Source organism: Magnolia sinica, chromosome 16, assembly GCF_029962835.1.
Source record: "Magnolia sinica isolate HGM2019 chromosome 16, MsV1, whole genome shotgun sequence".
In the NCBI taxonomy this organism is placed as follows: domain Eukaryota; kingdom Viridiplantae; phylum Streptophyta; class Magnoliopsida; order Magnoliales; family Magnoliaceae; genus Magnolia; species Magnolia sinica.
The window spans coordinates 52,967,832-53,039,920 of NC_080588.1; the positions used below are offsets into that span (position 1 = coordinate 52,967,832).

Below are 72,089 nucleotides of genomic sequence, written 5' to 3' on the forward strand. Positions count from 1 at the left end.
TTGTGTGATATGGTTACTGTATGCCCTAGCGACATCAGGGCCGTAGCCTTCACAGACGTATCGTGGTTGGCAGGATTAGATACCGAAAATACTGTTCTACATGGGGTGCGATAAATATCCCTGGGTGAAATTTCCTAAACCCTTATGGTACTAAGAGGTTGTTCCAACGTCTAGACTGAGTGGGTGCATGAGCGCTGAGTGCCGATTACCAGACGGTTGTGCTTTCCACTGTGTCGTGGTCGGTTGGAAGGGGGTGCGGCCTTACCCGCCCAAGAGTAGGGAGCAATGCTAGGCTGAGTCTGACCAGCTCGAGGAATGGATCCGTTATTAACGAGCTGAGCCCGATTTTAGCAGGCGGATAGTGAGGTCTTTTTCACTCACCTTATTACGCGCGATGGGGCGATAATCTGGCTTGGAGTGTACTAGACCCCGGTGATATTCCAGATTTTGAGCTGTACCGATGTGGACTTAGATGAGGATTTGTATGCTTGAGTTGCATTTCGCATTGCATGGCCTTAGTATGGCCGACATCATCCTTTGCACCGTATGGCCTTGGTACGGTTATGGTATTCTTGGCATTCATCAGCATGTTCCGCATTACTCTAATACTGCATAACTGCATTACCACCTTGAGCATACACTTTCACTACCCTCTAAGTTTTCTATAAGCTTATGCACGACCGTTGCGTGCAGGTGACGTTGGATCACAGTAGCGCTGAGGCTTGAGCTCGTAGCAGATCTTTTTTTGGAGTTTTTGTTCATCTTCATTGTATTTCCCTTTATGCTCATTGTACTTGTAAAGTTTTTTATCATAGTGAAAATGTGATGGAGTTTTTGGTTGTTGTTGTGGGTTATGCCTTTGGTTATGCTTATTACGAATCAAACTGATGTTGAAAATCCTCCTCGTAGCATCCCAGGATCGGAACCTGGCGAATGGGCGCTAGGGAACCGAGAATGGGGTTCTACGGAGGCTGTCGGCGCCGGATTCGGCGATCGAAAATTTTGTGAGCCCGGTTTCCGAGTTTGGGGCGTGACAATAACAAGATTGCAAGAGGTTGATCAATATGATCGTCCTTTAGTAGGTCAGCTTGTTGATGGTCAAGGCAGTAGGTAACCCCTTTTTTGGCAAGGCCCTTGTAGTTATATGTGTGTGTGTGCGCCTTTGCAAAAATGACAGATCGCCCCCAGGCAAAGAGGTTAAGGCTCCCCTCTATACCTGAGATGGAGTGGTTGAAGGCTACTATTAGGAAGGTCACTCCTTCGGCGCCTGCTCGGCACACACCTAGGGTCGAGGCTGTCGGGCCCTCAGCAGAGAGGTTGGTGATGGGGCATGCTCCGAGACTCTACCCCCGACTATACAAGCAAAGGCGAAGGTGAATGTTGTAGCAGGAGTTGCCATCAAGGCAGCTCTTATAGTGCTCCAGGAAGCTGCCCCGACTGTGGCTGCATGGAGCTCTCTTCCCCCAAGCATGTCTTCGAGGGAGGTAGTAGACTTGGACTCGTCTCCTGTCCATGCTGAGGAGGAGAGAGTGGAGGCTGTTGATGGGGGTACTTCTGAGTGCCAAAGCTCGGCCCCTAAGGGAGTTGCGGGTGCAGGGACGTCGAGGGTAGCAGTACATGCACTTCTCCTGCAAAATATGGTCATCCTAGCCAATTGGGGTCGTGATCATGTGCCAGTGGGGGAAGTTAATACAATATTGTCCCTGCAGCCCAATCTTCTTCTTAGTACCATGGTATCGACAAAGATTAAGGTATAATGTTATTAGTACTTCTCTCTCTCTCTCTCTCTCTCTCTCTCTCTCTCTCTCTCTCTTTCTCTTTTTAATTTTATTTTTAAATATGCTTATGCATTTGCTGACTTCCATCTTCTTTTTGTTTTCAGGGCGTTATTGGGTCCCTCCACCACCTTTTAATTGATTTAAGGGGTCGCTTGGAGGAAGCCAATCGAAGGTTCGAGTCTGTCAAGGTCGAGCTCTGGGTTAAAGCTGTGGATGCCCAGGCAGCAATCCATGCCAAGGTAGAGGTCCTTCATAAGGCCCTTAGGGTTTCCAAGGAGGACTATGCCACTAGTGCCTCTTTACTGGCTATGGAGCAGCGGGAGAAGCCCAACATTGCAACCTATGTGATTGAGGTGGAGGCGAGGGCATCTAATGCGGAGTCCCGCCTAGCCGAGGTAGGGGTTCAAGCAGAGGAGGCGAAGGCCAAGCTGGCGGAAGTTGAGGCAACAATTTCTAAGAGGGTGGCGGCCATGGTGGTGGCTTCTAGGCCATCTGAGGATCATATCTGGAGGAGATGTTTAATATTAGCTTCCAGCAATGCCGAAAAGACGTCCAATGCCAGTACCCTAATTTTGACTTAGGGTGTCTTGATGATGATGTTGTTAAAGCCTTTGAGGCTATCGCTCCCGAGGCCGAGGAACTCCCCTGGAGTCACCCCATAAAAGTAGTGGGAATAGAAATGCAAACCTTTCTAAGGTACCTTCACGTTTATATATGTGGTCCACTTGAGTTTCGATCTAATTTCTTCGGTCGCATCCTAATATAAGCTAGCATAATAGGTGGAAGGATTAGATATAACGCAAACATGAAAGTGTAGTCAAAGAGCATTTAGTTATATGGGCTCCCTGTGAGAGGGACAATTGTATTGGTCTAGAGCAATCATGATACAAAACTTGGGAAATATGATTTTCTATTAAAAGATTAAAAATTTTAAATATTAAAATTCTTAACTATTTAACAACTACTACTAGATACATGGGCATAGATGTTGACGCAGATCCTTACTACACACACTCTTTTGATTTTGCATTGTGGTATGGGATTAATTTCTGGACAATATGATTTCACTTGGAGTTGCCACTAGCCATTAATCTTGAAATCTATGGTCAGTTAGACACCACAAAATCTCAATGGATTAAGAAGTTAGAGATTCCCTGATATAAATGATTTCATAGAGTGGTTTGCAATTGGAGATTCTGAGTAAGGCATTAGTAACGAAGAAGAAAGTATTAATACACTTATTTGTGCACCTTATTTGTCAATCATATGCGTCAATATATCAAGGAATTGGTTGGGCCCTTAGAAACTGAAGACCGAAGACATATGAAGACTAGAGCATCAAGGACATGTATATGAGGTGCCTTTGTGACCTAACCCTTGACCCAAACAACCTTAAACCTCTAAATGATCATGGCCTAGTAGGTAAACTTTTGATTAATCATCCATTAGCCTTAGGAGCCTCAATTGAACATGCTTACATATGCGATAAAGGTCTCGAGTTGCTGTTAAACCAAATTACTATATATTACAAAAAAAAAAAACAGATTCATAAGTGCCATCAATTGAACCTTAATTGATCGGTCGACCAACTGATTGATCAGGCTAGAGTGATCGAACACGACCCAAATTGTCCTACAACAAATTCACTAAAATGTTGAAACTATAGCAATCAATCGGTGCATCACTCGATCGATCGAAGGAGAGTTCAATTGATCGAAGGCTCGAATCAATCAATCAAACCGACCATTTTCTGCTCATTTTTTTACTTGACAAATCTTTGTATAAATCCTCTAGTACACCCATATCGGTGAATCCCCAAGGATTTAAACTATCATATTAGTTGCAAGATATTTTACCATCCTCCCATCACCTTAGTCACTTCAAATGGAGCATTACATGTAAGTTCTTTATTCATGGAGATGAATTATTGGCATCAACGGACGTGGGAGCAATTGAGAAGAGAATTTAAGCATGGGAGAGCTTTTAATAAACAACTCAAGCAAGGGGATGACAAAGGGGCTCGATCCGCTAAGTGTCAATTATAGAGTCCATTCACACTCATTCCTTATGTAAGATTGAGTGTAGAGTTTGTAATCCAAATTCATGTAGGTTCTTATATAATTATATAAGTCATATGTAGGCCACCAACACGTTGTGTACATGGTAAGTCCCTATGTAGGCCACCAGCATGAGTGTGTACGTGGTGAGTCCTTGTATAGGTCATCGACATGAGTGAGTATATGGGTAAGTTCTTATGTAGGCCTCCAGAAGGAGTGTATGTTTGTATAGGTTAAAGGTGAACCTAATTTAAAACCTTCGATAGTGAAAACTAGTATACTCAAGGAAAGTATGTCCGCTGAGAGTGGAGTAGGAAAATTGAACCATTATACATGCTTGTGTTTGAGATTGTCCTTTGAGTGCTTTTTTAAATTACGCTTATGTAATTGATTAGTTGAATTATATGTTTTCATGATTACATGAATGCTAAGAATTGAATAGCTAGCATATCTCACACACATATATACTATCAATTATAGACTAGTTGCTTGAATTGGAATATCATATGCAGTTTATGTGATTGGACTCATTATTGGCTTGGAAGCCTTAGTGCTAATTGCCTTAATTAGTTTAATTAACATATTATTTTAAATATGTAATTGAGCAATTAATTGACATAATTTTAAGTGGTCTTATTCACCCGCCCTTTAGGACATAGCCATTCATTCCTTAGCTCTGCCAAGCTTTCGTATGCATAACTTGAGTTGTCCACTACCACCTCGCCCAATTTCAATTGATATCAGAGTCTAGTTCCTCCCGAAAGGCTTAACAGCTCGAAGTGAGATCTAAAGGAGCTTTGGAATGATGTCTACATATAATGGGAATGCTAAGGTTACCTAAGAAAATGAATAAATTTGTAAATTTAGTATGGGTAAGCCTTTTGAGGATAATAGAGGATTTAAAATTTATAGTTACATCTTTGCCTTTACCCCTCCAGTAATCTAAATGGACTCATCTACTTTGAGAAGTAGCTCGAGAGTCTCTCTTGTGTTCCATGCTTGTAGAGATATTGAGCACTTTATATTTGAATATTTAATATATAAAAAAGGCCCAATTCACCTTAGTCATAAACCAATATGGTAAATATTTCATGACTTAGAAATTAAGACACCAATGGACCATCCGTAAAGGATCGTTGGATAAGAAGAGCGAGTTTCCAACTATTCCTAAAAAAACTGATTTGATGAACGGAAATTATAATCAGGGTATGACTCACATAGGTAAATCAACTACCGAACATAGATCTCTAACTAGAAAATCACCTAAAGGAGATGAATCTAGGAAAATCATTCTTCCTCCTGAATACAATTCAGGTTCTAAGAAATTTATACCCAAATAGGTTATGAAGAGGGATAGGTGACCTTAGAAGGTCTATGAGGGCTAATTATAAAATATGAGGATTTCAGCCTCATTTACGAGCTTAACTGGAAAATCTAAGGATTCAAGTCTCTTTTTGTGCTCGATAGTTAAGTCAGAGGATTCTAGCCTAATTATTCTGAACACCATAGGTAAACTAGAGGATTTTAGTGTCATCTTGTGCTTCATAGTAAAATTTGAAGATTATAACCTCATTTGTTTTTTGTATTTTAAGTTTTAAAGTTGTTTCATTTTAGTATTATATGTTTTAGCTTAAACTATCATTAGTCATTTCCATTTTGATTGGTATCTCTCTTTAAAATAACCATAATAAGCATGGTCTTTGTTTTTAATGTTTATATATACCATATTCCCCTATTAGTATGTGCTAATAGTAAAATCATGACTTGTAGAGTTTTTTTTTATTATGTTTTTACTGATATATCTATGGATCTAACTCTTTGTCAAATATTGACAAAAAGGGGGTGAAAGATCAACTCCCATCAAAACTTCTATTTGATGAAGATAGGGAGAGCAATTATGGGCGAGCATTGTAAGTGTTGCAAGTCGTACCTGTATTGAGTTGTAAATCACACTAAGCAAAAATAGCAAAAATGACAAAAATGCTTGGTTTTACAATAATGTCCATTGTAAAAAATTCTTAGTTATGTCGAAAGTCTTTACAACCGATCACATTTGTCATAAAAGGAAAAGTTTGTCGCTATTTCATGAAGTGAATTTTATGGAGCAGAATCCATTGCAAATTGTTATTTTATGATGGATATAATCCATCATAAAATTAATTTTTTCGACCGACAACGTCTGTCGAAAATTCAGACCAACTTTCCGCATTTCAACATTTAGCGATGGGCTTTTCATCATTGTGCGATGGATCATGGTCCATTGCGAATCTTGTCAAATTTCAAACTTATGCCCAAACCTCAATATTATTATTATTATTATTATTTGTAGTATTTGATGGACATTTATACTTTGCTCGAAGAAGTGATTTTTAATAGAATTCTAAATTATTACCCCCAACCTCAATATGATTTTTTTCTTGTATGAATTGATTGAATGCATCGATTTTATTTTTTTTTTGTATCCATTGAGTGGAATTTGTCTACTTTTGCATGCAAATTAGTTTTTAAATGCTTGGCAATATCACATGAAAAATTCCCTAAGTTGTAGATTTTTGAAAAAGAATGAGATTTTTTATTTAAAAAAATGAAGATTTAAAAAAGGGAAGTAAACTCAAAAAGAATATTAAAAAAATTAAAATTTTGACAAAAAAATTGACATCTTGAAAATAAAAATTCAGAAGTTAATATATATATATATATATATATATATATATATATATATATATATATATTATTTTAAAATTTTAAATTAAAAAAAAAAACTTTAATAATGGCTTTAATGTTTGAAGGCCATGCTACATTTGTTCAGCAATTTAAAACTCCCATTTGTTCAACAAAAATTTAAAAAGTATATATTGTCATTTTTGGCATATTGTTTTATACTCTTGACATTTTTGAGAAGTTTTTAAAAAAAAATTGTGATTTTGAAAAACAAAGTTCAAAAGTTCAAAAAAAATTTCTTAATGTTTGATAAATTTTGAGATTTTGAAAAAAAAAATTGACATTTTGAAAAGAAAAGAAAAGAAAAAAACGAATTGGCATCTTGAAATTTTGAAAATGTTTGAGATAATTTGAGATTTTGAAAAAAAAATGTAATTTAATAAACAATGAGATTTTGAAAAAAAAAAAATTAACATCTTGAATAAGAAAATTGAGTTAAAAAAATTGTGACTTTGAAAAAAAAGTTTCAAAGTTTCATTGTTTGAGAAAATTTTAGATTTTGAAAGAAAAATAAGATAAAAGAAAACCGAGATTTTTATATATTTTTTAAAATGACATCTTGAAAAAATTGAAAAGTTTGAATAAAATTGAAGAGTTTGAAAAAAGAAATTGATTTTGAAAAAAAAAATTGAGAATTTGCATTTTGCAAAAAAAGTTGAGAAGTTTGATGAGAGAGAGAGAGAGAGAGAGAGAGAGAGAGAGAGAGAGAATTTGGAAAATTTTGAGAATGAAAAAAAAATTAAAAAATAAAATTTTGAGATTGAAAAAACTTGAGATTTAAAAAAAGTGAAGATTTTGAAATGAGTAGACCAAATTTATTGGTGGACATTTATTGAATGGTCGAAAATGAAAAATTACACTCATTTAGTTAGCTGGCAATTAGATTGATTTATGCTTACACACAAGTTCACTTGTACAAAAAATGATGGCCAAGTATAATGAAGTGTAATTGCAAGAATAACCTATAATGATGAGATTAATCAAATTTTATGATCAAGCCATCCTAAATTGATTTGAATGATCAAATATGTTCAGAACGTGCTAATTAGGATAGAGAACAAAATTCAACGCAATTTGACTTGAAACTAAATATATTTGTCCAAAACACTCTTTAAATAAGCATGATCAGTTTGTCTAGATCTAGATAAATCTTGGAAAATCTAATCAGTTTAGATTGAAGAGTAAAAATGACTTCAGATTTTAGATTAAATTTCACTCAAATCTGACGGGTGGATTGTAAGATATGACCCATTATATTGTTGACCAATCTTGTCTACCTAATATCTTTCTCATCTGAAATTCGATTGGGGCGAGTGACCAGTCAAATTGAAACTCTTGATGAGTAAGAATAGAGTGATTGGACCAAATTTCCAAATTAAGCCAAATTCTTAGGTCGAAATTGCACGTAACTTGTTGACCTTATGAAAACCCAAAAAATATGAGGTCATTGGACCCCATACGCTAATCAACTGTTGAGGTTTAGATATTTTTAAAGTTTAGTATCATGCCCAAAAATGATATTAAAGAACAGATGGACATGATAAATATGCATAAAATACATCAACTTGAGCTTTCACAGTTAGGGTAACGAACGCAGATTCACTAGTGACCTTGGTCAGTGCTTTGTGGGCACCACCATCATGTATGTGTTTCATCCACTCCCTCCATCCATTTTACCATATCATTTTATAGTATGAGCCAAAAAATGAGGTAGATTCAAATCTCAAGTGGACCACATTACAGGAAATAATTTTAATTGAATGCCCACGATTAAAAACTTCTTGGTGGCTGGAGAAGTTTTGGATCAAGCGGATATTTGTTTTTCCCTACATCCAAGTGTGTATGACCTAATCAAGAGGTTGGATGTCAAATAAATATTAAAGTGGGCTTATGAGGTTTTAAATGGTGGACGTCAAGTCACTATTTATTTTCCTGTGGTGTGATCTACCTGACATTTAAATCTGGCTCATTTTATTGGATCAAGCTCAAAAATAACCTCGAGAAATCGATGGAAGGTGTGGATAAAACACATACATCATGCTGGGGCCCACATATCACTGATCACTAGCCACCTAGCTAGTCAATTAGCATCAATGACATAGTTAAAGACTAAGGGTCTTATAAGGATCTCCATGGGGTCCAAAAGAGAAGGCAGATTGAATGCTCAAGTGGACCAAACTGTAGAAACAGTAGAGATTAAGTGCCCACTGTTGAAAATGTCTTAGGAGTGGTGTGGTCTGTTGTATTTTGTTTCAAAATAACTATTAAAAATTTTATTTTTCAAATTTTCAGTTTCCCTCCACATTTATAAATTTTTGGGTGTTTTTGGATTGTAGGTTTTGTCCCACATCGGATTTCACAAAGTAATATATCTTGTATATAAGATAGACTTTTTGGTTTGGGCTTGAGCCCCATTCAGGGGGCATGTGAATTTGGTCCTGTGGGGGGGGGGCTATGCCAACAGCTCTAATCTATGCCATTGACCACACACGCGCACGCCGAGCCGAGTCGTGTTGTGCCGAGTCCAAGTCTGTGTCTATGCGCATGCGCATGCGGGATGGGACGGGCTGGGTTGGGCGCGGGCGCGGGTACGGGTGCGGGTGCGATGCGAGTGTACTCGCGTGGGTGTGTGTGTGTGTGGGTACTTGTGGGACTTTATTTGTAAGAGTCTGACCCTTTGTAAAGGGTGCTTATGCACCACTTCGGAGTCTATATAAAGACTTCCGATTTATGTTTGCAAATACGAAAATCCTTCTCTTTTATAAAACACTCTTTGATATTTGGTTTTAAGCATTTTGATTGCTGAGTTCGTCGCTGAGTCAACTTAGCACTTTCGTCGTTGACTCTGAGCCCGCGTATAGTGAGTGCACCGCTGGGACCTGGTCATAGTCATTATATCCTAGAGGTCGACTGCTCTGGAAACCTGTTGCACTATGGGACGCTGTCCAAGGGGAGCAAATTCGATTTCAAGCCAAGTATCTCAGTCACGCCTCGACTAAATTCAATAAGTCCTCTTTCTCAAAATTTTATTTTTCTTTTTAGTTCTCGATTTTCTATATTCTTTTTAATTCAACCAAATATTCCAAAAATCTTGAAATCAAATTTTGTTGAATTACTTAGACTATGACTACAGTAACAGTAAATACTTCTGCTGAGTTGGCCAAAATCGAACCGTTCGCTGGACAATGTTTTAAACGATGGAAACAAAAACTTATGTTCGCATTGACCACCCTTAAAGTTTCATACATACTATCTGAATCATTTACTATAGATCCAGCAAATCAAACTGAAGTAATAGATAAAAATAATTGTAAAAACTATATTCTAAACTCTTTGTTCAACAAATTATATGACGTGTATGCTTCTTATGTATCTGCTAAAGACATATGGACTGCTTTGGAAAAGAAGTACATATTGGAAGATGTAGGTGTTAAGAAACATGCAATTGTTAATTTTCTTCATTATAATATGACAGACGATAAACCTATTATAAATCAAATTCATGATTTTCAAAATCTAGTTTACGAACTGTCAATTGAAGGAATTAAGTTGGATGAAGTGTTTCTGTCAGGAGCGCTAATAGAAAAGCTACCGCCCTCCTGGAAAGAATATAAGAATAGAATGAAACATAAAAAGAATGGTGTTTCTTTGGAAACCACTATCATACACATACGAATAGAGGACGCCAATAGAATCAGGGAACAAAAGAAAATGGAAATGAAATAGATTCAAAGGCGAATCTTGTGAAATCAAGTCGGGAAAATAATAAGAAAAGAGGCAAATGTCATAACTGTGGCAAACCTGAATATTATGCAAATCAATGCAAATTCAAAAAGAAGAATGCATAAACAATAAATTCAAGAAAAAAGAGAAATTGCTACAATTGTGGAAAGCCTGAGCATCACATTAAAACTTGCCGGCTTAAGAAAAACAAAGATAAGCAGCAAGCTAATCTTACAGAAACAGGCAATTTGTCTGACATGGTAGTAATTGTGGCGTCAGAAGTCTTCCTTATAAACAACTTGGAGTGGGTACTAAACACTAGTACAACTAGGCACGTGTGTAAGGATCGTAGCATGTTTACCTCCTATCAAGTATCAAGAGATGATAAACAGGTATTCATGGATAATGCTAGAACATTCCAGTTGTAGGGAAAGGGAAAGTACTTCTGAAACTCACTTCTAGGAAAACTCTATTATTGAATGATGTCTTACATATGCCTGACATTAGAAGAAACTTGGTCTCTGGTTCGCTCCTCAATAAGGCTAGTGTCAAGTTAGTATTTGATTCAGATAAGCTTGTAATGACTAAGAATGGAACCTTTGTTGGTAAGAGATACTATAGCGATGGTTTATTCATTGTAAATGTATCCAATGATAATAATAAGAAGACATCTAGTTCTGTTTATATCGTTAAACCCTTTTATCTATAATATAGTAGATTAGGTCATGTGAATGTAGTATTTTTGAAGAAAATGAAAAGATTAGGTTTATTAACTAATATATCTAATGAAGAATTCGATAAATGTGAAACATGTGTAGAATCAAAATTCATTAGAAAACCCTTTAAACGAATAGAACGATCCTCTGTTCTATTAGAATTGATACACAATGACTTATGTGATTTTAGAAATCACATATCTAGAGGTAGAAAAAGATATTACATAACTTTTGTAGATGACTACTCTAGGTTCACTAGATCCATCTGTCAAGGAACAAAGATGAAGCTTTAGATGTTTTTTCTAAATACAAAATTGAAGTTAAAAATCAGTTAAATATAAAAATTAAAAGAGTTAGAATAGATAGAGGAGCTAAATATGAATCTTCTCAATTTAGAGAATTATGTGAAAAGAATGGAATAGTTCACGAAACTAAAGTTTCTTATACACCAGTACAAAACGAAATAGTAGAACGTAAGAATAGAACTCTAAAGGAGATGATGAATGCTATATTAAATAGTTTAAGCTTACCCTCAAATATGTGGAGAGAAGCAATTCTATCTGCTTGTTATATTCTAAATAGAATTCCTTCTAAATCTTCTGAACAAACACCTTACGAACTTTGGAAGAATCATGTTCCTAATTATAAATATATTAAAGTGTAGGGATTTCTTGCTAAAGTAGAATTACCTAAAACTAAGAAAGAAAATTAGACCCTAAAACAATCGACTGTGTATTTATAGGGTACGCACAAAACAGTGCAGCCTACAGGTTTCTAGTTTTAAAAACTAAGGATAATATTCTAGATCCTAATACAATTATAGAAGCTAGGGATGCAGAGTTCTTTGATAACGTATTCCTTATGAAATCTAAATCTATAAGAATAAAGGAAGTTAATGAATCAGATGTCGCATCTATAAGTAAAAGTGCTTGCGAGCAGGTAGCAGAAGAGATACAACCAAGAAAAAGTACTAGGGTTAGAAGAGAAACTAATGTAGGAGATGATTTTTTCACCTTCTTAGTAAAAGATAATCCTACAACTTATATATAAGCTATTAACTCTCCATATGCAACCTTTTGGAAGGAAGCAATAAATGATGAATTGGAATCTATAATATCTAATAACACTTGGGAACTTATAAACCTATCACCTGGAAACAAACCAATAGGTTGTAAATGGGTGTTTAGAAAGAAACTAAAACCAGATGGAACTATTGATAAGTTTAAGGCTAGGTTAGTAGCGAAAGGCTTTAAATAAAATGAAGGAATAGATTACTTTGATACATATTCCTCTTTAACTAGAATTACAACTATCAGGGTCTTAATAGCGATAGCCTCCATATATAAATTGGTGGTACACCAGATGGACATTAAGACGGTTTTCATAAATGGAGACTTAGAAGAAGAAATATATATAGAGCAACCTTATGGTTATAAGATATCAGGTAAAGAAAATAAAGTACGTAGACTAATTAAATTACTATATGGTCTAAAACAAGCTCCTAAACAATGGCATGAAAAATTTGACGGTGTTTTAAAATCAAATGGTTATTATATAAATGATGTAGATAGACATGTATATAGTAAAATTTTTAAAAATGATTATGTTATTATATGCTTTTATGTTGATGACATGCTTATTTTTGGAACTAATATTAAATTAGTTATTGTGACTAAGAAATTTTTGTCATCTAAATTTGATATAAAAGACTTATGAGAGGCTAGTGTAATCTTGGGTATTAAAGTAACAAGGAAAGATGGTATTATTATATTATCACAATCTCATTACGTTGAGAAGTTATTGAGAAAGTTTAACCGTTTTGACTGTTTACTTGTCGATACTCCTTATGATTACAGTGTGACTCTCATGAAGAATACAGGAAGTAGTATGTCTCAATTAGAGTATTCCAGAATAATTGGTAGCCTCATGTATCTAACAAACTACATTAGACCAAATATAACCTTTACAGTAGGAAGGCTAAGTAGATATACACATAACCTTGGAAAAGAGCATTAGAATGCCTTGTCTAGGATTTTAAGATACCTAAAAAGGAGTAGGCTTATGGTTTACATTATAATGGTTTTCCTATTGTATTAGAAGGATACAGTGATGTTAACTGAATTAGTGATTCCGATGAGACAAAATTCATTAGTGGATATGTCTTCACTTTAGGTAGAGGAGCAGTCTCTTGGAAGTCTACCAAGTAGACATGTATCACTCAGTCGACTATAGAATCCAAGTTTATTACCTTAGAAAAGGCTGGATTAGAAACCGAGTGGCTAAGAAATCTCTTAGTTGATATACCATTGTGGCCAAAGCCTGTATCGGCCGTATCTATTCATTGTGACTGTCAAGTAGCTATAACAAAAGCAAAGAGTAAAATATATAATGGAAAGAGCAGGCATATTAGACTCAGACACAACATAGTGAAACACATGTTACGTGATAAAATCATATCTATTGACTTTATGAGGTCAGAAAAGAATCTGGCAGATCCTCTGACTAAAGGACTATTTAAAAGGTTAGTAAATGATACATCGAAAGGAATTGGGTTGAGCCTAATATATGAGCTGCCAGTATCGGCAACTCAACCTATACAAGTGGAGATCCCATGAGATAGGTTCAATGGGTAAATAATAAGACACGAGGTTGACGATTGCACTGAGTTATATGAGCCCCTTCTATGATGTATAGTGTGAGCAACAACGTAGAAAGATAAGTTTTTCAGAACTCTTAATGGATCCATAACCATATATTTGGTGGTGTATACAGTTGCTGCATACACTTGATGGAATTCACTATTTGGGTGTAGAGGTGAAGGCCGCTTCCTATGAAAATCTAGACGAATTCTCTAGAGCACTCATGAAATCTAAATAATAATGTATGGCCGAAACGCACCGAACTGCAGAATCACTTGTAGAGGAAGAGTTGTGTGAGTGACATGTACTTGCGATTTACATTAAAAGGATTCTGGTTCAAGACTATTGTATCACCTGATTCTTATAAACCTATCTTGCTTACTCTAATATCGGTTCAAGTCTATGGTGACACCGGCACCATTGCACAACTATTAAACTTTAACCCGAAAGAGTTTTATTTTGAAACAAGTGGGAGATTGTTTTATTTTGTTTCAAAATAACTATTAAAAATTTAATTTTTCAAAATTTTGGTTTCCCTCCATATTAAAATTTTTTTTGGTGTTTTTGGATTGTGGGTTTTGTCCCACATCGGATTTGACAAAGTAATATATCTTATATATAAGATAGACTTTTGCCTTGGGCTTGAACCCCATTCAGGGGGCATGTGAATTTGGTCATGTGGGGGGCTATGCCAATAGCTCTAATTTATGTCATTGACCATACACGCACGCCCGCACTCCGAGCCGAGTCCGAGTCCAAGTCCTTGCCCGTGTGCGTGTGGGTGTGCGCGTGCGCGTGCGCTATGCTACGCAATGGGATAGGACGGGCTGGGCCTGGCCGCAAGTGCGAGTGCGGGTGCGGTGCGAGTGTACTCGCGTGGGTGTGTGTGTATGGGTACTCGCGGGACTTTATTTGTGAGAGTGTACTCGCACTTACGTCTTTTCATTTTAAACTAGAGAGATGTATTCGTTCGGGTTGGTCGCACCTATACCTAATCCTTTGTAAAGGGTGCTTATGCACCACTTCAAAGTCTATATAAAGACTTCCGATTTATGTTTACAAATACAAAAATCCTTCTCTCTTATAAAACACTCTCTGATATTCGGTTTTAAGCATTTTGATTGCTGAGTTCGTCGCTGAGTCAACTCAGCACTTTCGTTGTTGAGTCCGAGCCCACGTACAGTGAGTGCACCGCTGGGACTGGGTCATAGTTGTTGTATCCTGGAGGTCGATTGCTCTAGAAACCTGTTGTACTTGGGACACTGTCCAAGGGGAGCAAATTCGATTTCAAGCCGAGTGACTCAGTCACGCCTCAACTAAATTCAATAAGTCCTCTTTCTCAAAATTTTATTTTTCTTTTTTGCTCTCGAATTTCTATAGTCTATTTAATTCAACCAAATATTCCAACATGGTCCACTTGGGCTTTCGATCTGCTACTTTTTGGAATTATTACCTAAACCTAGCTGTCAAAATGAACGAACGACTTAGATAAACCACATCCATCATGGTGGCCCCACGGAGCCCCTAATAGGACCTTTCATCTCTTGCCACGCCTTAAAAAGAGCTCACAGACTCTTAACCCCTCTCTCTCACACACACACACACTAAACCCTAACTCTTATATGGAGGAATCTTCTCCAGCGAAAGCATATCCGATACCATGGCCACTGCATCAGAACTTGCCAAGCCACTTGAAGACAGGACAACTATGAGAAAATGAAGGAGATAAGGATGTAAAAGAGATAGTGTTATCTACAAAATGAATACTATATAAATATTTAAGAAGAATATACCTACAACATGGGCTAAAGACAGAGGAATTGATGCCACTAGGCCCTTATCTTAGAAGGGGCAGAAGAAGGACAAGGCATATCTATGGCAATATCTGTAATGTTGAAAGATAACTCCTTGACTCAGTACTTGAGTCAAGTGTTGTGGGAGTCGCCACGCCAGTAGGCTCTTCTAGAAAATAAATTGCATGACCCACAGTTGTTGAAGCTATGGGCGATGCAACTACAGTTCCTTCAGCGAGAAGGTGCTCTGCATTGATCTCTTCGATGGTTATTGGGTGAACTGTCATATCTAGGTCCACCTACATGCTATGAGAAGAAATCAACGCCTCCGCTGCTGCTGTTTGCATCGTAGGCGCAGAAATTTCTGCTTATCCTGAGGAGGATACTTCCATAATGCGATGGAGAATTTGAGAATCGGGCGGCAGAATATTGATTGGAGGAACTAGGGGCATTTCTCGAGGTAGAGGAGAGTAGTTGGCACAGAATGACATGTATATATTGGCCATGGGCGAATAACTAAACTCTCCATAATCAAGAGGTTCTTCTTCTTCTTCTCTAGGAGGGGTTGTTTGGTTACCTAGGATAGATATATTCTGTTCCACTTCCTTGACAGCCGTAATGGCTTTGACTTCAATTTGATCATCTCATCAATATCCACGTCTCTTTCATCTTCCTCTAGATTCGCATCTTCAAAAGAGTTTTCTTCCTCTGTAGAGCCACTGCTGGCGAATGACTCTTCATTGTCACTCTCTTCAGAGGACTCTTCTTCAACAGGTTCCTTAATTATTGCTTGCTTGCCTTTCTGTAGAGTCTTGTCATCCTTCTCTGGTACTTTTCTCCCCACCTCCATAATGGGAGTGCCTTGAGGAGCCCGCAATGTTTGAGGAGATCGAGACTGTGTTTGCGAGCAAGTTATGGGTGATGAGAAACTCTGTCGTGTCGATCACATTGTAGGAGATGTTGCTTAAGGACTAGGCATGTCCCCAGTATTTGTCGTAATCTCTGCAATCAGAGTATAGAGAGCCATTATTGGTGTTTGGGACGAGGGGCCATCATCTCTCCCTGGTGGGCTTAGAGTCCTAGTCGCATCCTGATCTTCTCTCGATCTTTGCAATTCCTCCAAAGGAGTACCAAATGCGACCTACCCTTCTAGGGTGTTGGCAGGTTTTATCTCATGGATAGACTCCTCCAAAGAAATCTTTAGGCAAACTTGACCAAGAATGGGGGCATGATCCTTCTCCACGATGTATCTTATTCCTTGATTGGGCCTGTAGTTCCTTAATTGGGATAATTCACTGAATGACAATTGCGCACCAAGAAGTATTGATGGGCCCACCAGCACATCCAGCTGTACGAAGCATGAACCGAGTGATTGCAACACGGAATTATGAAACGCAATCCCGTACATACGATCAATAGTAGTTTCCATATCAGCACCCAATTGTACGGCCCAACGTTGTAGCTCCTCATTCTCATTATGACTGCCGCAATCTTTTGACACCATTTGGTCAAAACTGAATTGGCGAGCAAACCTGCTTAGGTAATATGGCTCACGCCAAAATTCACTGCTTTCTCTTAGTGGAAGAGTGCTGGACTTGATACATATAAAAAAAATACACATTCACTGGAGGAAATAGAATCGTCATCAATGGCTTCCTTATCTTCAGGAATGGCGAAAAGCGGAAAATGAAAGAAATTAATAGAATCAATGCTTTCAATCTTATCCACAACCCAAGCATATGGCTTCTTAATCATCTTCTGTCCTTGATAATACTAGAGAGGAAGGCGATCTAGATTTACATAGGCTTTCTCTGGTTCGTTGAATGTCCATGGAAAATAAATTCCTAACCAACGTAAGAAATAATGCCAAGGGGTATATGATGAAGAGGCTCCAACAATTGGGCTTTTACAAAGACATCCTCGAAAGCATGATGCAACGAACATAGGATTAGAGGTGCCAATGAATATTTCTACCTTCCGCCATTGCACCTACGGCCAGTTGATGATAAGCGTTCTTCCGATTTCATTCCAAAGTTAGTGTTAAACATAGATATTCCAACCAGGGATTTTGAGTTCGATTTCCAGTGGATTCACCATTTTGTTTCGACAAAGAAACAAGTATCATGATTATAATATCTACATTCAATAATAACAAAGAAAAGATAGAAGAACAATCATCATGATTGATTTTATTAATTTTGAGTTCTGATTACATCCTCATGTTTCCATTGATTCTATACAGAGTGTTTTTAATAGACACATTTAAAGAACGGAAAGAAGTTCAAATGGTGATTCATGTAGCATTTTGGCTTGCGAAGTATTTGTCGCAATGGCAGAGAAGTTGAGCAGGTCCAAAGACTCCTTTTTCTTCGCCGATATGCTTAAGATGCAATCGTGAAAGATTGACTCGCGGGAGATTACATATCGCGGAAGAACATTACCAAAATCCCAAATACATATGAAATTTGTTTGTTGTGCGACCACGCAATGGGTGCCTCCTACCATTATGCGATTGCGCAACAGGCCTTGGCATGGAACTCGAAGCTTTATTCTTCTTCGGTTCTACTCCTGTATTGCGATGTGGAATACCTGAAGAAGGCTTTGAAGAAATTTTGGAATCTCTTTGGCTACTCTGGAGCTTCGCACTTGTGAATGAATCAAATGAGATAAGTGGTATTTATAGGCCTCCGCACGTGTGAAGCAGCAAACCTGCGCAATCCAATCCATTCGCACGATCACACATCAAATTCATGTTGTGCAGTTGTGCAAAAACCTTCCTGCGATCCAGGCAGTCTGCTTCATAACCAACTTTTCTAGCTATTTCTGTCCATTGTGCGACTGTGCAATTCATCTCTTTCGCGCCGTCGTGCAATAGGTTTCTGAGTGCATTATTTCCATTTTCTTCTCATTTTTTATGCTCCAGCGAATGCCCATCGTTGAAAACTTCTTATGGGCTGCAAAGTGTTTTAAGCCAATCTTATATATTTGTTTTCCCTTCATCTTAGTATGCAGTGACCTGATCAATAGGTTAATGCAAATAAGCATTACAGTAGGTTTTAAATTTTTTTTAATGGTGAGTGTTGGACTGTTAAAAGTCCCTTGTATACATTGATATGCCATCCTAGTTCTGACTTATCAGCAGGTTGCACGGCAAACAGAGGTTAAGTAGTTTTTAATAGTAGGCATTCAATCCCACTGCATTATGTAGTGTGGTACATCTGAGGTTTGGATCTGCTTAAATTTTGGAACCACGTATTAAAATGATATGAAAAAACGGACGGAGAGCGTGGATATATAACACATTCATCAAGGTGGGCCCACGGTCAGGGTAACAACAGCCGCTAATGTGTTACCCGAAATCCGCTTCCGTGATACACCACGCAATACTATTTTTCTCAAGCCTTATTTATTTATTTTTAATTGCCACACGTGTGAGTGAATATGTTGGTGAACGGATTTATAACCCTGGTGAATATGTGGTCCACCTAAGATTTATAACCCTCCCATTTTTTGTATCAAGCTCTAAAATGATACGTAAAAATAGATGAACAGAATGGATGAAACACATACATCATGGTGTGGCCCACACAACACCGACTACTAGCCACCAGGCTAGTCGCAGAGGGAGTAGCCACACGGTTTGGCTACTCCCTGCCACTAGCCCGATGACTACTTAGTCGGTGCTCTGTGTGCCCCACCATGATGTATGTGTTTCATCCACTCCATTCATATATTTTTAGATATCATTTTAGGCTTGAAACTAAAAGATGAGAGGGTTACAATCTCAGGTGGACCACACCAAAGGAAAACAATAGTGATGGGATATCCACCATTAAAATCCTCCTGAGGTCAACTGTACTGTTTATTTTACATCCAATCTGTTGATTAGGTCATACAGACCCAGATGAAGGTTAAAAACAAATATAAGCTTGATGCAAAGCTTTTATGGCCCCCAAAAGGTTTTTAATGGTCAATGTTCATTCAACACTGTTTCCTGTAATGTGGTCCACTTGAGAATGGGATATATCTTGTTTTTCGTCTCATGCCATAAAATGATCTAGAAAAATAGATGGACGGCATGGATGAAAGACATACATCATGGCGGGCCCACAGAGCACCGACCATCAGCCATTGGCTGGTGGCAGGGGAGTAGCCAATCCGTTTCCAATAGAAGGCGATGAAATAGGAAACAGGTGCGTGCGGCATCCATGAATATGGTTGGCGTGAGAATGAGTAGCATCCCTAGTGCGAACCCTCCACAGCCATCCATGCCTGCCAAAACTGTTAAGTCTCCTTCTCCTTCTCCTTCTCCTTCTCCTTCTCCTTCATACAGAGTACATGCATTGCATAGCATACTCAGATGAGATAAATAAATTGATTGATGGATTAAGGTTGGTTTTGTTCGATTTCAGGTTAGGGTTGTCATAAAGGGGCGTGTACAGGGCGTTTTCTACCGCAATTGGACGGTCGAGAACGCCCGTGAACTTGGACTCAAGGGTTGGGTCCGCAACAAAAAGGATGGCTCCGTCGAGGCCCTTTTCTCTGGAGATCCCAACTCTGTCTATGAGATGGAGACCAGGTGCAGGCGTGGCCCTCCTGCTGCTATAGTCACCGCCTTAGATGTCTTCCCTTCCAACGAAGATCCTGGCCCTGCTTTCGATCGCAAGCCCACCCTCTAATCTATCTATCACACTATCTTTTGGTCAGTTCCTCTAATACGATGTATTTGTTGCTTTTAATGTATTGTGTTTTATATTAATTAAATACAAAGAAGCGGAATACATCTGTCGATTCTGTATGTGGGAGGATATCTACTTTTCATCTTCCTATGCTCATACCATGCGCATGGCATATGCGTATGTTGTGATATCAACAAGTCTTTCGGTTGGGAATGACCATGGAAAAAGGGGAGTTCTCAACAACCACAATAGCTACAATGTTCGAATAATCCTAGCCATTTAAAACATGGCTCCTGTCTTGGTTGATCGTGATCTGAATATCCCATTGATTGAGCAATTGAACAATCTAATTTTGACCACTGAATTTCCTTCAACCTTTGACCACTTTACTTTTATCTTCCCATTGGTAGCCTCCAATCGGAAACAAATTTGATCATTGTTGAATTGGACTTGGACGACCCGTCTTGATTTAATCTAGCCTATGTTCCACCCTTTTTGTGTTGTAGTTTTTGATATGTACCTTAACTGGATGTGTGGAGGAAGTAGAATTGAACAAGAAAGAAGATGAGAGTTGAGAGATAAGGAAGACAAATGAAAATAGACTGGGGAGGAAGATAATTGGGAGAGAGAAGAGAGAAGGTAAGATTGAAGGATAATTGTTATTTCTCTACTTCCCAAGGGATTGCATTGCATTTCATTATATAAGCATTACAATAAAGCTCCAATTATACAACAATAATTATAGAAAACTAACTAACAATTTAAAAGAAATAATCAAAAGCAGAAATTTGAATGAGAATTGAAGATTTGAATGGGACCTCATCATCCCACCGTCCATCAAAAGAACTTTGTCCTCGAGGTTTAAAATTAGGGAACTGAGAAGGGAGACTCGCTCAAGTCTCCCATGTATCATCTTCCGGGGATGAGTTGGCCCAATGAACCAAGACCTCTGAGACCATGGTTTTGTGACGCTTGACCATCCAGCAATCGAGAATAGCTAACGACTCTACTTGTATTACGCCCTTGTCTGTGATTGGTGGTAGATTTGGCACATGAATAGTAGACTAGCCTAATTTCTTCCTCAAAAGTGAAGCATGAAACACATGATGGATCTTGGACGGAGGCAAATGCAACTTGGATGCAACTGGCCCGATATGTTGGATAACTCGATATGGACCATAGGACCGGAGTGATAGCTTTAAATTTTGCGCATTTGGATTGAAGCCTGTCGATATGGTTGGAGCCGTAGGAAAAACATTTTGCCCACACCAAATTCCCTTTCAGTGCGGTGTTTGTCTGCAGCCAATGTTTTAAATATCGACGATATTGGATGATATAACCCATGATATATCTTGTATCCTAACTGTATGATACGAAACGCATAGGTAGTGCCACTATATCTCACATGTTCGGTGAGCATCTTTAATTTCTGATCTTTCTTATTTATTTATTTATTTATTTTTTGTTTTTGAAATTATGTTAAATTAGTGTCAAATGGTTATAAATCCATTGGTTCCTCATTTTTTTTTCGTGAAAAATCATGAAGTTGGAGCTTTGATTTCGATATCCATTGGTTCTTCATGTTCTCCATGTTTTTTTTTTTCAAAAAAATTCCTTCAACCAGCTATCAATTGAGACTAATTTCGAAGTATTTAGGAGTATTTGATGAAATGATTATAACATAAACTCTAATTTTGAAATTTGAGTGTAGGTGGTCCGACTTGGGGAAAATTTGAAATTTCACAAAATTTTCCCAAATTGCTTGCAATGTTGCACTCTAAACATGAAATCAAGCATGTATGAGGGCTGATCTACTGATACGTTAAATCCTTGTCAATTTTTGAAAAATAAAAACTATTTTTAATTAAAAAATATTATCAAATTTTTTTTTTTTTTCTTTTTGGAATTTCCCTTCAACCAACCATCAATTGAGACTAATTTTGAAGTATTTAGGAGTGTTTGATGAAACGATCATCACATACACTCTAAATGTTATACATTCAATTTGAATATAGTTGCATTAGTTCAATCAGATAATGCATAGCTTAGGGCCCTATACAAATGAAACCTAAAATGTGCACTTCTTTTTTGAGATGTTATGATTTAAAAGTGCGTATTGAGGTCTTTTTAACAATCCCCTAAGTTTCGTTGAAAAATTTAACCATTTTCCCAATGTTTCCCCATGTTTCCCAAAAAGTACGATAAATTACCCGATACAATCGATATATCCCATGCGATAACCGATACGTATCTGTATGCCAAGGATGCGATACATAACGCGATACCGATATTTCGAACACTGTCTGCAGCTTGTTTCATGTGATTTTAGGTCACTAGCAGATTTTCTTTAAGAAGCTGCAAAATATGATCCCTATCTCAAAGGGCCTGATCGACGTGGTGTACACTAGTTGAGCTGGGTATGTATGTTATGATCTTTGAGGGAGGTTGGCTGAATACTACCTTGTAAGGAGTCATGTGAGTGGATGTGTGGAATGAGGTGTTATACCACCATTCCGCCCAAGGAAGCCAATGAACCCATTGACACGCTATTTGCTATTTAGAACACTCATTTATAAAAATTATGAAATATTTTATCCTTCCACATGTCCACACATTAATGGGACTATAGATGTCAGAGTGAATGATGTGCAATAATTCGTTACACCTCGAAGCTTCAGGGAAAAGAAAAACGGTTCTTTTCCATTTTTGCACTAATGCATGGTTCACAAGTTGGATATTCCACCTTTTCATATGTTCAGTATTAGTTTATCAATCTGCTTATTCTGTTTTTGTTTATGTGACCTGATTGCAAGTTCCATAGATAAGCTAAACTCTCATGAGTGAATTGAAAGCAATCGACATATAAATAACTTATTTCATTGATTAGTTTAGTCAGAAAATACAAGTCATGCTTTGGGTTTTAAAGATAAACACACTGCCATTCGTCCCAATGGTTACAACATTTGATTTAAACCTTAGTCATAAACCATTGTTGACAGATAGAATTGTTTCTCCTCATATTAGGAACACAGAGTGTTAAACAAGAATATAGATTTTCCTGAAGGCATTGGTATCTTGAATTGCCTGATTTCAAAGGCGTTGATGTACATGATGTTTCCCATGTAAACACAGTTCTTTGGCTTTAACATCTAGGAATGCCTTGAATCGATTTTCATCATAGAGATGTGATGAGATGAACTAAAGTACACCCACTAGTTATTCACATTTGTGTCAACAATCATGGACCCTATGCAAATGCACATAATCGCCACCTTTCTGCTCCCGACGTCCTTGGTTGTTGTGACCTTGAATCTTTTTCATTTTATTCGGACAGTTTGACTTGTATTGCCCAATTTCTCCACACGAGGAGAATTTTACTCTTTTTGCAGACTTTTATTATTGTTCCTCATGTTTTGGTTTTTAAAGTTTCCATTGCCCTTAAAAGTTAAAATTCCTTTTATCATTTTTATATGCACTAGTAAATTGCACATGCAATGCACGTGAATCACTTATCTGACCAATATTGAAAAATTGGACCATTGAAATTTATAAATCTATGGAAAGGATAGTATGAAAACGTTCATGTTAGGCAAATGTCTATAGTCTAAGTTCGTATGGAGACAAACGGATATTTGATTGTTGTCAATTTTCTAAAACTCCATTAGTTTGGAGACAGTGCAACCTTATCGATCCTCAATGCACGACGCATACACCATGTGACGCAGGACAGCCTTAATTATAATGCATGCTCATGGACACAATTAAACAACAGAAATAAAAGGAATAAATGATCTAAAATTCTAATAGTAATCATCATAACTGAGAAAATTATAAAGGAAACATGCAATGGAGCGGGCCATCACTACAACCATGGGTTATGGAATTCAATTACTACTTGGGTTGGATCCGGCGAGGGATGAGACCTCTCGATCTTGCATGGTCACACCCAATCGATCAATGAAGATCACTAGTCTGAAGAACCAAGAAGTTTCTCAGATTAGGGATTTGAGAATTTGAGGATTTAGGGTTTAGATCGGTTTTCAAGATTTTGATCGAAGAAGGATTAGCCAAAACTGGAAAATAGAAGGAAGAAAATTATTACCTTGAAGAAGTTGGAGGGGCACAAGAAGAAATTAGAAGAAGAAGATCAAGGGGAGAGAAGAAGCACCATTAGAGAGAAGAGAGGAAGGAGGTAACCAAAGGGTTTTGCTTTTCATTAATCAATAGTTGAAAATTCGAGTTTAGGGCTTTACCCCACTTAAATAAGCAAATAAAGACATAAAATTACTAAAATACCCCTAGGATAAGCAAATAAAGATATAAGATTACTAAAAGACCCCTAACTAAGTCAAAAAATGCGCAAATAACATAAGTATGAGAAAGTTTGGGCGCTCGGTCTTCTTTCTCCAATCTTCCTTCACATGTGTCTTCCCTAAGTGGGGTCTTCTATATGTCCAATGACATGTGAAAGGTCTTCAGCTTCTCAATATTCGCCTATCCACAAGGATGGCACTTGTGATTGGCGCTTTCTTCGTTGGTACACATTGAATGTACCTGTGTCCGCATCAATTCCCCTCGGGTGAGAAAAACTCGACTCTGACGAGTTGAAACTTTTATAGCGCTCAAGTAGATCTGGATCAATACCCTGCAATGCGTCGCCCGACAGCCACGTAGATTCAGACTATAGTTTGTTTTTCCACCTTACAAGATACCTTTGGAAACCCCCATCTCTCGTGGATACTATCTCGTCATCCAAGATTTCCTCAATTGCTTCTTTATGGGTAATGGGTGGAGGAGGGGGTGGAAGGGGTTGGGTAGCAAACTCAGAAAAAGGCCATGAAAGAGACGATGTATCAACAATGGGAGTATGAGCACGGACTAGATCTTCCACATTAAAAGTTGGATTAATGCTCATTTCAGGTGGAAGGTCAACCCGATACGCGTTGGACCCAACCTTTTATAATATCTTGAATGGTCCAGCACTACGCGCTTGTAATTTCTTTGCAGATCCTTGAGAGAATCGCTCTGGCCTTATTCGCACCATTACATAGTCTCATTCTTGAAATTCTTGCACTCTACGATGAGAATCAGCTGAAACTTTATAATCATCATTGCTTTTATTTAACCGCTGTCTAATATGTGTATGCAAATCATGAATATGGCGTGCGAATGCATCGGCTGACTCAGAAGACCTTTGGGTAACAGACATAGGTAAGAGATCTATGGGCATTCTAGGTTTATAACCACTTACAATTTCAAAAGGACTCAACCCTGTAGATCTATTAACTGACCCATTATAAGCAAGTTCAGCAGTTGGTAAAATTAGGTCCCAAGTCTTAACATGTTCACCCACTAGACAACGTAGAAGATTTCCAAGGCTACGGTTTACCACTTCAGTTTGACCATATGTTTGTGGGTGGTAAGCAGTAGAAAATTGCAAACGAGTTCCCATAATGTGCCACAGTGTCTTCCAAAAATAGCTAGTAAATCGAACATCACGATCAAACACTATGGTTTTAGGTAACCCATGAAGACGCACCACACCATAAAAAAAAGACGAGCAACATGAAACGCATCTGACGTCTTCGAACATGGGAGGAAATGCGCCATTTTAGAAAAACGGTCCATAACGACAAAAACGGAATTGTGCTTTTTTATAGTCTTGGGAAGCCCGAGCACGAAGTCCATACTAATGTCCTGCCACGGAGCATGTGGCACTGGCAATGGCGTGTACAACCCGGTATTTTGCTTTCTTTGTTTTGCCAGCTGACATGTTTGACACTGCCCTAAAACTTTGGCTACGTCTCGCTTGAGGCTTGACCAATAGAAACGATTTTCCACGAGGGCAATGGTCTTATCACGACAAAAATGGCCAGCTATCCCTTTTGAATGAAGCTCCCAGATGAGGAATTCACGAAGGGACATACGGGGAATACAAAGTCTGTCTCTCTTAAAAAGAAAGCCATCTTTAAGAACATATTCACCCATAATATGCTAGTCACTAGAGAGCGACGCGTAAGTACCCCCAAAATCAGGACATATGGGGTATCATCTTTCAGTTGCTCAAATCCGACTACTTTTACACTCAAGGAGTTGAGCAATGCCACTCTCCTACTAAGGGCATCTGCTAGTTTGTTTTCAATCCCGGCCTTGTGATTCAAAACAAACGAATATTCCTGAAGAAACGTTACCCACTTGGCATGCCTTGGGTTGAGTTTCTTCTGAGAATGCAAATATCTCAAAGCCTCATGGTCAGAAAACAAAACGAATTCTTGCGGTAGGAGGTAGTGTCGCCAATGTCTCAGGGATTGCACTACCACATAAAATTCTTTGTCGTAAGTGGAGTATTTTTGTTTTGCCTCATTCAGTTTCTCACTGAAATAGGCCACTGGGTGTCCTTCTTGACTCAACACTCCATCTATACCGACACCAGACGCATCGCACACTACTACAAAGACTGTAGAAAAGTCAGGTAGACGCATGACAGGAGCTTTCACCATCTTGCCCTTAATTTCTTTAAAAGCCTTGACGGCGGCTTTAGACCACACGAACTCTTCCTTTTTCATGCACTCGGTAATGGGAGCCATGATCGTGCTAAAACCCCTAATGAACCGACGATAAAAAGTTGCTAGGCCGTGAAAACTTCGCACCTTATGAATGTTCCTTGGTTCTGGCCACTCAACTATGGCCCTAACTTTTTCAGGGTCTGCGCGCATCCCTTCAGATGACACTATAAATCCTAAGAACACAACTTGGTTAGACATGAATGCACATTTCTTAAGATTAGCGTACAACTTTTCCTTCCTAAGGACACTACAGACCTTCTTTAAATGTTCAAGGTGTGATTCCTTAGTGGTACTATAAATAAAAATATCGTCAAAGTACACCACTAGGAATTTTTCCATGAACGGCCTCAAAGTTTGTGTCATCACTCGCATGAAAGTACTGGGTGCGTTAGTCAAGTCGAAGGGCATGACCAACCACTCATACAGTCCATCTTTCGTCTTAAACGCCGTCTTCCACTCATCTCCTGGGCGTATACGAATATGATGATATCCACTCTTGAGGTCTATCTTAGAGAATATAGTGGACCTGGCCATCATGTCAAGCATATCATCAAGTCTAGGTATAGGGAACCTATACTTGACAGTAATTTTGTTTATGGCACGGCTGTCCACACACATGCGTCACGTGCCGTCTTTCTTTGGCGTCAACAATGCAGGCACGGCATATGGACTCATACTCTCTTGGATGCAACCCTTTTGCAGAAGCTCATCAACTTGCTTCTTCAACTCTGCATGCACTGCAGGGTTCATCCTGTAGTGAGGAAGGTTCGGTAGAATAGACCCTAGGACAAGATCAATGGCATGCTGTATGTCCCTCATAGGTGGCAACTCATTCGGTAAGTGTTCAGGAAATATATCACTGTATTCCTTCAGGACCGAGGTCACCTCACAGGGCAACTCTGATGGAACCTTAGGTATAATTTCTCTAGCCACAAGAGCATACACCATAGAATCCTCCTTAGCCTCTTTTTCAAACTCTCTTGCGCTGATTATATGTAAAGACTTAGGTTTGGATTTCCCCATTTCTCTAGGCTCACTTGCCTTCTCATCCTTCTTCTTCTCTAGTGTATTCTCAGGTGGCATGGGATTAAGTTTGATCTTTTTACTATTATACATAAAAGTACACGTATTCGAACGGCCAAAGATCGTGACATCATTATCGAATAGCCACGGTCTACCTAGGATAACATGTCCCACATCCATAGGTAAAACATCACACCACAGGGACTCTTTGTATGACCCAAACTCGATGGGGACTAGACATTGTTGGGTGACAGGTAGGGATGTCTTGTCAACCCAAGAAACTTTATACGGGTCTGGATGAGGTGTGGATTTCAGTTTTAAGCGATCTAAGGTGCTAGTGGAAATCACATTCTGACAACTTCCACTGTTCACTATCACCTTACAATTCTTTTCACCACACTTGGCAATAGTGTAGAAGATAGTGCTTCGACGCCAGTCAGCACTACTTCTAGACTGAGCTAACACACGCCTGACTACTGCAAGCGTTGCTTCTCCATCCACTTCTTCATCAGTAAGTCCTCCTTCAGGGTGATACTCTTCAACTTCATAATCACCCTGGTCATCTCCACCCTTGTGGGGCTCGCCTATAACTAAGGCTCTTCCACGGCTCTTCATAGGACACTGATTAGACATGTGGCCAAGGTTGCCACACTCATAGCACCTCACTTGGCTCATGATACTAGGATCGGCACCAAGAACCCCTTTGCCCTTGTCCTCCCTAGGCCTAGGCAGAATGGTTGCCTGTGCCCTAGGTTGACTACCAATATTATGTCTAGTTCCTTGGGAATTAGATCTAGCACTGGAGTCTCGGGACTCAAAACGACGAACGACAGGAGCCTTCAGATATTGCTCTAACTCCTGCACGACTTGATATGCTTCATCTAAGTCCGTTAAGGGCCGAGTAATAAGTTCGCGCTGAAGATCCGCACAAAGGCCCGTCTTGAAACGCGAGAGCGTTACTAGAGGGTCTTCTCGGATATCACATTGCATCACATACTCTTCAAATTTAGCGATGTAGTCAGCGGCAGGCATTGACCCTTGGCATAAGGATTGCCATTGGTCAAGGAGCTTCTGACGGCATGAGAGAGGAAGGTACTTCTCCTTCAACTTCTCTTTCATCTCATACCAATGTGTGATAGGGGCTCTACCAACTCTCTCTATCCTACGCTCGGTGTTGGTCCAGAAGAGCTTGGCTTGACCCACAAGCTTCATCTTAGCAAATCGCATTTGACGGTTTTCCGACATGCCATACCAGTCAAAGTAGTGATCCATGTCAGCAAACCAGTCAAGGAACGTCGTGGGATCCAAGCGCCCATCAAAACTCGGGGCCTCAACTCTGACACTCTTCATCGCACGCTCATCTGGATCATAGCGGTCTTGATGACCACATGTGGCTCGTGCCTCTCGACCACACCACGACCATTACCACGATCTCTATCATCATTACCACCACGTGTGGCAGCGCGTTCTTCAATGATTCCTTCCACTTAAGAGTGCGCATCTTCCCCTACAATGGGGTTTTCCTTTTGGGACGCCTCTAGTTGCTCCACCTTAGTCATGGTAGTGGTAATTTGGTTCTCAAGGCGGGCAAACTCACGCCTTTGACCCGCTTCTAGGGCGGTTATCTTTTGTATCAATTGAGCAAGTTGCTCAGATAACTGCTCGTTATTCATAGTAGGTTGAAGTCCGAAACCTCTACCTCTTCTCGTGGGCATACAATGAAGACTTGAACCAAACTCTACCTAACTAGACTACTAGGTGTTATGACTTTCAAGATGAATTCGATGAATGCAAAACTACTATGAACTAACACAATTAAGTTGAAATAGGAAACAACTCAAATCTGAAAATTTTCCAGATTAGGAACTTTCTAAAATTGGAAAGTTTCTAAAATTGAAAACTTTCTAAACCTGGAACTTTCCTAAGTTAAACCTAAAAATCAAAACCCTAATTTGATAACTCGATCTAGACAATAACCATGCAAGCTTAGGCTTTGATACCAAATTTGACGCAAGATAGCCCTAATTATGATGCATGCTCATGGACACAATTAAACAGCGAAAATAAAAGGAATAAATGATCTAAAATTCTAACAGTAATCATCATAACTGAGAAAATCATAAAGGAAACATGCAATGGAGCGGGCCATCACTACAACCATGGGTTATGGAATTCAATTACTACTTGGGTTGGATCCAGTGAGGGATGAGACCTCCCGATCTTGCATGGTCACACCCAATCGATCAATGAAGATTACTAGTCCGAAGAACCAAGAAGTTTCTCGGATTAGGGATTTGAGAATTTGGAGATTTAGGGTTTAGATCGGTTCTCAAGATTTTGATCAAAGAAGGATTAGCCAAAACTGGAAAATAGAAGGAAGAAAATTATTACCTTGAAGAAGTTGGAGGGGCACAAGAAGAAATTAGAAGAAGAAGATCAAGGAGAGAGAAGAAGCACCATTAGAGAGAAGAGAGGAAGGAGGCAACCAAAGGGTTTGCTTTTCATTAATCAATAGTTGAAAATTCGAGTTTAGGGCTTTATCCCACTTAAATAAGCAAATAAAGACATAAAATTACTAAAATATCCCTAGGATAAGCAAATAAAGATATAAGATTACTAAAAGACCCCTAAGTCAAAAAACGCTCAAATAACATAAGTATGGGAAAGTTTGGGCGCTCGGTCTTCTTTCTCCAATCTTCCTTCACATGTGTCTTCCCTAAGTGGGGTCTTATATATGTCCAATGACATGTGAAAGGTCTTCAGCTCCTCAATATTCACCTATCCACAAGGACGGCACTTGTGGTTGGCACTTTCTTTGTTGGTACACCTTGAATGCACCTGTGTCCGCATCACCATGTCCTTGAAGCTAAGTACCAATTAGCATCCTTAGTCATGGCCACTTTGGTGAAGCTTGCAACCAAGACTACCCAATAATTCCTAGAAACTAGGATCCTACCCAATCCATTACCTCTAGTGGATATTCTCAATGCCCATTGGACAAGAGACGAATAACTAGTCCATGTAGGTGACTATTCTGTAGTTTGTCTAGCCAATTTATTGGACTTGGATCCTTAACGTCTGGATGGGCACGACGCTCATGAATATGTCCATTGCATTTTGGTTAAAACGTCTTAAGTGACCTATGGCTTAAGAGTTCGATCATATTGTGGGTTACATAGAATGCGAATTGTTACCTTAATATGGTCTAATAGATGAATTATACACACTCACTCGTAGTTTGAGAATCAACATAGACAACTAATGAGCTTTATGTGATTCACATCCGTTAACCAAAACAACTCATACAGTTCATAAAAACCTAATACTTACCCAAAACCCTTCACGGATAAAGCCCAAGTAATTATGATACTTTGATCATGGACCCTTTTGATTTATGTAGCCGAGTGTCCAAATCCTTTATAATGCATCTATGATGGCCTTTCCAAGATAAAACCATTCCAAGTATCATATGCTTAACTATAGCCTGATTCACATGTAATGGACGTTAAGGAAGTTTGCACAAGAAAGTCAGATTTTAATTCAATTTAAAGAAAATTGTAATCAGGCTAAGTCATTCCATACTGCACACTAAACCATGACGTCAATGACTAATTCGAACAAGTAATAGGCCTAACAGTCAAGATTTCCAAATGGGGCCCACTTGTACATGCCCAATGAGTATAAATCACACCATGTACTAGTGGGCTGATCATGTGGCTCAGTCCATCAGGATCAGGCTGATCCACTCATCAAGTGGGCTACATGAATACAAAATCAAGAACTGCAAAAAGCTGCAAAAAAACACTCCAATAGATGTGTGGCCCCCTAACGGACTGGCCTAGCTATTTTATCACGACTAAATATGGTGCAGCCCACCAGTTGAACGGCTTAAATGTCTTGCATGTGAGTACGTAGCACGTGTGCATACGTGCAGTAGGATTACTAGGACTTGTTGGTTGAAAAGTGATGCATGCTCAGGTTTGCAGTTTGACAAGATGCGCCTATGCACTCCAGGTTGTTGATTTGGCTGCTGTTGTCGATTTGTCTTGCACCCAAAATCTTGGAGTTCTTCAAGCAACTGAGTTGCACAGAACCTTGGATAGAGCTAGCGAAAAAGAAGGAAGTTGCACCTCCAAAGGGAGCACTGCCTCGGTCTGAAATGTGAGTGAATGAGGCATCTCGTGAACAGAGGTCCTAGTTATAGTCTAATAAGGCCATGGGATATACGATCACTTCAAGTGTCAATCTTGCTTAGATTTGACAGCATTTGAATAGGATGGTGGTGAGTACTTTAATTTTGGCTTCAATCTGCAGATTCAACTGAGGGCTGTAAAGGAGGGCCATGAATAGCTGAATGCACGATCTTTTTCTGAGAAGCAGCTCATCCACATGTTGACTGATGATCTGATGAAAGTCATCTGTGATGATTCACCTCAATTTGCAAACTAGGAAATATTGTTATCATGAGCTAACCCTACCAGATTTCTCTTGTGGCCTTCTAAAGAGGTTTGGCCCCTAGTCCCTTGGAGAAATAATTAGTCACAGTGAGAATTCAATATGCCCCTTAGACGGCAGGTAATGATCTGTATGATTAAATCAAGCCCCAGCATTAGAATGGCCATGTGATTAAATCAATGTCCTCAGAACCTTGTGGAGCAAAGGTAAGTGGAATGGGTGTATAGTGCATGATGTGCTTCAACATAAATATTTGAGGCAATCTCTTTGTATTATAGGCTACAAGTATCTGGTATGTAATTGATTCTTGTATAATGGAAGATCTCCCTACTATTCTTTCCATGAACCACTATGCACTTCTATCATTGCAAATTAAGCCTTGCTAGGCTCCACACACGAAATTAACATTCCGTCTATGGCGGTTGATAGAGAAAATCTCCAAAATCATATAGTTAACTAATTTCCTAACTTGTCTAGGTCTCTCTATTGATCACAATAACCCAGATAGCCTTAACATCATCTTCTTCTTGAAGGGCTAGCTTGCAAGCGAGTGTAGCAAGGGCATTGACAAACTTGATTGAACAAGAGTCATGCCAATAGAGATGTTTGTAAATCATTTCTTCATATGGGCCATCTTGTCACGACAAGGGTTCATATATACCTCCTTTGCCCAATAGTCTTCATTAACCCAACAGATGTCACGACAAGGGTTCATATATGCCTCCTTTGCCCAATCACTTCCTCATTATGACGACTACTTGATTATGATTATAGAAGAATGTCATGACTTACCCTGCCTCTTCAACCAATTCTACAACATTTTTCTTACTTTTCATTTTCTAATATAAGGTTGATATATTGCTCAACACATGATGTTTAAAATAACTAGCAATAACTAGCATGCTTCATTGTGGGTAACAATTTGCATGGCATTTTCCTCTCCAATTTCCTCTCCCATCTTATCCATAAGACCGAAAATATATTGTGCATTTTTTGTTACCTTGGATGCATCAATGGCTTTTTAGAACATCATTCCTAAATAATAGTATATCATAAAGTTTATCATGCTCTGTTTGGTTGGGTCAGTCTAACTATTGCACATAATACTGCATCATCTACTTTGCCAGATCAGTCTAAAAGTGGCCACATACACCCTTCCATCTCTGTACTCCACATGTGCCCATTACTCCATAATCTTACAAGCTGTGGGTGCAGGAAATCCTGCCTCTGCTGTTGCATCTATTACCAATTTTCAATAGGAGGAGTTTGCAACATTTGGAGCTATGTTGTCATGTAAGAATAGCTTGTTTACTGCCCTACCAAGCTTCTCAACCACAATTTTTTCTCCGCATTTATTTTTACCTTTTCTACTTTTCCATATCGTTTCTAAATAAAATGGGATCACGTGAAAGTCTCCCTAATTTCACCGCATTTACATTATCAGCAATTGAAGGAGCATGTGAAGTCTGTTGTTGGCTAAAGGCACACCATAAACTAGCAAACATACCATGTCTCCCACACCCAGCCCAATAACACTCGGCCTCACTCCCACTCCCATTGCTCCTATGTCACAATTGACCCTCCTACAAAACGTGCGCTGACATTGTTCATCTTCACGAGTGGTGTGTAGGTTCTCAGTTCGTGATGGGGACATCACACACATGCACACGCACGCCACCCCCCTACGCACGTACGCACAAAGAAGGAGGGCCCCACTGTCGATCTGGATCAATGATGACGTCCAGGGAGGGCTTCCTAGCTAAAAGACAGAGTTTTGGTTCTTTGGAGTGGGCCCGATAATCAAGTAAAGCCCATCATGGGATCTCATGATTGGGGCCCATTAGTTGGATTAAGTTCATATTTTAGGTTTTGCTTATTTATGTTATTTAGAACATCATGAACACTTTAGATTTCTCTGTTTGGTTTTTATTTTAGTTTACTTCATCGCCAAGTAATAGGTTGCGCACATGGCGCGAGTTTAGGGGTATAGGGTTTTTCCTATAAATAGGCATCCCTTGTAGCTCTTTTGATTCATTGAAGCTTAATAAAAATTCCTGCTTTATTTTTCTGCTTTTTTAGTGAGTTGTGGAAGAATTCAAAAGTGGGTGCGAAGCCCTTCCTTTTCGAAGGGCTAACTACGTGGTGTGAAGCCACACCTATCCCCATCCATCCCTACCCTCTCTTTTCTATATATCTCATCTTCTATCATCATTATTGCTTTGAATTTTCCAGCTTTTGCAGCTATTTATCCCTCTACAGTCAGTTTCTAGAATCTGGACATATAGGAGTGCTGAAACTTCGGCGAAGCACTACGCCTTGACCTTACTTTGGATCGTCGTTAAACTTTGAGGAATTGGAGGTCTCCCCTAGCTGACCAAGGCTTAGGTGTCACTTTGGAGAGGCAGGCTTCCATCACACGTGCGGCCAGCCCACCCATGCACGTGCGTTAACGCCTGGTCACCATTTGCATGCAGGAGCTTTTTCCGGGTCAGGTTTTCCTTTGGTTTTCCTCTTTTCATTCCTATTTCCTAAACTCTAGTCTTAGTTTGCATTAGCCCTAATTTATCTGCCACCCTTTTCACCCTAGGGTTCCTTGAATTGAGATTGGGGAATCCCTTAGATTATGGATTATTTGTTATGCATGTGTAGTTGATTTTTATTTCCCTTTGAGCATCGTTTGGTTTATAAGTTTTATTGGTCCAGTCTTAGCCTATGTAGGCCTGGACCCGCATAGATTCCCCTTTACTTGAATGTTTGGACTTTTTATGTGAGATATGTAATTGGTGTAATTGTTTCTGAACTAAGGTGATTTTAAGCCTGAAATCTCACACATCATGTTTAATTTCATGTCCTGCATCAGTTCTTTCTCCTTGTTATCTTCACTTTCCTATTAGAATCCTCACCAAACTATACATTATCATCATTACCCACACCCATATTATCATGACAAAAAACCTTTGCACGAGCTGCATTAAGAGCATCTTGCTTCTTCTTCCGTACTATGGCTATTCCCCCCTTAATCTCTTCTAAATTTTTCTGCAGCATCTCACTTACTTTTTTGGGACACTTGGGCACCTTGTTACTTGCCCCTTTTGATGTGCCAAATGTTGTTTTGCTTGTTTTAAGTCCTCTATCTCTTCTCACACATTAGTTAATTTGCCTTCAACATTTGTAAGGATTGGAACTGGAAAATCTTGGGAAGTCGGAAGCGATTCGTGGTGCACGAGAAGATCTACATTCAAGTGGTGAGTTGTCAAGGCTGAGCAAGGAGGACTGGAGCAGGAGAGTCGAGTTGGGGAGGGAAGGAAGATGGACATCTGGCAAAGGGGTGAAGAGGGTTAGGGACTGAAGTAGGGGTAGATCGAGAGGGGAGAGGGTTGGAGGTCTAAAGGAGTTGGGAGATTTTGAGAGGGGTAAGGAGATGGAGAGGGGGAGGAGTAGGGCACCGGATAATCAGGGTCATTCAAGGATGCGGTGAAGGGTTGGCGACTGTAGTAGGGGATGGTTGGATTCCAATGCCGAGGCGTTATCTGATCCTGTTTGTGGAGAACTTCCTGGCGAGTTGGATGGAGATTCATTTTTGAATGGTTTTCAGACAGGTGGACGTCAAGGAGGTGACCATCCCTAGGATGCAGGGTTCCTTGGCTCCTTGGGGCTTCCACTTTTGTCTGGATGGTTAAGCAGGACGACATCCCCTCGAGTGGTTGCTGCTCTCCATGGTTTGGTCAAATGCAAGCTAGATCATTTCCTTTTGAGTCCTGCTTGGGAGAATCACTTTTAGCATGGTTCTTTTGTCCATGCTTCCCTGGCCTACTTACGATAACCATTCCATGGTTCTTGACTTGTCCTCAAGTATGAATTTTGGTCTGCCTTGTTGCGTTGAAAACATGTGGTTTAATCCTTTGATTTTGTCAATTAGGTTTAGTGTTGGTGGTCTTAATGTATTCTGCAAGATTGGAGGATATCTTCTCCAGAGGCAGTGTCAATTTCTGAAAGCCAAGATAAAAGAATAGAATAGAAACATGCCTTCAGCTGCCTGAATACAAGAGCAAGATTCTTTGTTGAATACTGTCCATCAACTCAAAGGAATATCTGGGCAAGTTGAGGAGGACTGTCTCCAAAGATTGATCCTCATGGAGGAATATGGTAGAATACTGATCTTGGAAGACATCTGGTGGTGACAGAAAGCCTTGGGCTGCTTGACTAAGAGATGGTGATTAGAATGCCTCATTCTTTCATCACATGGCAAATGATTGTTGAGGAAGAAATGCTATTTCAATCATAATGATAAACAGTCATCCACCTGGTCACCTCTCTAGAAAAAGAGTGGACGTTTTAATAGAATTGCCAAGGTCCAAGTTCAACTCCCATGTAGCTTGCATGATGAGGTTGATTGCTGGAGTTCTGTATGTGGTCAGGTTGTAAGCTGGGGCCACCTTATGCACCACTTAAATGTCCCTGCACTTAACTAGGATGGTATGTGTTGTGAGTCAAGGTGTGTGCAAAGAGTGGTGCATCTAGGGCCAGCAAACCACCTATGATGGCGATAAATATGCCCAAAGTCCTAGAGATCTATCATGCGGAGATTCCGTTTGAATATGCTAGCGCAAAAATCAGGCATGCCCAAGTGCGTCACAACAAGAACAAATAATTTTGATTTTTTCCCTAGCAGCCCATTTTATATTATATGAAATGATTGTGTGCCAACTGCCAAGTGTTTACAACAGAACTCACACCATCCATCAATGGTGGAAGGGGGTTTTAACACACATAACAAAATGGAATTCCAAAAATTTGTAATGCTGCTAGATCAATCTTCACTTGGTAAGAGATGATAGGTGCACAATTTTCATCTGGGTCTCGATGCATGGCTCAATGGCAGATGCTCTGTGTTCCAGCATTGAAGTCCGGGGTTCGAATGTCTAATAAACTATTCATATTATCATTTTTCTTCCACACCAACTTCTAGGTTATCAAATTATAGGTTTCAGTGTAACATCATTTATTGAAAATGAATCTATTATACTACTTAAAGTCATTTCAGTAGTTTATAATGCATTGTTATAATTTGACTTTAGAAAAAATAAAAAAATAAAAATAAAAAATAAAAAAATAAAAAATAATAAAAAATTATTGTTTTACATGGTAAATGGTATCATATGCCCGTAGCTCAATGGTAGACAAGCCGTGTTCCACACTGAGGTCTTTGGTTCAGGCACTAGTTACCTAATAGAAAAAAAACCAACAATAATAATAGTATAATATGCTATTCGATATCTTTTATATAATCTGTGTGTGTGTGTGCTTGCATCATCAATCGTCATTCTAATTATACAAGGTTTTATGATAAGGTAATGATCATATGGTTATTTGCCAATAAAAAAAAATCTGTATACATATTTGCCTCTTTAGAATTGAATTTCAGAAATTCAATTTAGAGAAGTTGATGGAAAATTTTAATAGTAAAATATGGGCATGCAATCAGTTGAACCAGTCCAAAAGAGGAGTGTACTCCTGTCAGGCCATAGGGATCTTCATTTGCACGTTTGGGCTTATGAGCTTGACGTAGTTCTAAACTTTTCTTGTCGTTTAAGCATGCAAACTAGTTGCAACTTTCTGACTGTTTTAAGCAAGCTTATGCGCCACGCTAATCAACCTATTGCCAAACTTAGAATGGCGACTAGACAAAAGTAGGGGGAGAACCCATTGGAGATGGTACTGACCACAATTGGGAGAAGATCAGAGTTTTTAGGGTTGGAAATCCATAGAACATTTGGATGATGGTTTGGAAGGCTGCAAGCATCTCACATGGGAACTAGTGACTAGCACAAACCCGTCTTTGGGATAGTTTGGTCCCAGGAAGATCTAGGGGTGTGAGGGATATGAGGGGTGTCCAGCAAATTCAAACGCATTATCTTTTATGAATTCTGATGAATCAGTTAAATGAGTTATATTGAAAAGCTAAAGGATATAATATACATTCGAGAAAAAGTTAAAAAGCACAGGCTTCACCAATGGAGGAGAGCCTCTTCAGCTTCATGGTGTCAACAAACAGTGGATTGAAGGAACCTAAAACATGAACTCAAAAAACCAATGTGGAATCTTAAAGAAATGAAGAACTGCAGACTCCAGTAATTCTGTTGTTTGATTTGGAGTGCATTTTTTATGGAAATGTTGAAAGGCCCATGGTCAAATAGCAGGACATGTCTCTCATAACCTTAGAAATCTACATTTAATGGCTTTGGACATCAATATCCACATTTCAAATATACTTTTGGAAATGAAAAATGGGAAATGAAAAATGATAAAAGACCCTACTTTTGTTTTTCACAAATGGGGGAAAATGGGTTTCTTTGTAGGAGCTTTTCATTTACTGGGCATTCATCATTCCCCAACAGCCCCCAAGGCCAATTCAAGGAAAGAATACTGCATTAGCAGAACTCTTCGAAGATCTTTGTTATCTTAACTAAGACTAGTCATCTTCTGTTTTGTTCAGTAGCAGCTCCTTTCTTGGCTACAAACAGGCCAAGCCAAGATGGGTTTGGCCAGGATTTTGAACTATGATTTTGCTCGGTGGAAGCTTGACCCATAAGCTGCCCTACTCCTTTCGGATCTGTAGATTATCGAATTTTTGTTTATTTATTTATTTTAAATTTTACTTTGGTTTTACATTGATATGTGATTCATGCTAGTGATTACTATATCATCATCATCATCAAAGCCTTACCCAACTAATGGGCGTCGGGTGCATGAATCCTGTTCTACCTCCCAATCTATCAAGGGCCATATTACCTGTCAGTGTTACTATAATGGATGTGGCAAGAGGAATCCTATTTTCCTGGACTAGCTTCTTTACCCGTGTGCATCCAGAATGGCATGGGAACACTTGCCTACTCACAGCAACTGGTTGCTGTAGCGCATTGCTTCCATGGGATGCCCTAGTGAGCCCTTGCCCATTTCTCATGGTACCCAGTTCTGACAGAGCGAGCTGTCACTTACAGAGAAGCCCTAGCATGAGTTTCGAATGTCATATTGTCCCCAGCATGTACTTGTACATAGGTGACATCAATTCAGAAAGCCTGTATAAGTCCCCTTAACCTTTTAAGTGTCCATGCTGGAGGGTGGTTGGGATTGAGTGCATAAAAAACGTAGGTCCCAAAAACTTCATTTTGATATTTGAGTAGTTTTTGGATTAAAAAAAATTAAAATAAATTGATTGTGATAAATTTCCTGAAGAAATATTTATACCTTATTTGTGAAATTCATGAACTATATTTGTCAATGAATAATAGGTGAATGGTCGCAAAAGGTGCTTCGAGCAGTCACTGATTTGATTAGACTATAAATGATCGATTTTTGGGATCCAACCAACCCAAATGGAGAATAACTGACCCGAACCACCCCTTAAAAGTCACCTGGTATTGACATTTATGTCGTCTGTTTTTTAGAAATCAACATTTGAATCATTATTATTATTATTTTTTTTTCCAAACAGGCTGATTTTTTCAATCAACTTGCAGCCCAAATATTGTTAGGAAAAAAAAAAAAATTGCAACCGAAAAAAAAAGAAAGAATGGCTTGTGGTAGTTTTCGTCATAATTTGCAAATGCAGTCAAAAGCAAAATAGCCATGATGGGCCACTGGTTTTTTTTTTTTTCTTTCTTTTGGGGATCTTCCTGATGAATTGGTCTCGTTCTGCTGGACACCACCTACCACTCAGCAAATTGTCTGTTCCAGCAAATTCTACCTTATAAAGGAAGAAATCGATAGCGTTGTACCTTATCTATGAGTAATCAAGGCCACTCATCTGGTAGGCCCCATCATCTCATCGATTGGAGGTTTGCAAATAGGTGGTTATGTAAGTCCATATTTTATGTTGAACAGGACCGTTTTGTGGAGGATACATTTGGGAGCATGGATTAGTGAGGGACACCCATTGTGGACATTCTTTTCGGGTTTTAAAGAGAGAGCCTCTGCTTCACATGATCATCGGTTCAAAAGTTCATGCCGGTTTATATATATCTAGGAAAAGGTACTATGCGCTCAAGCTGATGGGACCGTCCCATGAGGTCGAGCTGTGTGGGCCCCACCGTGATGCGTTTCGAACATCTACCTCATCAGTCAGATGCACCATTCCATCGTGGGCCTAGGTCTCAAAAATCAAGTCAATCTGTGACTTGTGTGGGCCACACCACATACAGAAGTGGGGAGGGGCCGTGCACCATTAAAACATTCATAATCATTTTTTGGGCCCACCGAGATGTGGTTTGTCAATCCAGCCCATCCATTATGTGTGTCCCACTTCGATGAGGGTTCAGACTAAGTTTCAGCAGCATTCAAAACTCAGGTGGGCCCCCACCAAGTGCTTTTATATGTTTTTGGCATGTCTTCACATGATTTTAGATGGTATGGCCCACCTGAGTTCCGCATACGGCTGATTTTTGGGATATCCCATAATTTAGAGGGGACCCATCAAATGCACGGTGTTGATGGTCGACACGCATCACGGTGGGGCCCACACAGCTCGACCTCACGGGAGCTTATTGTGAGGTCGAGCGCATAGTACCTTTTCCCTATATATATAAAATATCTTATTTCTAGATTTTGTAAATATAAATAAAAAAATGAAAATTTTACAGGTTGGAAATAACCCAAGTACATGACCTGTTTCAGGCTGACCACCCATGGGGTCCAGCATGTTGTACATGTAAAATCCACTCTGTTTATCAGGTTAGAGCCATTATATTGCCAATGGGAAGATTGTAAAGTTGCTCCAAGTTGAGACATTATGGCCCAACTGAGTTTTGTATCATATGCTGATGATTTCTTTATACTCTTCATCCCTGATTATGGGTTTGATGAAAATACCCAACATGGTGGCTCCACATGCAAGCAAACCTGTCAACACCATTCTATCTGAGTTTGTTGGATCTCGTTGACTTCCCAACATGGAGGAAACGGACTGGATTTTTGGGTGACTGCGTTAGTAAAGCTGGTGTTACAGAGGATTTGCGCGCACATAACACACACACACACACACACATATATATGCGTGCTCATAAAGCCATGCTCACGTGTGCAAATTTGTACACGTGTCATGGGCCTCTAATCCGAACGGTCCATGTGATGTGGCATCCCATGAAACCCCTAGGACCAATTTTCACCCTCATCTAAAACTCTGGTGGGCCATAGCAAAGAGATGCAAATCAAGAGAGGAAACTGTTTTCTTTTTTCACGGCCCACCAAAGTTTTGGATCAAAGTAAAAGTTGGGCCCTGGGGGTTTCATGGGGTGTTGCATCATGTGGACCGTTCAGATTTTGGGCTCGTGGAATGTATAATAAGTTCTTAAAAAGTTCTCACAAGGGACGGCAAGAACATGTAGAACTTCACCCGTGCGCACCTTTGCACACGTGTCATGGGCACAGAATCTGATTGGTCCATGTGATGAGGCACCCCTTGAAACTATATGGGCCTAATTTTCAGCCTGATCCAAAACTCTGCCTAATGAAGAATTTGGTTATTCACTACTTTATCCGATGTTTTTCTCTTTCTTTTTTATGAGAATGAAATTTTATTCACATCCAAAGGGTTGTACAACATGAAAACTCATTCGGGCAGCCCAAAGGCACTAAAGCTGCCTCAGGCCACCTATATCATATACCTCAACAAGCAAACACAAAGTGATTAAGAAAGGGTGTTGGACTCTCTAATTTGACCCAGGCCTAGACGATTCAAAAGAGCTCGCCTCGGATGGATCTAGGGAGATCAGATAGCATTTGAAAGGTCATCCCAGCCTAGGACTCGCTACCCAATCTAGCTAAGGTGTTCACTACTTCATTCACTTCCCTAGGATCGTAAACAATGATAACCCTACTGCTCCTTCGAGAGTCAATCTGAACCCACTAATATCACAAACTCCAATTACAGGGCCTCTCTGTTGTTAGCTTATCAATTGGGACCTTGGACTCGCTTTCTACCACAATATTTGAAAAACTGCATTCCATGCTAAAGGAGAGGCCCTTGAACATCACTCGGCCTCAGCCTGCACATTGGATCCCAGCACAGACCCATTTTAAAAAGCAAGGGGGAATTTGCCTCAACACCCTCTCCACACTCCATCCACCTGAAGGACTCCCGCCTCAAAAGTCCATCGCAAAACTCATTGAGCGACGGATTTTGTTCGTCGTTCTAAAATTTTACGACGGATCACATCCGTCGCTCGTCACCTATCAAAATCCTTCGATTTCAAAGCAGCGACGTATTAAGCCTGTTGTTAAAATTTCTCAAAAATAAATAAATAAAATATTAAAAAAAACCTTTTTCATTCGTTATTTTTTGAATCTATTACATCAGAGAATATGCATACACATGAAAATCAAAAGAGTGCCAAGAAAGCATAATGGAATCAGTTTGGACTGTTCACTTGGGCAGTCTGTTGTAAAAATTACTGTAACAAAACAGCTTTGCATTTGTTGTTTTTCTAATATGCCGCACTTGATAGCATATTCTGTGTAAAGAATTTTGTATTGAGGTTAATAGTGGAATATTATGTGTTTTTGAGATTTTGAGTTCTTGGAAATTTCATGCTCAGTTTGAACAGAACATTAGCTTGCATCTTTTAATACTCATTTTATACATTAATGTTTGATTGCATATTTTTTCCTTCCAATTTTACTGTATTGCAGAAAACAATTGGGATAATAATGTGACCCACCATATTTTATTAGCCGTCCCAACTCCAACGAAAGTTTTGAAATTCCTTGGGAGGAGCTACCTTGCAATTTCTAGGGTAATGAATGAATTCCCTGCCAAAATGATTTTAACCTTTCAATCCAATAGGGGCATGTATATCAATGACAAAATAAGGTTAAACATAAAGGTGCAGGCATATAAGCTCTCCAAAAAGGCAAAACAAGCCTTGTGGGTGAGCCTCTCTAGCACTTCCATATAATATAGTCGGGAGTACCAACAGTAGAATAAACCTCCATCAGAAAGCACATAGCAAAATATATACCATGATTGAAACTTCAGTCTTCAACTTGGTACTTGCAATGCTGATTTAAGATTTTTCATCATCTCATACAGCCACAAAGATAATTAACAGTTGCAGACTGGGAAGCTAAAATGACAAAAGGGAATCATGGCAGACTTACCAACATTCTCCTATTTTCTGCCAATGTAACAACTGCTCCTGCTTTAGAAGATCGTTCTGCTCTTCGGAACTTCAGCATCAGCAAGCTCTCTCCAACATCCAGCGTCTGGCATCAATGATAGCAAATTACAACAAAATAACTTAAATATGCAAGATGGTCTAAACTATTTCTTTAACACTAGAAGATATGGTAATAATTAGTTGGAGAGTACATGTATGCATCCTACATACCCGGATCGTTTAAAATAGCTAATGTACCATTTTTTGTCAAGTCCAAATGTTAAGTGAAAAGGCCTCACCCCAATCTGTGTCATGTCTAAGCCCTAAGAGAAAATCTTAGAGCAAATCCACAGCAGCTCTTTTAGCAATGATTTCAAGCCGAAGGATGCTAATGTTGCAGCTTGGCTGGGACAACAAAAATGCCTTTGTGGAGCCTGAAAAGTCCCAAAATCAAACGGTAAACTGGGATGGAAAAAATATGCAATCAAAAATTAATGTATAAAATGACTATTAAAAGATGCAAACTAATGTTCTGTTCAAACGAACATGAATTCACAAGAAAGAACTCAAAATCTTAAAAACACAGAATATTCCACTATAAACTAAATACAAATTTCTCAAAAAAAAAAAAAAAAAAAAAAAAAAAAAAAAAAAAAATAAAAGAAAAAAAAAAAAAAAGAAAAAGAAAAAAGGAGAAGAAGAAGCAAACAGCTTTAAGGTCAAATTCAACAAATGAATATCCATCAACCATAGATTAGGATAATCTGATCAATCTGATTTTTGATTCTATGCCCCATCAATCTGATTTGTCGGGCAATGCCCCATGTTGATAGCTTGCATTTAAGCAAGCTGAGTCCAAGTCACGACCTAGTCGTGACCAAAACATCAACCAGACATCTATTCAAACCGATTTGCTTATAGGTCCATTTAGAGTCTCGCATATCAATCAAGACCATTCATCTACAAGACTTTTTGGAGGGAAAAGTGGCGGTTTGCTCGAGGGAGGATTGTTTGTTTATAACGACCGTGTGAAAATTTTCCCCTCCCAATTAACTCGGGCTGCTATCAATGGGCCTGGGCCACCTTTGGTCATCCCTGGTCGGGTGTCCAGATCGGGACTTTGCGTAAGCTTATACTGTTGTCACCCACATTTTGGCCCAACTTGTGGCTTAGCTCTGGATCTTGGGTCTTGGCAGTCTAAGGACATGATGATGCATGGGTGGCATAACAAGTCGGGTCCACATAATGTGTAATGCCATCTATAAAACAACATGGTCTCCATTCATGGTTACAGGGAAAAATGCTAAGTTGTGTGACCCTTGAAGAATAGGCCACGATGGGGCTCAGTATAGAATGGTGCAAGGAAAGTGCCATTGCATTCATCAAAGAAAAGGCTAATATGTGTGGCCCTTGAAGAATAGGCCACAATGGGGCTAAGTATAGGATGGTGCCAGGAAAGTTCCATTGCATTCATCAAAATGTTTGTGCTTGCTTTCTTTCATCATGGATGGCTTTACAATTTTTTCACTGGTAACCCTGCCAAACAGAATAAAATGGAAGAGTAACATTTTTCATGAGAAGGGTCATGAAAATCAACAGGAATTGAAATGTGTAAAGCGATCCACATCCACCATCTAATTGTGCAAGGAAGAACCCAGTAAATGTGACATATTGGTAGGCAACATTCAATCAAGTGAACACGCAAGTTGAAGAAAGAACCCTGTAAATGGGGGTTCCTCTATAAGTAAACGTACACCAGCACTAAGGGATAAGAGTATTCCATCTATATTGCAGCAAAGAGCTAATTCAACATCCCAAGGATTTGGAGCAGAGCCCAGGTTAGGAAAACTCACTTGTGCCACTGCAGTCATGTAGACACAAGCAAGACAACATGGGATCAAGATCAAAGCCACTAATTAGGTGGGCCCACCATGTAGATGTCCCCTACTCACAAAATAAATCATATCTATCAGCTCAACAAACAGTTCACTGTGTAAAAAGGAATTGAGCAACAGTCCACATTCACAATTTGAGTGTGGCCCACAGAAAGGAGACCAACCTTTTCTCTCTTTTGGCAAGGGCATCAATATAGTGGCCTGGATCTGACAAAATGGTGCTCTGCTACATGGTGGCAAGAGCACTCACACAAGGCTAGGCAACAGCATTCCCCTTTAAAATTTACTGCTGAACTCCACATGGGGCATTCTCAAAATACGGGCCTTTACACACCGTTACCTGTACCTGACGGCCCTTGGGAGGCCTTATCAATGGACACTGTTAGGTCTCCCATGAATACGGCGTTGCTTGGATTCAGTGTTCGTGGTGATAGGTCGTTTCTTGAAGATGACACACTTCATCCCATGTAAGAAGACCCTCAATGCGACACATGTGAAAAATTTATTTTTTAGAGAGGTCATGAAGCTACATGGGGTCCCCAAGACTATCACTTTTGGCCGTGATACGAATTTCATTAGCTACTTCTTGTGTACTTTTTAGAATCAGTTTGGTACACGACTTCAGTTCGGTAGTGCCTACCACCTACAAATCGATGGATAAACTAAAGTTGTGAATCACAAGTTAGGGAATATCCTTCGATGTATTTCAGGAGAAAAGTCGAAGCAGTATGATTTAGGGTTAGCTCAAGCAAAGTTTGCATTCAACAACATAGTAAACTTCTAAATGGGGAAGTCCCCATTTTAGGTTATTTACAGTCGAGTGCTTTGCCACACACTTGACTTAGTCCCTTTGCCAAAGCTCCCATGCATGAACGTTACAGCAGAATGTATGACATACAAGATCATGGGCATTCATGCGGAGGTCGAAGCCAAGTTACACGCCTCGAACGATAAGTACAAGGAGCAAGCCGACAACCATCGATGACAAAAAGTGTTCGAGGTGGGCGATCAAGTTATGGTCCATCTACACAAGGAGAGATTTTCGACTAGGACGTACCAAAAATTGAAGAACAAGAAGATTGGGCCAGTATCGATCCTCCAAAAGATCAATAACAAAACGTATGTTATTGATATTCCTGATGGCATAAAGATCTCGTGTACTTCCAACGTCGTAGACCTCATCGAGTATCATGAGCCAAAGCACGACGAGTTCTTTTGAAGTGGAGGGGACTAATGTAAAGTAGGTCGCGCATAATTCAATGGCCAAGATGGACCAGAAAAGGCCCAATTAGAGACGGAGGTGATTCAGACCGTCAGAACCTAAAGTGGATGTATCTCACAAATCAGACTAAGTTATCCGACGTGCCATATATGATTTTGGGGTAGGACGAGCTACTTTAGCCACCCATATGCCTGGTTACACACACTGAATTTCCAAAATACCATCAGGTCGACGGTCAAATTCCTGTTTTAATTTGTTTTTTACTATTTATATTAAATTTTAGTTTGAGTATAACTCTTCATCCATTAGGCTTTAGGAATTGCGCCCAACATGAAAATTGTTCTTAAAATAATTAGGAGAATCACATAGTTGAGCCAAATAGGGCACTTACTATTTTTTGGCGAAAAGCATGCACACTAGTATGAATCACGATCATCTATATATCATTTAAGAGGTCATAAGCTCATTTTTCATCATTAATCAAATTATCACGAATTTTATTAGAATTATTATTATTATTTTTTAATCTCTCCTCGTGGATTAGAGGCATCTCTGTGAGGAGTCCAGAGAAGTTCCATGGATTCAGAACATTTATCCCTCTAAGGAAAACAGTTGTCGAACTCTACACGTCCTCTCCTGCGTCATGGCCCCACATGTATATCGTCACAGTAGATAGTCGCCCTTCTTTTCATACAGGACACCAGCATGCGCCCCCCCTCCCCCCATTTGGGCTTGACTTGCAAATGAGGATCTTGACCATTGATTCGAGGAGTTTTATGTTAGCCATTGTGGACACTAGCGAGGTTTTCCTCGAGGCGCGTCACTAGGTGTCAGGGTTGGACCGTTTAATGGTTGCATGAGCCGAACAATGGATATATATATATATATTACTAAGATTTCTGATGTGATAGGATTTGGATACTCGGCAAGTCCTAGAACCCACTTCTTGAATAAACCTAACACATTGTATACTCTATTGATATGGGCGATAGCATGTGAAGATCTAGATCCGAAGTCTATCCAGATCTAGTGAAACTCATAGCTAAGACCCCCATACCCGAACTTTGCGAAGGAGTTGAGAAGAGTTTGTGCTTGGTTGATACGAGCAATAGCATATGAAGGTCCAGATCCGAAGTCTATCTAAATCTAGTGAAATCCATAGCTAAGACTTTCATACTTGAACCTCACTGGGGGTTGAGAAGAGAAAGTTAATGATTTTTGGTACTTGTTTGATACGTCCAGTAGCGTATGAAGGCCTAGATCTAAAGTCTATCCACATATAGTGAAACCCATAATTAAGACCTCAATAACTGAACCTTGCAGAGGGGTTAAGAAGAGAGTTAATTATTATACTTATACCTCTTGTACTACCTTATGCAACATGTTCATTTCCATATGTTGATCAGAATCACCACTAGCAAAAAAAGGATCCAAAATCCATGGTTGGCTAGAATCTGTGGAATTGCCTAGAGATCAAGAAAACCAAAAAATTCCCCACTCCAATGACTCATGAATAGGTTTTGTGTCATGGATTTCGAGTAAAGACCATGGTTACAAAAAATGAAGAAGTTAAGCTCTCTTTTACTGCCTGTATAAACGCAGTCTCTACTTTGCAAGGTTGTACACCTTTATAGGGGATTCAAGGAACTTTTAGTAAAATACTAATATTTAAATGTCTAAGCTACAAAAGATAAACTGAAAACGAAATGAAAATAATAGAAAATGATTTTTTGATAAAAGTACGGAAAAGAAAAAGAAATGAACTTTTGGTTACTCCTATAAGTCACTTTTTCTAGTACAAAAGATTCTTAAGAGAGGTAACTATAAAACATATTTTACTTGATGTCAGATTAGAGTCTACTATCTCAGGTGTTCAAAGTAGAGGGGTTGAAATGTATAGACAGAAAAAGAATAAATTGAAAATACATATTTGACTTGTAAATAGAAATAAAATATCAAACGTCAATATAATAAATAGTTTGAGAGAAAGGTTTGAAATAACAAAATGGCAAAAGGAAAATGAAGATGACTACCAAAAGATCAAAGCTCGGCTCTGACACTCGCCTCTACCACTGAACTCTTGCTTACGTCAAACCCCCTCTGCCTCTCTGACGTAGGTAAGACGTGTAGAGGTCGAGCACCCGTCTTCCTCAAGGATAACTCCTCCAAATCCACAGAGCTTCTCTGGACTCCTCACAGAGACTTCTCGAATCCACAAGAAAAAGTAAGAAAAATATAAATAAATTCTATATAATTCGTAATTTGATTGATATATGAATAAATGAGTTTACACCCCTATAAAGAGGGATACTAAGATATGGAAGAACTTTTGGAATTGAACTACAACTAAAACTCCTAGAACTCGCGACTCACTTTAAATAGTAAACTTACTATTTATAGACGGCCGTGATTCCTACTAGTGCACATCTAATGCACATGGTTTTTGGCCAAAAATAGTAAGTGTCCTATTTAGCTTCACTACAATGTTCTCCTAATTATTCTAAGAACTTTTCATGTTGGGTGCAACTCCTAAAGCCCAACGGATGAAGAGTTATAATTAAACTAAAACTTACTATAAATAGTAACAACGAAATTAAAACAGGAATTTGACCATCAATGTGACGGTATTTCACAAATTTGGCGTAGGCAACCCAATAAAGTGGGGTTAGGTGGCTAAACTAGCTCGTCCTACCCCAAAATCATATACGTTTGATAGCTCATTTCGGTTTACGAGATACATGCATTTTAAGTTTTGATGGTTCGGATCATCTCCATCTCCGATGGGGCCTTTTCCGATCCATCTTAGCCGTGAAAGTGTCCGCGACTTGCTCTACATCACTTTCACTAGCCTAAAGGCCTCTGCCGACATTTCCCTCTAAGGCTTACAAAGAATCCTCATTGCCTCTAAAGGCAAACTTCCCTTTTATAGGCATGCACAGAGGGTAGGTTCGGAGCTCATGCTAGTTTGAATGCAAGATTAGGTTCATGTGAGCCATTCATGGGTCATAGATGGGCATGAACGATGGCATAGATAGTGATATGGATAATACATGGTTACTGACTAATTCAATCTTAGGTGGGACGCGGATTGCGTCCTACCCCCACCTCTAGCGCTAATGGGCAATTCTGTGGGCCGGCCCACCATGATGTATCTGTTTATCCAAGCCATCCATCCTTTTTTTCAGATCATTTTAATCCGATGCTCAAATGGACCACACCACTGATGACTTTTACATTTAATGTTTTGTGCATTTAATGCAACCAAGCTAATTATTTGGTGTGGTCCACTTTAGCGTTGAATCTGCTCATTTTTTTAATATAAGAAAAGGGATGGATGGCTTGGATAAACAATGCATCACGGTGGGCCGGCCCACAGAACTGCCCGTTCGGGGCTAGAGACGGGCGGGGGTAGGACGCAATTCGCGTCCCCTCAGGTGCTCAGGTGAGGCCGTTTGAGCTAAGTTGGTGTGTCAGTGAGTGATTAGCGGACATACCGTCAGAGAATTGCCCTTTTTATATTGAAACGACTATGACTTATCCAGTGATTGTCAGGCCAGAACCCATGACGGCTGAAGCACTGCAGTTTTTACATTAAAACGGCTATGACACAGCCCTCTTTGGGTAAAGACGGTAGGAGAAATTTATGACTATGGACCCTACCTTTTATCCAGCGGTTTTTTTTGAAGCAATACAAACTTAGAATACACACTTGGACCTCCTCGTACGGATTCGGAATATCAGGATGAAAGTACCCCTCCTTTTGACGGAAACGGATTCGGTACTCCACCTGCCACCAGCTAATGGTGGACGGTCGGTGTTCTGTGGGCCCCACCATGATGTATGCTTTTCATCCATGCCGTCCACATATTTTTCCACATCATTTTATGGTATGAGACCAAAAATGAGGTATATCCAAATCTCAAGTGTATCACTTTACAAGAAACAGTGTTGAATGAGCGTCAACCATTAGAAACCATTAGAGGGCCATAAAAGTTTTGGATGAAGTTGATTTTTGTTTTTTACCTTCATGTATGCCTGTATGAACTAATCAACAGATTAGATGTCAAATAAACAGTTCATTGGGCCTTAGGAGAAATTTAATTGTCAATATCCAATAAATATTATCTTCTTGTTGTGTGGTCCACCTGAGATTTATATCCCTCTCATTTTTTGGAACAAGGACTAAAATGAACTGAAAAAATGGATGAATGGAATGGATGAAACACATACATCATGGTGGGGCTCACAGACCACCGACCACAGCCATTGGCTGGTGGCAAGGTGAGTAGCCAATCCGTTTCCTTTCCTTTAATATTTTACTCCATTCTTTCACTCTTGTTGCTTTCACTCCCTTCTCAAAATAACAGCCTTTCACTCCCTTTCAACGATAAACCGACGCATGGAGGTTATTCTTCTCATTTTCCTCATCGAATCTCAGTGAATCATGTAGATATCATCATTCTACATTTGCCATTTTCTTTCTTGGCTAGGGTTACGTGAAATCCCACGAAGTGGTTGCATTTGCAATCCTTGAAAAGGTTCAAAATATTCCCTCACTCCAAAGCACCTCTCTTCAACCTACATTTGACCTATACTATGGTAGTCGGTGGTACAGATATTTTTTAAAAAATGCTCGGCTCATACAATTGCATTGCATGCGAAGTTCGGTCAATTCCATGTATTAGGCTTACTCAATTTCATGTGTTAGGCTTAGTTGATTTTATGCCTTGATCGGTCTAATTTGCTCAATTCTATTTGAAGCTCACTCAATTCCATGTTAGGGTTCACTCGATCTCATGCTATGCTCGCTGAATTTCATGTTTACCCTGCTCAATTTCATGCTAGGATTGCTCAATTTTATGTTTGCCCAGCTTAATTTCATAGTAGATAAGATAAGGTCAATTTAATGTTTGCCTCGATAAATTTCATGCTAGGATCACTCAATTTAATGTTTGCCCAGCTTAATTTCATGGTAGATAAGATAAGATCAATTTAATGTTTGCCTCAATAAATTTCATGCTAGGATCACTCAATTTATTGTTTTCCCAGCTCAATTTCATGGTAGATAAGGTCAATTTAATGTTTGCCTTGATAAATTTCATGCTAGGATTGCTCAATTTAATGTTTTCCTAGCTCAATATCATGCTATACTCGCTCGATTTAATTTTTTCCCCACTCAATATCATACTATGCCCACTCGATTTAATGTTTGCCCCGCTGAATATCATATTATGCTCGCTCGATTTAATGTTTGCCCCACTGAATATCATACTATGCTCAATATCATGCTATGCTCGGTCGAAATATCGTTTGCCCAGCTCAATATCATGATACGCTCACTCGATTTAATGTTTTCTTGCATAACTGAATTTATAGTTTGTCCCGCTCAATTTTCTGTTTGCCCTGTTCAATTTCTAGTTTGTCCAGTTGATTTTTTGGATTTTCCTGTTGAATTTTGTAGTTTGCCCCACTCAATTTCTAGTTTTCCTTGCTCAATTTTCATTATTACCCTGCTGAATTTTAGCTTACCCCACTGATTTTCTAGTTTGCCTCGCTGATTTTCTAGTTAGCCCCGCTGAATTTCATGTTAGACTCGCTGAATTTTCAACTTGACCCGGTGAATTTCATGTTTGCCCCACTCAATTCCATATTTCCCCATCTCAATTTCTAGTTTGCCCCACTCATATTTTCAATGTATGAACTCTGGTTGTTTATTTGATGCTAGCTCAGTGAATTTATTGATGGACTTATTTGATGCTAGCTACGGTCAATTTAATGCAAGTTGATACGCATGTGTTAGGCTTAATCAATTTCACGCGTTAGGCTTATTGAATTTTATGATTTGATGGGGATTACATACACTCGATTTAATGTTTGCTTGCATAGCTTAATTTATAGTTTGCCCCACTCGATTTCATGCTATGCTCGCTAAATTCCACATCGCTCAATTTCATGTTTGCCCTGCTGAATCTCATGCTTACCCCCCCCCCCCCCCCGGTTGAATTTCATATTTGCCCTGCTTAATTTGTACGTTGTCTCACTCATTTTTCTAGTTTGCCCCGCTCAATGTCATGTTAGATTGCCTTACTCAATTTAATAAAATACGATATGAAATCATTCGTAGAAGGCGTAATCCATATAAGCTCTGGTTGTTTACGTGAAAATTTAACGCGTTCCTTACTCTTTATTTCCTTAGGCTTTGTATCATTCTCATTTATAAGGGAAAGCGAGTTTTCGGTCTTCTATTATTTAATTGAGTTTTATCTTATGACAAGCTTCTGTTGTTTAACGATTTATTGATAATTTGTCATTGTATTGATTTTTCCAGATAATGGCTACAAGAATCATTTGTTGCTATGTGGGGAGTTAGAATGTGAAAACAAGCAATGGATGTATACGAGTGGAAGTACGAAAACTATTTCGCTAGATGTTGATACTACGTATGAGGAACTTCTATCCAGAATGTACAGGATTATTAAGAGAACACCAACAGATTGTGATATTCGGATGAAAGTTTTGTATCCCTGCTCCAATAAATCAATCCCTCCAACTGTACTTAAGGACGACGATGATGTCAAAGTGTTCCTGGCAACACAGTTGGAGCATTCGAAAAAGTTCATCCCTTTAGTCATCGAGACAATCCAACACATTAATATGACAACGCACGTTGACAGTGTGGCAGAAGAGCATGGAGTGGAATTTAAATATAAGCCAAATCCATTACAAGTAGGAGGGACAAATGATCAACTGCCCGAGCCGCCCCAAACATCAAAATTTGTGAGTACCCAAGTCTGCGGTGCATGTGACCTTGACCTCATTTGTGATTACATGGCACCGCCTCTAGCAACAACAACAGATCTGTCGTCATCATCCACAGCCCGAAGATACATTAATCCTGAAAGTGACATCCCGCATCTAGACCTTCCCGAAACATCAAACTTCAATACCCATCAAGTTCTCGTGCCGTTTGATGATGATGCATTCACTAATGCAGCAATGCTGAAATATATGGATTTGTTGAGTGAATCAATCGAGATAGCCGTTGGGCAAACATTTAAGGACAAGAGTCGATGCCAGCATGTTTTGAGCCAATTTGTCCTTCAAAATAAATTCCAGTACAGGGTACTGTACTCAAATTCTAGGAGATTTATGGTTTTATGCTTTGAAGATAGATGCGAATGGAGGGTTCATGCATCACGTGTAAGTGATTCAGGAATTTTCATGATACGGACTTATACGTCAAATCACACGTGTGGCATGTCATGGATGAGGAGCGATCACCGGCAAACAAGTAGTAAGTTAGCATGTGATTTGGTTGTTAGCCGCATAGAGCAATGCCTGAGGTTGAGGCCACGCGATATTATCTTCATCATGAAAGAGACGTATAATATTGTTATCAGTTATAGGAAGGCATGGGCAGCCAAGGAGCTTGCAATTAATCAGGTGATGGGGTCTTATGAAGACTCCTACAATCAACTCCCCTTGTATTTGCATGAGTTGAGGACGGTCAACCAAGGGACAGTGACTGCCCTGTGTGTTAACAAAGAGACTTTTAAGTTCAAAAGATGTTTTGTTGCGCTCGGACAATGCGTTAAAAGTTTTCAAAAATCATTGTGGAGGGTATTAGCCATTGACGGGACACACTTAAATGGCAAATACAAGGATCTTCTATTCATCACCGTGGCCTTAAATGGGGACAATCATATATTTCCAGTTGCATTTGTCATCGTGGAAGTGGAGAACGGTAGCAGTTAGAATTGGTTCCTTACTTACCTTAGCAATGTGATAGGGTCTCTAGAGGATCTTGTGATTATATCTGATCGACATAAAAGTTTACTGAAAGAGGTTCCCCAAGTCTTCCCACGTGCAATTCATGGCTACTGCGCATATTATATCTACAAAAACTTGGTGGACACCTTTAAAGACAAGTTATTGGAGATGTACTTCTGACGGGCAGTGAAGACATGTAGGGTGGCTGAATTCAAAAAATTAATGCATGATATCGAAATGGCCAACCTCGCAGTACATGCATGGCTGACAGAAATCGGATATGAGAGATGGGCATCTTCGTACTTTTCAGGAAAAAAGATTCAACTTGGTTACTACAAACATTTTTGAGTGTGTTAATGCCCTCTTCAAAGAAGTATGCGAATACCTCATTACGAAATTGATAGAAGGGGTTAGATTGAAGATACAGGAATTGTTTTATAAGAGAAGAGAATCTGCGGCATCGTTTGTAGGGCCATTGACACCATGGGTGGAGCAACAGTTAAAGGATCTTGTGTAGAAGGCGTGAGATGTTCGCTGTCATCCTATTTCTCGAGATGAGTACTATGTTGTAGGAGATTATAATGATACAGTCAAGCTCAGTGAGTTTTCGTGTACATGTCGCGAGTTTGGCGTAAAGGGGTACCCTTGTATGCATGTCCTGTCAGCATATAGAAACTACAATCTCTCTCATTACTCATATTGCTCCCCATTCTACATGGTGCAAAATTACATAGCTACGTATAGCGAATCGGTGTACCCAGTACGTGATAAGAGTGAGTGGGAAGAAATTTCGATGGGCTTCAAGGAGTACTGTGCGCAAATTAAACCCCAGGACAAAGGAGGTCAGTTGTAAGACCCAAAAAGCTTAGAATTCTATCGCGTGGAGAGGAATCAAAAACAATAAAGTGTGGGCGATGCAAACAAACTAGGTATAATTGCAGGAAGTGTAAGTTTTCCATACCTGAAAAATAGCATACTTTGTAATTTATTTAGTGTTTCGATGTATAGCATACTTTGTAATCTTGGTGGATGATGAATGAACTTTCTACCTTGTCCCACAGTATTTTCAGTTTGTCCCGCTATGCTCGTTAAAAAGGAAAATGCACATGGAAATCAATGTAAGGCAATTGCGTAGATACTAGAATGAGCAAAAGCAAAAACATGTTTGATAGACAAGAACTTCACAGGCATAGAAGGGAAACCCCTTGGCCCACTCATTTTCATGTTTGCTCCGCTCATATTTCAATTTACCCCGCTGTTTTTCTAGTTTGCCCCGTTCATAATTCAGTTTGCCCCACTCATATTTCAGTTTGCCCCGCTCATAATTTAGTTTGCCCCGCTCATATTTCAGTTTGCCCCACTGTTTTTCTAGTTTACTTCACTCATATTTCAGTTTACCCCGCTGATATTCTAGTTTGCCCTGCTCATATTTCAGTTTACCTCACTGATTTTTTAGTTTCCCCCGCTGATTTTCTAGTTTGCCCAGCTCATATTTCAGTTTTCCCCACTGATATTATAGTTTGCCCCGCTCATATTTTAGTTTGCCCTACTGATTTTCTAGTTCGTATGCTTATTTTCTAGTTTCCCCCGCTGATTTTCTAGTTTGCCCAGCTCATATTTCAGTTTGCCCTGCTAATTTTCTAGTTTGCCTCGCTCAATTTCATGCTTGCCTAGCTCAATTTCATGCTTGGGATGATAAATGATAGAATCAATCTGAGATGCATGATGAAGGAGATTGAGAGTGATAAAATGAGAACATCCATACACTAATGCACATCATAAACTAAAGCGGAAACACTTTCATTGATAATCTGAGTTAGTACATTGTTCCCATACATAACTAACCACGTAAAAAACATAAATGATGCCAACTACTAACTATTACAGTACTAGGTGGAAATGATTTACTTCTTACTACACATTAAACACAAAGCACATAATCACTAACATGGCTAAACAGAAGTGAAGGAGTCCATATGCATCACAACTCCCTACTGTGATACCGAGTCCAGCGAGGGAGGGGGCACTCCCTCCTTCTGTACACAACACAACACCGCCTTTATCATTTGCTGCATACTCTTCATCTTACGCTTCAGATAGTCCTGGTCCTTCTTAATCTCAGATAGTTTTGCCTCGATCGCCCCTACACGCTCATCTAAACCTTGACGTGCATTGGGCACCTCACCTGTATCATCACCCTCTCCTTCTTCTTCAGCCTCATCCTCTTCGCTACCTTCTTCCTCTTCTTCTTCATCTTCAGCTATCTCGTCTCCCATTTCTTCCAACCACCTTGCCTCTTGTCTAGGGACACATTGCATGCAATTTAAGGTATCTTCGGTTATCACTCTTTTTGGATGTGAAGGGCCGATGGATGCCTTGAACCCATTTTATCGGGCTAGCTTGCAAATTAGGCGGCCAAATGAGAGGGAGAGATTACATCTTTTTGTCCTTACGGACTTCACTATATGGTAAAGGATAATGGAGGGCAAGCACACATTCTCCCCACGCCCTATCTAATACATTATCTCTGCATGATAGACAGAAACCTCCGTGCTATTTCCCCTTCTCGGATATAAATTATATGTGAAGATGTAGTGCAACAGTCTGTAAATTCGAATCATTTCTTTGTTTCTGAAGCTACTATCTCTCCTCCACTCCATGAGGTAGCCACACAATCTCCTGCTCAGCTCACTCCTGTGCTGTGATGTGTTCAAGTTCCTAATGTTTATAGGGATATGGACTATTCCCAGTGACACACCAAGTATGTTCGCGATATTTTCTACCCTGATGGGAATCAGCATGTTTCCAAATGAAATGTCAAATTCGAGTGGGTTGACACTGGCATTAGTAATTCGAGAATAGAAAAACCGTACATCATGCTCATTGGCTGGAAAATTACCTTCAAAAATAGGTCCTCAACCTTGATGCAAGAGCCAATCTAGCACGTCATTTTCGGCAAACAGTCAGTCCCCCACCGTGATTTCGAAAACCACTTCCCTATCGTGATATGGGCCCGCATCCAATATTCGGATGTTTTGATCGTGGCCCCTCTTCGACCTCCTTTCACGATGAGCCGATGTAGAACTCGTTGCACCACAATTGACCGTCCCTACATTTCCACTCTCAGGTGGTGATGATGGAGTCGCAACAGCTGCAGCAGCCCGCCTCATGCTTCTTTATTGAGACGGGGATGATGGACCTGCTTGAACCACCCTCTTCTTCCCCATAAGGATGATAGGTTTAGAAACGTGTTAGAAAGATGAAAAGATGATTGTGGAAGATGAAGAGAGGGGGTTTGGAACTTGAGGAGATGGTAGAAGGATTAGAAAAAAAGAGGGTGAAGGAAGATGAAGAAAGGGGAATGGAGATGAAGAAAGGTTTAAGGAAATGAGGGTTTGAAAGATGGAAATGGGGATTGTGGAAGATGTGGAGAGGGGGTTTGGAACTTAAGGAGATGGTAGAAGGATTAGAAAAAAAAAAGGAGGGTGAAGGAAGATGAAGAGAGGGGAATGGAGATGAAGAAAGGTTTAGGGAAGTTAAGAGATTAAGAAGAAGAGAGGATTTGTATGAAGGAAGATGAAGAGAGGGGTATGGAATAGGAGGGTTTGGGCGTGTGGGGGGGTTAAATCCACTTGAAATGTGGGACCCACTTGAAAATTTTCAAAAAAAAAGAGGAGGGGCGGGCGGCAATTTTCAAGTGGGTCCCACATTTCAAGTGGATTTAATAATTTCAATCGGCCCCACACTCTGAAATACAGTTTTGGTGAGCCCCACAATCAATGCACATGTATTAGGCTATGCCCCATACTCATAAAATTCAGTTTTGGTGAGCCCCAGACTCAATGTACATGATTTCGGGTAATATGTGTCTTTGGGTATGGGTTTAGAAGATGAGTCTGGTTTGGAATAATACTCAGACTATCATGCTTAAACTGACCATTTTATCATCAGTCATTAAAGGAATATGCTCTCTTCCGGTATCTTTTAACATAAACATCTTGATGAACATCAAGCTGTTTCTATGTTTCACTAGAATATTGTTCCACAATTGAGAATCAAAGGAGACCCATGAAATGTTGTTAGCAAAATCTCCTTCAAAGTAGTGTCATTGGCTCTTGAGCTCATATAAGTGGAGACTATTCATATTATCTTGTCAACGATCATATCATTCCTCTTCTAGTTTTATAGTGGGTCTTTGATTTTCATGTTTATTTAAATAGGTAGGAAACCATTATGAACTCACAGTCATACAGTTGATGGAGAAGGTGAAAGCGATGAAGTAAAGCATGAAAATGAGCAGGGCAAACTAGAAAATCAGCGGGGCAAACTAATATGAGTGGGGCAAACTAGAAAATCAGAGGGGGAAACAAGAAAATAAGCGGGGGATACTAGAAAATCAACCGGGCAAGCATGAAAATCAGTGGGGCAAACTTAGAGCTGGGCATCGGACCGAGTCGAATCGGATTGGGTCCAACTCGACCAGGTCCGAGTTCTGCATGGCCTGACCCGAACTCGGACCGATCCTGGACCGAGTCCGGGTCATATGACTCGATTAGATCCTAACACCTGCTCCCCTGGACCGATCCGAGTCCGACTCGGTCAGGAAAACCGAGTCGGATCGGATTGGGCCAGATTTGGATCCGTTGTTTTCCTGTGGCATTCTATTTTGGTGCACGATTTGCATTTGACAAAAATGACAGAGCTCAAGATTTGAAATTACAACTCATGGGCTTCTGAAATTAGGCCCATCCAGATTTTGGTCTGGTAAGCAATTAATTGTCTGTTTAGGCGTTGCAAATTTAAGCCATTTTGTGCATTTTTGAATTTCTACTTTGGACGTTTCTGAGGTGCTTCTACATTAATGAGGACAGAATACATATAGATCTGGGCCATTCATCAGGTAAGGCACAAACTGAATATGCTTTGTGTGTGTGTGTGTGTGTGTGTGTGTGTGTGTGTGTGTGTGTGTGTGTGGATTACAAGTTACAGTCCACTCAAATCTCCTCATGCAAGAATCAGCCGTCCATTCATTGAGTAGACCACACCATAGAAAACTGTCTAGCCATTAATCAATGGCAAAATACAAGAGTCAATATGACTGGTGGGGCCAAGCTACTGGATGGGTTGGTTGTCTTCTGTACTTGATTAGGTTGGAAGTTATCTACTTGGTGGATTGTAACTTTTGCCTCTCTCACACACACAAGATGACTTTACACTTGATAAATTGGAAGTTATCAGTTGGGTGGATTGTAACTTTTGCCTTACACACATGCACACGCACACATAGGGAAATGGTACCATGTGGTCGATATCATGGTAGCTTCCCATGAGTTTGAGTTCTGTGAGCCCCACCATGATATGTGATAGACATCCACCCCAATCAATTAGATGCCATTCTATAGTGGTCCACAGGCCTAAAAATCAAGCAAATCGTGCACCAATTTTAATTGATATTCCTAGGGACATTGGCCCCAATATGCTGTTTAAAAAAAAAAAAACTAGAAAATGAAATAAAAGAAAACATGAGCAATTTTATGTTATGAAGAATGTAAGGCTCTAGCAATTCAGTTCTAAGGAGGTGCATTCATCAATAGTTTCTATTCCATCTTCTTTTCTAAATGATATGGACCGTTCATCAGGTGGGACCCAACATGAACATGCCCTGGCCTGGAATGTTCACGATCAAACCTTGCTTTTATTGGAGAAACGGATGGTTAAAAAAAAAACAGCGTTCTCTGTCTAATGGATGAGCGGACCAGCTTAAATTTTGGTTTTGGACATGTCACAAGGTATCTCACTTGATGAACGGACCGCACTTCCACACACTTCCCACTGTAAAACTTGCTTCACCAATAATAGCCTATTTTTCTCTATAAGGGCCCTGAGTCAGTGTGAGACCGTGACTGCCGATTGGTGGGCGAGATTTGGGTGGATCCCCGGATCCACCGACATCTACCAGGGTCGGTGGATCCCTAACTGTGGGGCCTACTGTGATTTATGTGCCTTACGTCCTCACATTCCATCCATTTTTACATTTACATTCCGTACTTTGGGTATTCCATTGTTTCTCATATGTGTCCTGTATAACATGTTATGATCACTTAATTTGGATGGGAAGTTGTGTCATGCTTTTAAAGAAGCATAAAGTGCATGCCATGTTGTTTGAAATGCATTTCTTGTTAAAGAAACAGGAAGTTGTTTGAAAATTCACGCATGTCTCGTCTGTTGATTGATTATTGCCTTGCTTATTTGCAGTTTGGACTCATGGATACTCTATCTGTTTGTAAGGGCCTTTGGGTTGAATCCTTTCCTCTAGCAAATGAAAATTCTCTGCTATAGAGATGGAGTAAGGGAGGAATTAGAGTCACTATGGTAACTAGCATTTTCTAAGATTAAGAGTCACCTTGGTAAAACACATCTTCTAAGTTTCAGACTCACTCTGGTAAAGAGAAAAAGTTCTTGTATAGCTTTTTAGATGGTTAATAAATGCTCTTTTTTGGGGAGGAAGGCGTACAAGTTCCCTCTTATAGATCATTTAAGAATCATGAAAAGAGGGAACAATCCAAACACAGGGAGTTTTGCATCATGTGGTTGACATGAGTTTTGCATTAGCCTGATTTTTGGGCTCTAAGGAAAACTTGGGGGAGTTCCTGCAATGGATGGGTTGGCACTTGGCTGTCATGTACGCATTATGGTGGGCCTCACAAATCTCGTTTGTAGGTTAAGCTTACCGGTCATGACCTTGATGGAGATAAGTTCATGATGCTTACCTTCTTCCAGTGGACGAGAAATTTGCTTCGACTCATTGTCTAGCTCCTTTTCTTCAACGGGGAAGGCTATTGGTCGTTTCTGCAACATGTAAGGCTTTTGGTGGTAGCTTATTTATAGCCCCAAAGAAAGAGCTGAAAGTGATTCAATCAAATTCGCAAAGCCAAAAGCTTGTACATGAACTTTCGGTCATTCGCTTCCTTGTTTTGAAAATTACCCTGATTAGTGAAAGGAAAAGTGTTATCATTGCAATTTTACTGTATAGTAATACAAAAATGTTATCATTACAAGTTTACTGTCGATAATCCAAACACAAGACTTGACAGTAAAATGCATTTTTTGTTAGGAGATATATAAAGTAATTTATAACCATTGAACATTTCCTTTATATTACACCAGAAACTGATGAAAGAAACAGGTCCTTAGCCACCAAATCCACATTAAAAGATGCACCAGCTGCACAACTTACCAGCCCATAGAGTTTAAACAAATCACTTTTAGTTCTTCCTCTCACCTTTTTTATTTTCTTCTCTTCTACTAAAGATTCCAAGGTAAGGCCAGTGCTTGTTTTAGAATATCTACTTGGCCCATATCAATAACTAAAGGCATGTCTTCCCTTATGCATCAAAGGTCTTTTCTTACACCAAGGATTTTTCCTTCCATGGCATGCTAACAAGGCTACAAATCAAAAGATTTGGGTTGGAATGCATCACAACTGAAGCCCCCACCCATACAGATGTATGGGTTGGAATGCGCGCTTAAACACATGGGGTTCGTGTGAGAGGGCCCCTAAAGCCTAAAGGTCTGTGTTGTGTATGCATTTGATGGGGGCAAGATTTTTAACATGTTCTTAGCTTATTGCGGTCCGAAAGGCGAAATAAACAATGGGCTGTAACAGCAAAATCATGTAATATGAGTAAATAGCAAACATATATGAGTAAATCTGCTTCCAAGCATTTATAACAAGTAGGGCCCAATAGTAGCTGCATCGCATTCAACTCCATCCCAATGATGTAATTACAATTTTATTTTTTTTAATAAACAAATGTTAAGGTTTAGTGATTGTCACCTCATTAGACTAACTTCAGTTCGATTTTGCAACCAAATGCAATCTTAGTATTTGTATCAGGCATAAAACCCAAACCCAAAGTCCAGAGACAATTTTCAGTGATAATTACAAATAAACTCAAACGCCTGACCACATATCTATATTCTATACTCATGTGTAAGGAACTTATGCATATCTGACACCTGATATGTTTTCCCAAGCTTAAATATCTCTTTGAAACCTAGAATGAGTGCTTCAAATTTGAAAGAGAAGACAATGTGTTAAGATTGCACCATTATTTCATGAAAATATCATGATATATTTCATGAAAACAGATCTTATTTCAACTGAGCTTACTCATCCAAGTCGAATATTTCTAAGCCTCACTCAAATTTTCTGGAAGAGGTTTCAAGATTACTGCAGATTTTCATGAAATTTGGTACCAAACACACTTTAAGCTAAAATTTAAAGAATAATAAAGAAAGAACAAGAAAAAGATTAGGCCAGAAAAGCAAAGTAGCATCCAAACGAAAGAACATTCTTCACTTCGAAAGTAAATAAACCATGTCTAACATCATGTCCAAAATCAAAAGTAAAAAAACCTAACATGTACATACTGACATATAGATTAGGTAAAACTTTCATACATTCAAAACCCTCTATATGATGAATGCCTTTGTGGCATGTAACTAAATGAACCTTGTCCGTAATAATAACCCCCTCCTCCACCTCTACCTTCTTCGCCAGATTCATCATTCGGTTCTCTTTTTACTGATTCACCTGCAAGAGAACTCTTAGGTGACTCCGAGCTGGATGTGTCCAAAAAATGGTCGTTAACCTCTGCTGAATCGGATGGTGGGGATCCTTTCTCATTGTCGTCATTCACAGATGCAAGAACTTTTTTTAGATGCTTTTTATGATCCGATTTGTACAGGATTCCCAATAGCCTATAAAATGCTGCAAGACTTTTAACAAACTTTGATGGTCTACTTGTGCCTACTTCAGCATTATGTTGTCTCGGAGGTGGATGTTGTTGTCTGGTACTTCTTGATCTGTATGCCATTTACATGCTTTCTTTGATGGCCTCTTTATAATCTCGTTCTTCTTGCTCTCTTAAAATTCTATCTTGTTCCTCTTCTCTACTAATGGTGGTTGTGGAAGGCCTGGAACTAGAGCTAGAGGTAGTTGCAGTTCCTCTGCTAAACCCTTCTTCATTTATAAGAGGCATACTTCTATATATTCTTTGGTTAGTTGTATTGGTTGTAGTTACAAGGTGAGGGGTGTGGGAAGTCTTTGTATTAGAATCGAGAATGGCTCCAAATAAATCTCGGACCTCCTGAGAAGCTTTACTACAAGGTGCGGCATCTCCTCCCCGACAAGTCAAATGTAATTTGAGTCGATTTGTTTTGTTGACAAACTGTTTTCCACACAACTTACATTTCAACTTTATCTTTCCATCCTGGGAGTAGGTTTGGATTCCATAATCCCAAATATCCGCCGATGCATCATCTTCCGATGACATATCTACTATATATCTGGTTAGCTTAGGACAAAAAAAAGAGTTATGAATGAATGCAATTACCTAACAATATAATAACAGATTTAAATAATATTATCTAATTGAATAGTACTAATGAAAAAAGAGAAATATTCATCCACCAATAAAACATAACCATAAAACTTCAATGTAACTGTTTTAACAAAATTACAAATAACATGATATAATAAAATTAGAAGGCATCAAAATCATATTGCAGCTGCAGGCATTGTCTCTTTAATCTTGTCACTCTCCTCTTCATCAAACTCCTTATCAATAGAGGTCTCTTTCCCCCACATCGGACGCAGCCAATCCTGAGTACAAATGAGCACTTCAACCGATTCAGGTGTAAGTGAGCTTCTATACTTGCTTACGACCCTACTCCCCGTACTGAAAGCGGATTCTAAAGCCACAGTTGAAATTGGAATTGATAATATATCGCGTGCCATTAACGAGAGCACAGGGTACTGCAACTTACCAGATCTCGTCCTCTACCACTCCAAAATGTCAAAATCATCGCCCTTGTTTACAACTAGAATATCCTCCTTGAGATACTCTTCAAGTTCTGATCTATGCATCTGTGCTTGGGTCCCTTTCAGCTGTGTATAGTAAGACATGAAATCATCTGTCATGTCTTCTTGCGATTCATCAACAGCAGAACTAGAACCCACATGAGGAGATTGTTCTTTTACGGCACACACATACAAATTGTACAATTCATTGGCTGCACCAGAAATCTTTTCGGCCTCAGCAACACCCATCACACCATACAACCTATTACATATGAAGCCAACCATAAACATCTTGTACCGGAGATCAAGAACAACCACAACACCTATTAATAGACTACACTTAGACCAATACTTATCAAACTTTACCTGCATACCTATGGTCATGAAGTGTAAAAAGTCTTGTCCACTACTACTTTTACGCAAGGCATCTTTTACCTTCCAAAGTTCAAGTAGAAATATATTTGCTGTTGGATACTTGCAGCCTGAAAATTTCTTCGTGCTGTTGTAAAACACAGAAAGGAACTTACGAACTGATTCAGTTCTTGACCAATCATCTTCAGAAGGTAGCCAAATATACGCATTATCACGCTTCGCATAGTTAGAGAAGGCAGGTCTCAAAGCTATCGCTGAATTCAACATTTCAAAAGTTGAATTCCAACGTGTCGTGACATCTAACTTCATTGTTCTCTGAGTTGACAAATTCAACCGCTTCACGATCTCATTCCATGCATGTAATCGTGAAGGTGACCCCCGTATGCACTTCACACTCTCTCTTATATTTTCGATCATGGGATCGATTGTTTTAAGGCCTTCTTGTACAATCAAGTTTAGGATGTGGGCACAACACCTAACATGAAATATCTTTCCACCAAAATACAAGTCACCGGTGGCCTTAAACTGGTTGCGCAAATTCATTATCACGCTATCATTTGCAGAGACATTGTCTAGTGTAATTGTCGAAATCTTCTTCTCAATTCCTCACTCCATTAGACATTTGTGTATGCAATTTGAAATCATCAAACCACTATGAGGTGGCGCAAGATAACGGAAGTTTATTATTCTCTTGCAAAGCCTCCATTCAGCATCAACGTAGTGAGTAGATAGGGACATATACCCCTTTCGTTGATTGGATGCCGTCCACAAATCTGATGTCAGGCTAATTTGGGAAATCGTGGCTAACTCTCCTTTCAATTTGACCTTCTCGCCTTCATACATCTTCATACACACCCTCCTGATTGTTGTACGAGAGACCTTTTCGTATCTGGGGTTAAGGCATTTAGCTAGTCCAACAAAAGCAGCACTCTCTACCATCTAAAATGGTCTTTCATCTGAAATAATTAACTTAGCCATCCACTCATTCACTGACTCTTTGTCATACTTGTAGATGGACACTGATGGACCCCCTGCAGATTTCGAAAATGAAAGTGTTTGTTGCCTTAGCCCACTTCGTGCTTTTTTAAGACACTTTACTAGATATTTCTTCAATGTTGTGGTCAAACCATCTGCTTGCTTAGCGTACTAACTCTTGCAGTGTTTGCATTGTATCTTCACTTGACCTCTTTTTCGTATTTTTCGTAACATGTGACTGTGTGGTACTATTATCAACCACGTTGACGAGCACCTTTTCATGTTCAACACTTAATCCTTCATCTTCAAGGATCATCGGTGATGTAATTGATCGACCACCAGGGGCCGGAGATACGGTAGTGAAAAGACCCTCGCTTTCCATCTGATAGTTGAAATATACTAAATCATATTAGTATTAGCAATCTAATGCTAACAGAGTTATACTAAATCCTAAATTAGTTACCCATCCAAGGTTGGATAGATTGTAATACTTTCATATTCTCATTTAAACGTCCACGCCGAAAATCCGGCAGCATCTCCCCATGCCTCTCCAGATAAGTTGATCTTATATTACATTCCGATGCCAAATATCTAAAACAATGTAAAGATATTTGGCATTGGATACGAAACGAAAGAAACATATCCAGAGAGAAACGAGGAGATGGACCGCGGATCAGGCATGAACATTTAAATAGGTTATATGAAAGCATACTATCTATCTAACCTTGAACTGTCCAAAAAGGGACAATTTGAGCGATTTCTATGTCACCAAAAACACACTATGTCTATGTATGGCCACATAGAAATCCTCAAACAGGTAACTAATTATCTAACTTACGAACAACAATCACAAGTCACAACTATAAACCAACAAGTCACAATAATAATTTAAGAAGAAAAAAATGTAATACATATTAAGCTAACTATATAATGAGAAAAGTGAAGAAGCAATGTACTATAATTAGTTAATTATACAATTGTTAGCCCTACAAGCACATTTAGACATGCAAGTTATACAATATTTTCATGATTTTGAAAATGATTTTACTTGGCCCATTTGAGCAGAGTATCAGCGTGATTTTTGTGCTTCTAAGAAAATTGAGTAGGGGTGAGAAGTCACTGAAACCAACTAATTGGGGTCAGCCCCTAATCTAAGGTATAACACCCAAAATGCACTAATGAAGCTGTATTTGGTCAATTCCCTTATTAAAAGCAACTAGAAATTAATTTAATAACCAATTGCCTAAACACTAGTTCCTTCACAAGCTTGTTCAATTACAAGCATTCAATTGCATGGTGGGTGCGCCACAAAATCCAAATGAATCCTTTGACATGTATATTTAATATATCCCTTAATCTGGACCAAATCACCAACTAAGACAACTGGGACCCTTCGAAGAGATCCAGATCTACAGTATGGAAGGTGGAATCTAGACATATGATTTAGACAGGTGAATTTGATCAGGACAGTTGGATTATCCTAATTTGCACCTAATATCTGATCAAGTAGCTGAGCTTTGATCTAACAGCATATGTAACCATCTGGTTGCATCAATGGGCCATGACACAACAATTCCAACAATTCAATGATCTTAATCATGCTCAACCTAGTGACTGCTACCTGTGAATGTGGAACATTGTACATTTTGATATGCCTTGGCACATGTACAACCCAGGAATTAAAATAAAAACTCTCTAATAATGTTGAAAAGCTAACACTTCGAAAGAGAAATCAATCCACCATAAGAAATTGAGCACTGCATCTGAAAATTTCACAAATTTCTTCAAGAAAGTAAAATTTTCCTTGGTCCTGAGATAAATCTATAGCACTGGCAATAAATTGAGTCCATCACTGAAACTTGGCAAATTCGAAGATTCTAAAGAAACATGACAAGATAAAACATTCAAAACTAGTTTTCAGAGATATCAACTACAATCATTTCTCTCACTTTACCTCAGCTGTAACTTAAAACATTCAAAGCTAGTTTTCAGATATATCAACTACACTGCAACTCTAATAGATATTTCATAATCTAGAATCAAATAGGTAATTGCCATAGCCATAATTCAATTTTAGTGACCAGCAGCACAAAATTCAAGGAGAAATTCAACATGCAAAAACCTGAGATGCCATTGACTAGAATACAACCCATATGATGTGCTTTCACGAAAAACCAAAAAACCAAAAAAAAAAAAAAACAGAGAGAGAGAGAGAGAGAGAGAGAGAGAGAGAGAGAGAGAGAGAGAGAGAGAGAGAGAGAGAGAGAGAGAGAGAGTTTTCATGTATTTTTCCATGAAACAAACAGAAGCGGAAATAGCAATAATAGCAAAACAAGGCAATCATGTCTTATCAGTTATAATGATTGGCAACAAGACCCAAAACCCTGCATGCATAAACCAGATGAAGTGATGAAAATTCTATGGTTGTTTGCCTCCTTGGAATCTAGGAATCATTCTATGAGAAAGATATTTTGCTAATTATGTTTAGGTATTGAGAAACTAATAATCTAAGGATTTTGGACACTGTGTTTGGGTGTGGGGAGGGAGGGAGGGAGGGAATTTAAAAAAATTAGACCGTTGGTAGGGAATATGTTTCCCTGGAGTTCACAAGCTAGGTTTTATGGAGAAAACAAAAAACACCTCTTTTTCTTGAAACCATTTCTAAATACTTCCACGGAACCAAGCACAAGAAAATATCACAATTACGGATCCATTTCCATATGGGCTACTTTTAGAGTAACTAAATAATTATCAACTAAAATAGGATATCATCTTTTGGAATTGCTCTTTATTTTATCTTCTAAGCTAGTCATATATGCCGGCCAACCACTGAATCATCTTAGACTCACAGGATGGATGAATTCCCTTGTTGCAATCTCAATTTAAATTAATGGGAATGTCTGGATGCTCAACTGAATAGAATGATCATCCGATTCAGTATAGAAGAAATGACAAAAGAAGTGGCCGGCCGCCGTTTCAATCCATAATGAAAAGAAGGCCCATAATTGCTATTCCATGTCTTTCAAATTGGACCTGAAAAAGCAATTTTCAACTACGCCAGCCAGTTATCAATAGTGTACAGCCAGCATCACTTTGGTAATTTACACTTTATTGAATTGGGTTGTCGCAATTTAGTTCAATTCGAGCATCCAAACACACCCTAGAGTTTTTCAATGCATGCCCATGACCATCATTAACATGCACATATTCCAATATCCAAATTCCTTTGCAGATTAACAGGCATAAAACAACTTAAAGTCCATGATCGGATCAATCATACCAGATTTATCTTCGCTTACTAGTGATCAGATAGGGAAGAAAAACAGATAAAGAAAAAAGGGTAGATTATAAAATTTTGTTACGATAAGGCTTTTTCTATATTTTCTTTCTGGCAATGCCCATTGATAGTTCCACTCACCCAAAATCATTGAGACTGCGTTTGGCTGCACCAGATATCATAATATTTCATGATCAAGCAGTCTAATTTTTTTGTGAAATTTCCATGATATTTCATGAACAATAAGTCTAATTTTGTGAAATTGTCATGATATTTCATAAACTTTGGTGCAACCAGCACAACTTAATCAAGTTTTGAGAAAGATTCACAACCGAAATTCACATACCCAAAGCTAAAAATTGCAGAAATCAGTACTTAGTAACTCTAAATCCAGAGAGAAATATTATCCCTAACTTGGACACCAAAACCTGGTGTCCTTTAACACTGGTGTGGATAATAAAAGGAATTTTATCCCTAACTTGGACACTGGTGTGTCCTTTGACACTGGAAGAACGGCGTGGATATCTGTCAAAACAGATGAACGGCGTGGATATAAGGCAGATCACATGCATCGGATTCACTCCACAGTCAGGGATTCATTAGAATAAGAAGAAATAAGAAGAGGATTTATACGAAGAAACTATCAAAGATTCAAAATAAAATCCTCACCAAAACCTGATTCAATCAAGGAGGAGGAGAGGAGACTAGCGTCTGGCGATGGGCAGGTAGCAGAACGGGTGTTAAAGAAGAAGAGGAGACTGGAGAGGAAGAAGATCGTCCGTCGGGCAGGCAGCAGAACGTCGGGCAGCGCTCGTCCATCATTCGGGTGCGGTTAGGGTAAGAAAAGAGGGGAAATGGAGAGGCAATAAGAAAAAACGAGGTTAGAAAAGTTAGGGTAAAAAAACTAAAAAAGATCTTTTATAGCACCTGTCCGCCGTTCTGGTCGGGTCTGTTCGGGTTAGGTCGGGTACATTCGGGTCGGTTATACGGGTCGGGTCAGTCCGGACATAGGGCTATCCGGACCCGACCCGAAAAGAAATGGATCTGGAAATTCCAACCCGATCAGGCCCGATCTTGACCATCAGTTCTGTTCGGAACGGGCCGGATCGGGTCTGATCGGGTCGGATCCGCCGGATCGGGTAAAAAATGTGCACCTCTAGGCAAACTAGACAATCAGCGGGGGAAACATGAAAATCAGCGGGGCAATTTAAAAAATCAGCGGGGCAAACTAGAATATCAGTGGGGGATACTAGAAAATTAGTAGGGCAAACTAGAAAATCAGCGGGGCAAGTATAAAAGTCAGCGAGGCAAACTAGAAAATCGGCGGGGGAAACATGAAAATCAGCAGGGCAAACTAGAATATCAGTAGGGGAAACTAGAAAATCAGTAGGGCAAACTAGAATATCAGCGGGGGATACTAGAAAATCAGCAGGGCAAACTAGAAAATCAGCGAGGCAAACAGTGATTTTGATGGGGACATGTAACTAGGTATGAATCATACATATCTGGAGAATGTCATTGGAAATTCTTAATGTGCTATTTTCTGTCCAACTAAAGGGCCACAATCATTGGCAGACGAGATGGCGAACAGTGATTTTGATGGGGACATGTGCTGGGTGTCAAGAAATCGAGGGGCTCATTTGTGAGATGGCTACCACCATACTCGGTTTAAATTGTAAAAGTATAAATATAAAATAGCGGGGCAAACTGAAATATGAGCGAGGCAAACTAGAAAACAAGCAGGGCAAACTGGAAAATCAGCGGGGCAAACTGAAAATGAGCAAGGCAAGTATGAAAATGAGCAGGGCAAGCATGAAAATGAGTGGGCCAATCTCAAGCATTGAGTTCCATGTACATTGAACTTGATCAACGAGCATAACAAGGCAAACAGAAAATATAGTGGGATAAAGTATAAAGTTCATTTCATCATCCACCAAAATTACAAAGTATGCTATACATCATAACTTACAATTCCGACGAATATGCAAAAATTTTTCAAAGTATGCTATCCACCAAAATTACAAGTATGCTATACATCAAAACTTACAAAGTATGCTATACATCATAACTTACAATGTATATTCAACGATGTATATAATATAATGTATACAACATATATCCAAAATTCATCCCATGACTCGGATAAATATCATCTACAAACTAGAGACAAGCAATCATATGCTATTGACTTCCTCCAATCAGCGGTGAATTTTTGTATGTCTATTCCCGCTAAGGTGAGACCACTACACAAAATGTCGATGTATTTCATTACGAATATACCACAGTCATAACCATTGTCCTGCTTCGGCGCAGATTCATCGACTCTGACGGTCCACTTCTTCCCTTCGAGCGCAGTGCTGTCTCCAGCGGCATGGAAGAAAATGGGGAGTGCATCAGTCATCTTCTTCATCTTTTACTTGTACTTCAGCAATAAATTTATGCACAAGCTATCCACAACAACAATTTCTCTTGCTCTAGGATAGATGATTAGCAGAAACTAATGTGAATTTTCGTAATTTATGGGTGCATAGACCTGTTCATGATTCACAAAATAATATATTAGTCAAACATGATAGAAGACATAACAGTAAGAGATGATGTTCTGTGACAAGTGCATTACCCGTTCATAATACCAAATTGCTTTGGCGTATGGTTTATCTCGCTGCTTGGCAATTGCGTAAGTCATACTCATCTGACCTAATAGCTCAGTCCGTTCTGACGCTGATTTGGAGGCCTGGTATGCAATCAAAATAGGCAAACACCCCTTAAGGCTTTGCTGTGACAAACATGATGAAAGTTCATACATATAAGAAAATTAAATTTTTAAACAGATTACGGATTAACGCAATAAACAATTACCGTAAAATACGTAGGACAACTTGCAATCCTAAGGATATGCTATTGAAAGGTCATTATGCCTTTTCTCAAGGAACTCGATATATGTGTCGATAGCCTAATCAATAGGATAGTACGATTTAGTCATAGATTAATATAACACATAATTATATGTCAATCAATGCAAATCGAGAATAAATTAGTAATGCTTACCTCGCTTTCAACCCACGCATCCTTCAGCTATATCGTACTGAACCATTTTCCCGCTGCCATAACCTTGTTTGCTTCATACCAGTCCTCTGCCTCTTTTACCTCCTGTGCGGATAATATCCTGAAAGGAACCATCTGTAGAGGAAATGGTATCAGAGAAGTTGCAAAAGTTGTTACTTGCTTGGGTTCGGGAATCGCTGCAGGGGTTGTATCGAATGCAGAAAGGGACAAGTACGGAGAAATCTTGTAATATGACGGCTTCGGTATCCTTTTAGTTCTCCTTTCATAAACAGGATGAGAAGTGGATGCATTCAATACATTACCTTTGACATTATTATACGATTGCACGTCTAGGTCCCCATGTC

At 39.3% G+C, this 72,089-nt stretch overlaps 2 protein-coding genes across 4 annotated transcripts; one reads left to right on the forward strand and one right to left on the reverse strand.

Moving 5' to 3' along the window:
• The first annotated feature begins 19,577 nt into the window (after window positions 1-19,577).
• Window positions 19,578-40,170, forward strand: LOC131229021 (uncharacterized). 3 transcript variants are annotated; one of them, XM_058224873.1, is made up of 3 exons: window positions 19,578-19,710; window positions 19,840-20,129; window positions 40,035-40,170. In XM_058224873.1, the coding sequence occupies exons 1-2, from the start codon at window positions 19,636-19,638 to the stop codon at window positions 20,104-20,106; spliced, it is 342 nt and encodes a 113-aa protein (XP_058080856.1). In that variant the 5' UTR covers window positions 19,578-19,635; the 3' UTR covers window positions 20,107-20,129; window positions 40,035-40,170. The 3 variants fall into 3 exon arrangements, with proteins under 3 accessions (XP_058080856.1, XP_058080858.1, XP_058080857.1); XM_058224875.1 differs by lacking the exon at window positions 40,035-40,170 and adding an exon at window positions 32,010-32,381; XM_058224874.1 differs by lacking the exon at window positions 40,035-40,170 and having other exon boundaries at window positions 19,840-20,225.
• Window positions 40,171-63,752: 23,582 nt separating this feature from the next.
• On the reverse strand, window positions 63,753-64,736 carry LOC131228845 (zinc finger BED domain-containing protein RICESLEEPER 2-like). The gene is made up of 4 exons (XM_058224696.1): window positions 64,430-64,736; window positions 64,245-64,378; window positions 64,039-64,142; window positions 63,753-63,933 (listed from the first exon to the last, which is right to left on the reverse strand). Exons 1-4 carry the CDS (start codon window positions 64,734-64,736, stop codon window positions 63,753-63,755), a joined length of 726 nt encoding a protein of 241 aa, XP_058080679.1.
• Between the last annotated feature and the right edge of the window lie 7,353 nt (window positions 64,737-72,089).

Bases quoted from the DNA above. Each gene is read 5' to 3' on its own strand.
- LOC131229021 (XM_058224873.1), top strand. From the start codon at position 19,636: ATGAATATGGTTGGCGTGAGAATGAGTAGCATCCCTAGTGCGAACCCT. The intron at 19,711-19,839 runs GTTAAGTCTCCT...GTTCGATTTCAG, and splicing joins CATCCATGCCTGCCAAAACT to GTTAGGGTTGTCATAAAGGG.
- LOC131228845 (XM_058224696.1), bottom strand. From the start codon at position 64,736: ATGAAGTTAGATGTCACGACACGTTGGAATTCAACTTTTGAAATGTTG. The intron at 64,379-64,429 runs GTATGCAGGTAA...GTCTATTAATAG, and splicing joins TTTACACTTCATGACCATAG to GTGTTGTGGTTGTTCTTGAT. The intron at 63,934-64,038 runs GTAGAGGACGAG...ATCCGCTTTCAG, and splicing joins GATTTTGACATTTTGGAGTG to TACGGGGAGTAGGGTCGTAA.